This window comes from Haliotis rufescens, unplaced genomic scaffold (genome assembly GCF_023055435.1).
Source record: "Haliotis rufescens isolate VD_foot unplaced genomic scaffold, xgHalRufe1.0.p SCAF_6, whole genome shotgun sequence".
NCBI lineage: Eukaryota > Metazoa > Mollusca > Gastropoda > Lepetellida > Haliotidae > Haliotis > Haliotis rufescens.
The window spans coordinates 19,331,059-19,403,147 of NW_025964334.1; the positions used below are offsets into that span (position 1 = coordinate 19,331,059).

Consider the following 72,089-nt stretch of genomic DNA (forward strand, 5'->3'; position numbering starts at 1 on the left):
AGAGGCGGAATCTGATTGGTCCATAGGAGAGGCAGAAAAGGGACAAAACTCGTAATAACCACTGGTGGCGCACGATCGAGCCTAGAAATTCCAGCCTAGTTCGGCAAGGGTGGAAACAGGACTTTTATAGTTAGTTAACTCCCTTGCCTCGGGAAGATGGTCGCCCATCTTTCAGGTGTGGGATGAAATGAAACGCCGTTTACAGCGACTGCCAATACAACCGGTGACGTTAATCCAGCTGCGACATTCCTTAGTCAAGATCTGGAAAGGCATCCCACAAGCCTTCTTCAACCAACTTGCATCGTCAATGAGGCGCCGTTGGCATGCTTGTGTCACTGCTGGCCCGTTTGAGTAGCCTAGTGGTTAAAGCGTTCGCTTGACACGAAGAAGTCCCGGGTTCGTTTCCCATGTGGGTAAAATGTGTAAAGCCCAATTTTGGTGTCCTCTGTCGTGATATTGCTGAAATATTGCCAAAACGTGAAAACTCCCTAACCCACTCCCTTCCTCATTCAACCACATACCAACCCACACCTCACACCCTCTCACTCCCTCATGGGGTCATCCCCCATACTGACGTGTGAACTGACAATTGACCCTAAGCCACTTTCAGCGTGAGATGACGTTTAAAGATGACCTGTGTTGACGCTGTCATGGTGAAATCATATTTCAGGGACCTAAAAAAATGTTCGGTTGCCAAATGTATTTGTGTTTGTTAATAATTAGCCACGACAGCCAGTGCTGTAGAGGGATTCAGATCACGAATTCACCAACATATACTGTTCGTGGCATGTAGCAGTTGGACCGCGAACTGGATAGCGAACTCTTCCTCACACGGTGCTGTACCATGGCGTGTAGGAAGCTGGACAGTAATTCTCTATCAGACCTGCTACAGGACATTGATTATTTTCTCCTTGATATCGATGGTAAGTATTCAAATATATTTTTTGACTGTTTCTGCACAATGGGATTATGAGCCACGGGGTACTTCTAAACTATTTGGGTATTTGTCCAAACTACACCCATTGGATTCCAAAGCAAAATAGATCAATTTTTTACTCCTCGTTGAGCTTCAATACAGAATAATTCCGAGACACCGAATACGTGTCTCCCAGTGGTATATGCAGTCATAGTAGATACCCAGTACCCCATGTTTGTCTCACCAGGGTGATTCCAGTGTAGAATAGATCACAAGTACCCTATGCTTGTCTCCCCGGGGTGATTCCAGGACAGAATAGATCCCCAGTACCCCATGCTTGTCTCCCAAGGGCGATTCCAGTGTAGAATAGATCCCCAGTACCCCATGCTTGTCTCCCCAGGGCGATTCCAGGACAGAATAGATCCCCAGTACCCCATGCTTGTCTCCCCAGGGCGATTCCAGGACAGAATAGATCCCCAGTACCCTATGCTTGTCTCCCCAGGGCGATTCCAGGACAGAATAGATCCCCAGTACCACATGCTTGTCTCCCCGGGGTGATTCCAGGACAGAATAGATCCCCAGTACCCCATGCTTGTCTCCCCAGGGTGATTCCAGTGTAGAATAGATTCCCATACCCCATGCTTGTCTCCCCAGGGTGATTCCAGTGTAGAATAGATCTCCAGTACCCCATGCTTGTCTCCCCAGGGTGATTCCAGTGTAGAATAGATCCCCAGTACCCCATGCTTGTCTCCCAAGGGTGATTCCAGGACAGAACAGATCCCCAGTACCCCATGCTTGTCTCCCCTATGTGATTCCAGTGTAAAATAGACCCCCAGTACCCCATACTTGTCTCCCCAGGGTGATTCCAGTGTAGAATAGATCCCCAGTACCCCATGCTTGTCTCCCCAGGGTGATTCCAGTGTAGAATAGATCCCCAGTACCCCATGCTTGTCTCCCAAGGGTGATTCCAGGACAGAACAGATCCCCAGTACCCCATGCTTGTCTCCCCTTTGTGATTCCAGTGTAAAATAGACCCCCAGTACCCCATACTTGTCTCCCCAGGGTGATTCCAGTGTAGAATAGATCCCCAGTACCCCATGCTTGCCTTCCCAGGGTGATTCCAGGGCAGAACAGATCCCCAGTACCCCATGCTTGTCTCCCCAGGGTGATTCCAGTGTAGAATAGATTCCCAGTACCCCATGCTTGTCTCCCCAGTGTGATTCCAGTGTAGAATAGATCCCCAGTACCCTATGCTTGTCTACCAAGGCTGATTCCAGTGCAGAAAAGATCCCCAGTACCCCATGCTTGTCTCCCCTGGGTGATTCCAGTGTAGAATAGATCCCCAGTACCCCATGCTTGTCTCCCCAGGGTGATTTCAGGACAGAATAGATCCCCAGTACCCCATGCTTGTCTACCAAGGGTGATTCCAGTGCAGAATAGATCCCCAGTACCCCATGCTTGTCTACCAAGGGTGATTCCAGTGCAGAAAAGATCCCCAGTACCCTATGCTTGTCCCCCCAGGGTGATTCCAGTGTAGATTAGATCACAAGTACCCTATGCTTGTCTCCCCAGGGTGAATCCAGTGTAGAATAGATCCCCAGTATCCCATGCTTGTCTCCCCAGGGTGAATCCAGTTTAGAATAGATCCCCAGTACCCTATGCTTGTTACCCAAGGGTGATTCCAGTGTAGAATAGATCCCCAGTACCCCATGCTTGTCTCACCAGGGTGATTCCAGGACAGAATAGATCTTCAGTACCCCATGCTTGTCTCCCCAGGATGATTCCAGGACAGAATAGATGCCCAGCACCACCTGCTTGTCTCCCCAGGGTGATTCCAGTGTAGAATAGATCCCCAGTATACCATGCTTGTCTCCCCAGGATGATTCCATTGTAGAATATATCCCCAGTATACAAAGTTTCTCTCCCCAGGGTGATTCCAGTGTAGAATAGATCTCCAGTACCCCATGCTTGTCTCCCCAGGGTGATTCCAGTGTAGAATAGATCCCCAGTACCCCATGCTTGTCTCCCAAGGGTGATTCCAGGACAGAATAGATCCCCAGTACCCCATGCTTGTCTACCAAGGCTGATTCCAGTGCAGAAAAGATCTCCAGTACCCCATGCTTGTCTCCCCTGGGTGATTCCAGTGTAGAATAGATCCCCAGTACCCCATGCTTGTCTACCAAGGGTGATTCCAGTGCAGCAAAGATCCCCAGTACCCCATGCTTGTCTCCCCAGGGTGATTCCAGTGTAGAATAGATCCCCTGTACCCCATGCTTGTCTCCCCAGGGTGATTCCGGTGTAGAATAGATCCCCAGTACCCCATGTTTGTCTCCCCGGGCCGATTCCAGTGCAGAATAGATCCCCAGTACCCTATGCTTGTCTCCCCAGGGTGAATCCAGTGTAGAATAGATCCCCAGTATCCCATGCTTGTCTCCCCAGGGTGAATCCAGTGTAGAATAGATCCCCAGTACCCTATGCTTGTTACCCAAGGGTGATTCCAGTGTAGAATAGATCCCGAGTACCCCATGCTTGTCTCCCCAGGGTGATTCCAGGACAGAATAGATCCCCAGTACCACATGCTTGTCTCCCCAGGGTGATTCCAGTGTAGAATAGATCCCCAGTATACCATGCTTGTCTCCCCAGGATGATTCCATTGAATATATCCCCAGTATACAAAGTTTCTCTCCCCAGGGTGATTCCAGGACAGAATAGATCCCCAGTACCCCATGCTTGTCTCCCAAGGGTGATTCCAGTGTAGAATAGATCCCCAGTACCCCATGCTTGTCTCCCCAGGGTGATTCCAGTGTAGAATAGATCCCCAGTACCCTATGCTTGTCTCCCAAGGGTGATTCCAGGACAGAATAGATCTTCAGTACCCCATGCTTGTCTCCCCAGTGTGATTCCAGGACAGAATAGATGCCCAGTACCCCATGCTTGTCTCCCCTGGGTGATTCCAGTGTAGAATAGATCCCCAATATACCATGCTTGTCTCCCCAGGGTGATTCCAGTGTAGAATAGATCCCCAGTACCCCATGCTTGTCTCCCGAAGGTGATTCCAGTGTAGAATAGATCCCCAGTACCCCATGCTTGTCTCCCCAGGGTGATTCCAGGACAGAATAGATCCCCAGTACCCCATGCTTGTCTCCCCAGGGTGATTCCAGTGTAGAATAGATCCCCAGTACCCCATGCTTGTCTCCCCGCGGTGATTCCAGTGTAGAATAGATCCCCAGTACCCCATGCTTGTCTCCCCAGGGTGATTCCAGTGTAGAATAGATCCCCAGTACCCCATACTTGTCTCCCCAGGGTGATTCCAGTGCAGAATAGATCCCCAGTACCCCATGCTTGTCTCCCCAGGGTGATTCCAGTGTAGAATAGATCCCCAGTACCCCATGCTTGTCTCCCCAGGGTGATTCCAGTGCAGAATAGATCCCCAGTACCCCATGCTTGTCTCCCCAGGGTGATTCCAGTGTAGAATAGATCCCCAGTACCCTATGCTTGTCTCCCCAGGGTGATTCCAGTGCAGAATAGATCCCCAGTACCCCATGCTTGTCTCCCCAGGGTGATTCCAGTGTAGAATAGATCCCCAGTACCCTATGCTTGTCTCCCCAGGGTGATTCCATTGTAGAATAGACCCCCAGTACCCCATGCTTGTCTCCCCGGGATGATTCCAGTGTAGAATAGATCCCCAGTACCCCATGCTTGTCTACCAAGGGTGTTTCCAGGACAGAATAGATCCCCAGTACCCCATGATTGTCTCCCCAGGGTGATTCCAGTGTAGAATAGATCCCCAGTACCCCATACTTGTCTCCCCAGGGTGATTCCAGTGCAGAATAGATCCCCAGTACCCCATGCTTGTCTCCCCGGGGTGTTTCCAGTGTAGAATAGATCCCCAGTACCCCATGCTTGTCTCCCCAGGGTGATTCCAGTGCAGAATAGATCCCCAGTACCCCATGCTTGTCTCCCCAGGGTGATTACAGTGTAGAATAGATCCCCAGTACCCCATGCTTGTCTCCCCAAGGTGATTCCAGTGTAGAATAGATCCCCAGTACCCCATGCTTGTCTCCCCAGGGTGATTCCAGGACAGAATAGATCCCCAGTACTCCATGCTTGTCTCCCCAGGGTGATTCCAGTGTAGAATAGAATGAAACTCACTATCATCATGTATTCTGTACATTGTTATTCCTAAGGGCTCGTAACCATCTAGCCTGGAATGTACGTGGGCTGAATGTACACACCAGATCTGTGAATCAAATCCTAACGAGATATTATAGCGGTATTAGCGATTCAGAAACATTGGCTTTACAAAACTACATCGTTTTGATGTATTGTCATCATTTAAGCTAGTTTATTATAAATGTAAAAAATTTAATATGAACTACATAATAGGATCTGGTGGAATTGCTGTTCCAGCCAATACGCACACAAAATGGAAAACACACCAGCTTAATATCAAAAGTCATTTGTTTGTTGGTTTTGTTGTAGAATATTCCTGTTTTGTCACGACTTGTGTATTGTCAAGCCGCCCTTCTTCGACTAATGTAGGGATGGTGGGTAGCCTGGTGGTTAAAGTGTTCGCTCGTTACGCCGAAGACTCGGGTTCGATTCCCCACATGCGTACAATTTGTGAAGTCCATTTTTGGTGTCCCCGCCGTGATATTACTGGAACATTGCTAAAAGCGGGGTAAAACAAAACTCACTCACTCAACTAATGTACTTCACGCTGTTTACGTCGAAGCCCAGTCGTCTAAGACACCGCGATTCGCTGTGCAGAGTTGCGTCCCTTGGGCACGCCAGAAACCTATAATTGTGGGTTCGAATCCTGGTTCGCCCCGATTATGTTTCTAGGTTTGTCAGCACCATACCCGTGCTCGTGGGTTTCACCGACGTGGTAAACGTCTGAGACCTGCATCACTTCGGGCTTTCCTCCCACAATAAGCTGACACTACGTGATATAACTGGAATACTGTTAAAAGCGGCGTTAAACACAACTCACTCACTCTTATCGGCATTCACATGCAACCTGATAGAATTTTTAATCCTATTTTCATTTCATTTTCTATTGTTTTCATTCTAGGTTAATGTTTTAAAAAAATCAACTTAGGTACTAACTGGTTTTTTGTTTGTTTGTTAATGTATACCTAAAACGGATGTCTTAGCTGGAACTGTATTTTACGCTTAACACCGTTTCAGTGTAGCACTTTCCAATATTTGTCGAGTTCTAAGCATTTGTGGCCAACCTTTTCAATGCTGTAAAAAGCAAAGGCATTAAGTGAGACATACGCTAAAACGTGAGTTCCATCTAAAGCTAAAACAAAATAATTTGGTAGTGATGGCAGATGACTGTCCTGGGTTTTCTTTCAAGGACAGACACTTGCTTTGTTTTTTGTATCAAAACGTGAAGGTGTTTTACTTGTCTGGAGTCTAACAATTGTTTTCATAATTCAGTATCCTAATAACAGTGATTCATGCTTGTACTTCTCTTTTAGAGTGACACCTCTAAAACGACAGTTGAACAAATTCGGCAGTGGCTATATCTAAAGGCACGACAGCTTAATCGTATAATGGACTCTGCGTTCAGAAGATATTTCTTATGATTATGGAAATGGTTGCTATGGCTTTTGTTGACGTTCCACTGAGAGAGACAGACAGTTTTGTTACATTCCTCAAGAAAAACAGACAAGTTTGACACGTTGCCCTAAAACGAAGTCCTTCTTTCTTTTAAGGAGCTTTAGCTTACATTTATTCCCATCCTCGATTATCCAGAGACTTTTGTCTCTATTCTGTTTTGATGGGGGATGTAATAAACTGGTTAATGGACGAGCAAGGTTTATTACAGGAGTACTATGGAACACCGATGGGGACATAGAAGGAAGCCCGCAGGCCGTGAAGTTGCTGCAGACACTGGTATGATTGTGTCACACATGGTCCTTTATTTCAACGTGAATCAATATTTCTTGCACGACGAATATAGCTTCATCGTTGTATCAATACTGTGCTACACCTATCCGGTACTTTAATAGCTACGTCAGTAGATTATTAAGAGTAGTTCTTTACAATAGTTATTCGTTACGTCTGTGATTCGTTACATCGGTAGTTTGCATCGAGTAGCTCTTCACATAAGTAATTCATTACGTCTGTGATTCGTTACATCAATAGTTTGTATCGAGTAGCTATGCACATGAGTAACTCGTTAGTCTGTGATTCGTTACATCGGCAGTCAGTTTCGAGTAGCTCTTTTAAAAAAGTTATTTCTTTACATAAGTAATCCTTTACATCAGTGGTTCGTTACATCAGTAGTTTGTATCGAGTAGCTGTTAACATAAGTAACTCTCGTCAGTGGTTCGTTACATCAGTAGTTTGTATCGAGTAGCTGTTAACATAAGTAACTCTCGTTAGTGGTTCGTTATATCAGTAGTTTGTATCGAGGAGCTGTTAACATAAGTAACTCTCGTCAGTGGTTCGTTACATCAGTAGTTTGTGTCGAGTAGCTGTTTACATATGTAACTCTTTACGTCAGTGGTTCGATACATCAGTAGTTTGTATCGAGTAGCTGTTTACATAAGTAACTCTTTACGTCAGTGGTTCGATACATTAGTAGTTTGTGTCGAGTAGCTGTTTACATAAGTAACTCTTAACGTCAGTGGTTCGTTACATCAGTAGTTTGTGTCGAGTAGCTGTTTACATAAGTAACTCTTTACGACAGTGGCTCGTTACATCAGTAGTTTGTATCGAGTAGCTGTTTACATTAGTAACTCCTTACGTCAGTGGTTCGTTACATCAGTAGTTTGTATCGAGTAGCTGTTTACATAAGTAACTCTCGTTAGTGGTTCGTTACATCAGTAGTTTGTATCGAGTAGCTGTTTACATAAGTAACTCTTTACGTCAGTGGTTCGTTACATCAGTAGTTTGTATCGAGTAGCTGTTTACATAAGTAACTCTTTACGTCAGTGGTTCGTTACATCAGTAGTTTGTATCGAGTAGCTGTTTACATAAGTAACTCTCGTAAGTGGTTCGTTATATCAGTAGTTTGTATCGAGTAGCTGTTTACATAAGTAACTCTTTACGTCAGTGGTTCGTTACATCAGTAGTTTGTATCGAGTAGCTGTTTACATAAGTAACTCTTAACGTCAGTGGTTCGTTACATCAGTAGTTTGTATCGAGTAGCTGTTTACATAAGTAACTCTCGTCAGTGGTTCGTTACATCAGTAGTTTGTATCGAGTAGCTGTTTACATAAGTAACTCTCGTCAGTGGTTCGTTACACCAGTTACGTGGAGTTCTATATGTCAGCCATAGGTGACGTCAGTGGTTGGTTACGCATCGTGTCGAATAATGCATTACGTCAACATACTATTTTTCAACGTTTGACACTCTTTAACAACTTGTTGAAACTCCGCAATTCGCTGTGCAAAATTTTGTCACTTAGCCTTGTACGGATCCGCTGTTTTGGGTTCGAATCCCAGATTCGCCCGATTATGATCCTTGATTTGTCTGCACCACGTTCTTTAAGGTGGTGCACATCTTCTATCAGCGTCACTCTCTAGGCCAACGACTAATCTTAAACGAAACCCGCTCCTACTGATACATTTGGGTGGCACAACATCCTTTAAAACTTCGTGATACATCTTGCAAAAGCGGACATGTCCTTTGCGTTGATTGGCTGAAACATCCATGAATAAGTGACGTTAAGAGCAATTTCTTCCAAGACAAACATTTGAATTTTTACATGAACTCATTTTGATAATATTCTCAATTTTGTAACATAATTTTCAATATTTTGGTCCTAGAAAGGTGTGATCTACATGTCCAACTGCAGCTGTTACACCAGAGAGGAATTCGTCAGTCTGTTCGCAGAACGCGGCTACCATGCCAGATCAGTAAGTGTTGTTTTACGATGCTTATAGAAAAAATAGATTAAATACTTTTATGGACCACAGAAATTACATGTTTTACGGTTATCTCACATTTTACTTGAACGTTCCTTGCCATTTTTTAGGTATTATGACCTATTTGGGTAATGACCTCGGGCCCGTGAAGATCCGGGGTAGAATAGGTCTTCAGCAACCCATGCTTGCCGTAAAAGGCGACTATGCTTGTCGTAAAAGGCGACTAACGGGATTGGTTGGTCAAGCTCGCTGACTTGGTTGATGCATGTCATCGTATCCTAATTGTGTGGATCGATGCTTATGATGTCAGACTCGATTATTTACAGACCGCCGTCATATGACTGGAATCTTGCTGAGTGTTGAGTAAAACAACAAACACAATTAAACAGGGACTGAATTGCCGTGTAGGCATCAAACCACAGTAGATCATGATGTGCTCTATGACCTTCTTAATCCGGACCCTGTTAGTTCCAACCACCCAACGGTAACAACTGTGGAACAGCTCATTCTTTACTTAATGTTGATTCGATGTACATGGGTACACTATGCGAAGTCACTGTCCCGATGTTTGAATTAATATAGAAATCGCTCTCTCGGATCCACTGGGTTTATTCCGTGTCCTATATATAACACCATATAAAATTGAGGTGAGCAATGTGTGGATTTAATTTTGAGATTTTCGTAGTAATTCTTTCCGTGACACTTTGTTGTATCTAACAGTAAACATATTTTGAATTCAAAAATTGTTATACCCTCCCTCATTTCGTTTTCACAGTTGCCAAAGTGGATCTACCTATTATGGTTTGGTTGGTTGTTTTGTTGTTTAACGCCGCATTCAGCAATATTCCAGCTATATGACGGCGGTCCGTAAGTAATCGAGTCTGTACCAGACAATCCAGTGATTGTGATCATTAGCATCGATCTATGCTATTGGGATCGATGACATGCATCGACCAAGTCAGCGAGCCTGACCACCCGATCCCGTTAGTTGCCTGTTACGACAAGCATAGTCGTCTTTTACGGCAAGCATGGGTTGCTGAAGACCTATTCTACCCCGGATCTTCACGGGTCCTCCCTATTATGAGCTGGGCACACGCATCGCTTAAAACTGGAAATGGTCCCAGACCATCATGATGGCTCCAAACCTACCGTAAATGCCATGAGAAAGCTATAATTATTAATAACGACAAATAATAATATGCAAGTTTGTCACACGTGTATTTCCGATAGAGGTATTCATGTTGCCGTGATAACCACCGCCGATGTTGTTACCATTGCTTCCGTAGTTGCTACCATAACAGTATGTATTAACATGCACAAACATTTACTTTCTTTCAGGAAGAAATCTACTGCACAGCATATACAGTAGCAAGCTATTTGAAGGAAAAACGATTCCAAGACAAAGTATATGTTATGGGAACACCATCCATTGGAAAAGAACTTGACAAGTTTGGCATTAAACATATTGGTATCGGAGTAGGTGTATTTTCTAAAACATGTATTGAAGATGATTATGTTAAATATTGAGAGTTGCGTCCCTTAGCCCTGTCAGGATCTTCTTGTCGTGGATCCCGTTAAGGTATTCACCTCGGGGAGTATGCTTGGCTTGCCAGTTACGAGGTACACACTATCTAGACGTAAAGGGTGGACCAAAACCATAATCGGGCTTACCTGGGATTCGAACCCACGACCAACTGATCCTGACATAGATTCCATTTGCAAGTTAGAATGTCTACGTGTCTTCCAGTGTGAACCGAGAGCCAGTCTCCAGCTATGTAACATTATTAAAAGGTACGTATGCTAATGCTTATCCAAAGTTGACGCTCGTTTCGCCGAGATATTAAAGCGGACGTAAAATCCCTGTGTTTGTGCTAAAGCATCGCGTTCCTCAATGATTGTTTCTACACGATTTGAGGTGCGGAACAGTTGAGGAAGTGAATCTTTCTAATCTTTTTTTAAAGTATTCATTGCTCAGATCATACCTAAAGAAATAAAAAACTAAATATATATACCAAGGATACACGTGAACTGGTTGTTAGCTCACCAGGACCGATGGTCCAAATGAACTAATAGTATTAAATGCGCGTCAATCCGCCTATCCTCACTTGAGTGAGTGAGTATGTGGTTTAACGCCGCTTAAAGCAATATTTCAGCAATATCACGGCGGCGGACACCAGAAATTGGCTTCACATATTGTATCCAATGTGGGGAATCGAACCCGGGCCTTCGACGTGACGAACATTTTAACCCTCTAGGCTACCTCACCGCCCCGTTCTCACTTGGAATAAATATGGTGAGCATCAGTACTTTTGGTACATACTTATCAGCTTAAAAGCGCAGACAGTATTACGTTTGAATTATCAGTTAAATTGACAACAAGCGCCATACCTTCCAGCAACATTCTCAGTGGTGCTAACCTCTGATGTGGTAGTAGTTGTGGACTGCTGTTTCAGGTTCAGGACGACGTTGTCGGTGCTACATGTAGTCAAAGTGGCGTGCCTCATGTCCCGATGGACCCCGAGGTGAGAGTCATTGGTGTAGTGGTAAAGAACACCGGGTGGTAGTGATGTGGTAAACGTGTGGGTGGTGCATGGTAGTGATGTGGTACACGTGTGGGTGATGCATGGTAGTGATGTGGTACACTTGTGGATGGTGCATGGTAGTGATGTGGTACACGTGTGGGTGATGCATGGTAGTGATGTGGTACACTTGTGCATGGTAGTGATGTGGTAAACGTGTGGGTGATGCATGGTAGTGATGTGGTACACTTGTGCATGGTAGTGATGTGGTACACTTGTGGGTGGTGCATGGTAGTGATGTGGTACACGTGTGGATGGTGCATGGTAGTGATGTGGTACACGTGTGGATGATGCATGGTAGTGATGTGGTACACGTGTGGATGATGCATGGTAGTGATGTGGAACACGTGTGGATGATGCATGGTGGTGATGTGGTACACGTGTAGATGGTGTATGGTAGTGATGTTGTACACGTGGGTTGTGCATGGTAGTCATGTGGTACACGTGTAGATGGTGTATGGTAGTCATGTGGTACACGTGTAGATGGTGTATGGTAGTGATGTTGTACACGTGGGTTGTGCATGGTAGTCATGTGGTACACGTGTAGATGGTGTATGGTAGTGATGTGGTACACGTTGATTGTGCATGGTAGTCATGTGGTACAAGCTAATCTGGCGGCCACGACTAGGTTCATGAGAGCTACCGTTATCGTGAAGGCTGTAGTCTTCGTAATCCTGTTGATTTATATGTTGTGTGGTATATATGCTATGCAGCAACACCGGTACTTGTACACTGTTCTTGTCATAAGAAGTATTACGGTTATACATTTAGCAGCAGGTTCGGGGTCAGTGTCACGGTTTAATCAGTATCCTCTGCAGGTCAACTGCGTCATCGTGGGCTACGACAACTACTTCAATATCTCCAAGCTACAGCTGGCAGTGAACTACATAGCTCGAGGGGCCATAGCAATTGCAACTAACGAAGACGTACATTATCCAACCCGAAATGATTTAATTACAGTAGGTGAGCCTCTTGAAAATACTCATCCGCCTTGTCCATCTGTTTTAACAACGTCTACCGTGAACACAAAACACATCATTTTGTGGCCCTGGACCGCGTTCCGCAGAGCGATCGAAGCTATATATATATATATATATATATATATATATATATATATATATATATATATATATATATATATATATTCCCGGCAGGTGATCTTTCCACAAGGGAAGTGAATGTTTTCCTTTGTCAGAGGAAAATTTGCAGATATCGTTTCAGTGTAGCATTTTCCTATATTTCTCGAGTTCTTTGAATGTATTCCCCCAAAAATGTCAATACTATTAAACAAAAGGTATTAGAGAGACACACGCAAAACACATGACTTCCTTCTTGAGCTTAAATGTAAATTATTTGGAGGTGATGACAGCCGACCTTTTTGACAGATGACGCTAGGGTAAGTTTGTTTGTGTGTTTATTGTTTAACGCCACACTCAGCAATATTCCAGCTATATGACGGCGTTGTGTAAATAATCGAGTCTGGATCTGACAATCCAGTGATTGACATCATGAGCAATTGGGATACGAAGACATGCATCAACCAAGTCAGCGAGCCTGACCACCCGATCCCGTTATTCGCCTCTTACGACAAGCATAGTCGCCTTTGACGGCAAGCATGGGTTGCTGAAGACCTATTCTACCCCGGATCATCGGGTTGGTTTGGTAAGTGTAGACAGAGCATAGTAAACATGCTAAGATCGCTTTGTGGAACTATCAATGGCGCCTTGGGCCCTGTTGTACACATTTGTCTTCCCGATTGGGACAAACACTAGCTGTCAAAGAGCAGGGGCTTATGGTCACAAATAACTTGTACTTGCACTATTAAAACCAGATTGACGGAATGGTATGACTCAGTTCAAACCTGATTTAACATAAATGTGTTTCAATTTCAAATTATGCATTGTTAAAATGTTTACATACTCTGAACATCGGGACGAGATTTGCGGAGTGGAAGATTTGTGAAAGCGGGCTTTGATTCCAGGACGGCGAGACCCCGGTCTATGCAGAATTCGTCTGGACTTCGGCCTGATAAGCAATAATTCTAACAACGAAGGGGGCTAATTTAAATGTTTACAGTTGTAGATTGCGACACCTGAACAGTTCAAGAACGAAGGGGGCTAATTCTAACGATTTAAGTTGCAAATAGTCCAACAACGGAGGCCTGTCAGTTGCGACAATTGAACATTCTGACAATGAAATAAACATTCTAATGAGACAGTTGTTCAGTTGCGACAAGTGAACATTCTGACAATGAAATAGACTATTTTAATGATTTAATTTGTATCTTAGTCAATATAAAACTAAATCAAAGAACCGCCCTGCTTGGAGTTATTCATTATTTTGACACCTTCTGATACGTTCCTCCTTTTGACTTGTTTTTCAGTACATTTTTTTAAATGATCGAAAAATACTTTTTGTTTGTAAATTTGTGTTCCAAAATTGTAAATGTTTGTAATTGAGTATGGGAAATACAATTTTTATTTGAATCATTCATTAAAAAAGAGTAACATTAATATTTCAGATGCTGGTGTTTTGGTGGCAGCCTTGAAGGAAGCAGCTGGGAAGACTCCAATAAACGTTGGCAAACCCAACAAAGTCATTTTGGAACAAATTAGGAAAGACATAAACCAACTTGATCCAAGCAGATGCTGCGTTGTCGGAGACAGGTACGAGATAAACCTAGCGAGTAGGGGAGAAGACAACCCATGTTAAAGGCGGGCTCTGCTTCATGTTGTGCTTTAACGAAGATAGGTGCATATGTTCTACCGCCCAATAAATGAAAACGAAGCCATTCCGGCGATAAGGGATATTACTTACAGAAATGACAAAAAAGATTGCTTTTCAAGAAATATCCATTTTGCTGGATATAAACATCATCGTCGGCATTAGTCTATTTTTCGCAGCGTGTGCAGCGTACGTTTATTCCCAGCCTGAGCTGCAAGAAAAAAAAACCTGATAGAATTTAATACGGAAGCCTTTTAGGGCCATGTGTGTTTTTTAATTTTTCTTTGAAATTTAAGATACTATGTTGAAATTTCAAGATAATGATCTTGAAATTTCAAGATAATAAGTTGAAATTTTAAGTGAGTGAGTGAGTGAGTGAGTGAGTTGGGTTTAACGCCGCTTTTAACAGTATTCCAGTTATATCATGGCGTGTCAGTTTAATGTGGGAGGATATAAAGCCCGAAGTGATGCAAGTCTCAGACGTTTACCACTTCGGTGAAACCCACGAGCACGGGTATGGTGCTGACAAACCTAGAAACATAATCGGGGCGAACCGGGATTCGAACCCACAATCATAGGTTTCTGGCTTGCCCGAGGGACGCAACTCTTCACAGCGAATCGCGACGCCTTAGACGACTAGTCCACCCGTGCCCCCTGAAATTTTAAGATAATAAATTGAAAATTCAAGTTACATGTAATAATTTGAAATTTCAATTTCAAAATACTAAATTGAAAATAAGATGATAAGCTGAAATTTCAAATTATTACATGTATCTTGAAATTTTTAATTCATTATCTTAAAATTTTAAATTATTATCTTAAAAGTACAACTTAGAATCTTGAAAATTCAAGAAAAGAACCCAAAACAAACTAACGGCCCGAAAAGGCTTCCGTAATTTAAAGCGCTACTGACCAAGTCCGAGATGCACATACTACATACAGGATGGCCAGAATGGAGATATAATACACTGGATAATCGAGGATGGGTCAAGAGTTGATATCAATTAAATAATGATTCTGTTAAACGTTAAATAAAGATTCTGTTAAACGTTAAATAAGGATTCTGTTGAACGTTAAAAAAGGATTCTATTGAACGTGAAATAAAGATTCTGTTGAACGTTAAAAAGGGATTCTGTTGAACGTTAAATAATGATTATGTTGAACGTAAAATAAAGAATCTATTGATCGTGAAATAAGGATTCTGTTGAACATTTCAGCCTTTCAACAGACATAGCCCTCGCCACGACATGCGGCATGAGATCCATCCTTGTCCTCACTGGACATGCCACTCAGAAGGACGTTGACGGCATCAACTGCGGCGAAGGCGACGGTGTTGTGCCCGACTACTACACTGACAAACTCGGTGACATCGTTACCTTTCTGCATCAATAGGAGGAGTCGTCATGGTGACGCCTTTAGCACCTAGCTATAATGTACAACCATCTAAATTATATTACGTATAATAAAAGACGTCAGATTATCCATCTTGTGTGGAAACAATGAGTGGCCTGGTGGTGTAGCGTTCACTTTTCACGCCGAGTTTAAATCCTACCTTTGGTTAAGGGACTGACCATTTCAAATTCTTGGATTTTATCGAAAAATATGGATTGTCCCAGAAAATGCTTGAAAAAATATATACGCTTCAGACTGAATTTTTGTTGTTGTTGTTGTTGTTGTTGCAATATGTTTTGAAAACAATGATTTAGGCTAATAGTTTTAATTAAAAATATATGAATGGATCTCTGATCTTTAAAAAGATCTATCATAGTAACTTGAAAATTCACGTGCAATCTTGATAATTCGACTCATTGTAGTATCTTGAAAATTCAACCTATTACCGTTTAAAATATAATAGCTACGCGATAAATCTTAAAGAACAATAAAGTACGAAGCGTGGGTTATTTCACGATAATGTTCTACCATTACGTCACTTCTGGAGATTCAAACATGCGCACGCAACTTGATGACGTCGTAAATTGGAAGACGTTATTTTTTAGAGGAAGGTGTCCAGTGGGTTGTTCCCCATTGATGTAGCTGAGAAACGTAGATAAACGCAATGGCGAATAATCGCATTTCAAAGGGGGAGAGATATATTAATCGGTATTGGTAGAAAAGGTACAGATAATCGAAGTGAACATTGTGAGAATCATTATTTATATACTGGTAAATATTTTTACATCCCATATATTTTAATAACACCCTAAAAGAGGTACACAATTTTAATGTCTCATATAAGAAATACGGACGGCATACAACACACTGATAGGAGAAAAAAACCCACAAAATTGTTACGACTAACACCCGAACAACGCGAGCGGGTCCTGGGTATGATACAGATGGGAGCCACTCATACCGATATTGCTGGAACCTTTGGCTGCTCCCGTGTTGCTGTAACTGACCTGATACAACGTTGCAGACATACCGGGCATACATAAGACAAGCCAAGAACAGACAGACCATGGGTAACTACGCCCAATGAAGACCGGTACTTGCGTACTTTGCATCTCCCTAATCGATTCCTGCGCAACATCATCACCAGAGACTGAGATGTGCCCGGACTGTACGTCGTTGACAGCAACGTGACTGGCAGGGTGTCGTCTTAACTGATGAAAGCCGGTTCTGTCTGTTCATAGCTGATAGAAGACAGCGTGTTTACCGCAGAAGGTCAGAACGAACGGCGGCATGTTGCGTTAAGGACGTCGTGCCGTATGGTGGAGGGGGTGTTATGGTGAGGGGGTGAATTTGTAGGCAGGAGAGAACACCGCTAGTCATCGTTAACGGAAACTTGACAGCTCAGCGTTACCTGGATGACATTCTTCGTCTGTTGTCCTTCCATTTCTACAACAGCTGCCTATGGGTGGCCTTAACCAGCATGACAACGCCAGACCCCAAACAGCACGAATCGTACGGCAATGCGCCTTTTAGAAAAAAAACTATTTGGCTCACAGTTTTAATAAAAACAATATATCTGATTTTGCAGCTGTAGCTGAAAAGAATATCTGATGTCAACACGAAAACATAGCTCTGCCACACAAATACAACCCCCCCAATTTTTTTATTGTTATTGTTATTGTTTTAGAAATGACAGCTCGGCATTTTTCTTGATGTATTCATGACCCATGTATATTCAATAATAAACGGTCTAGTACCAAAGTTTGCGATCATGACAACCAACATTGCTAGGAACCGGTCGGTTTTTCAAGAAAAATGGGAAAATTTTAGTTTTCATGTGGTGTGTGACTGTATTTGTGAAGGCAAGAATGGCGCTCTTGTGCTAACTGCAATATTGCGTTATACTTCCGTGGAGCACCAGGTAACTTGTTATGGAGGGTTCTTTCCCTAAGCTCCATTACAGCGCGTGTTACCATTTGCGTCATCACTATCGATGCGAGGAGCAGGGTTCAGCCAATCAAAATGCCCGTCTTCAGTGACGCGCCCTAGCGACGGCTATTATCCCGGAGGAGTCTGAAAGGAAAGGATTAGGAGTCGCAAAGCGCGCAAAAATCAAACATGGACAAGGCCGATCGAGATATGGAACTGCCTAAATCCTGCCAAGCGTCGACAGAAGCATCGCTTCAAAGATTTACACGTGGACAAAGGTAAATATTTACATGGAAGTAATTTTAAATGAAATGAACTAAACCTTGACCTCTGATCTTGACTTGCTGCTCTCTGAATCGGAAGTGTCGCTTTTGAGTTGAGATATGGCAGCTCTATTACTCTGCAAGTAGGATGTGTACTTTTATAGAGGTGTATAGATACTATAGTATCTAGTAGCAGAGCCTACATAGAATATGTTTGCCTCCATTTCAATTCAAGGATCCAAGTGCTTTTTAGGATTAGATTTGGAAGGATAACTCTGATACTTGGGTCGGGTGGGTACTGAGTACGACCCTGGTACCCACAGGGCTACCCGGACCCGTGGTTAGTCGCGTGATATATTGTTTAATGACAAAAATATCTGGAACTGCATGGTTACACTACAAGCTACTAATGTTGGCATTCCTTCTGACTGTCATATGTTTGAATAAAGATGAGGCTTCAGTCAACTTCAGTATGCATGACCAGATGGTTCTATATACATGTATCTAAATACAGTTTGCAAGGGCTATAGTCATACTAGTCCCAATCTGACATTTTGTAGGCCTAACCATCTCTTAAGATTTACAACGGGTACCTGGGCAGGGTAGGGTAATAGGGGGTTGTGCGCGAGGGTAGTATTTGGCCTGGCCTCAGCCCTGTTTAGGATAAAGTTGGTGGAACCTATCATATCATTATTTTAGGCTGACAAGACTATCTACAACCTCTACAAGCTGAGGGCCAGAGATGACCCTAAAGGGGTAGATGAGGCATCTGCGAATTTTGAGATACTGAAAACCTTTTCTTGAAATATATCCAGTTGGAGTTCATAGCAGTAGGCTATGATATCTCAACTGACTTAAAACCTCCCTGATTCTGTGCTATGGTTGATGATATCCGACACCCTGGTAAATAATCTAAATGTACACCTGTGCTTCGTGTAGACACAGGGGGCAAGGGGGGCCTATTCGCTTTGCTGAGTTGTGCAACATGGGCCTGCAGGAAACCATGATCATGAGTTAATTTCCCATATTCGACCGATTAAATAAAATTGCTCCTTAGTTTCACCCGAGTGGTAAACGTCTCAGATCTGGGCAAGAATGGGAGCACCTTTAGAATACAGTACCACAACTAGTCAACTACTCGTGTGGATGATCTCTGCCGTAGGTCATGTGTCTCAAAGACAAGCAACCAGTTTTTGTGAGAATCCGTCAGACGTGAACTCGAGACCTTCGGATTTTCAACCAAAGAGCTAACCAACTGAGCTATGTCCACACTGTAAAAACTAAGTGCATATTTACCTAGTCATGCCTACGACGTTACGGATCTAAACGAAAAGGGTTGAATAGGTGACGGACACTTACAAAGGTTACGGGTAGGCATGGTGTCTTGTGACTTAAGTCTATGGACACTTACGAGTGATTCCGATGCCATTTGGCACACTCGTGACGTCCCATTCCGTGCTTTCGTAAACTAGGACTTTCAATAAAATGCATCGCCAAAGGCTATATTTAGTAAACAAATATTCAAAACTCTCAACATCACTGGGCGTATTCAATGACATTGCGTGTAGAGATGATTGATCCCTGGGAGGAGCTCATGCACACTCGATGACTCCTGACGTCACAGGGCATTGTTTGTGCTGGTGTGACTGGCAACAAAATACTACAAATTATGTCAAAGGGTATTGTCACCTGTTTGAAAAGTTTGTTGTCTGTATTCTAAAGGTGGGTCAAGAATGCATTAAACCGGACACCTTCCGCAATTTTGATAAGTGAAGCTGACAAGCTCATTCCTTAGTAACAGTTTCTAAGTTTTTCAGACGCCATATTTGTCGCCTCGCTAAAATATTGGCGTTTGGGGGCTTGTCCCCCACTCAACAACTTGAATAAAATGCTTTCCTTAGTAAATGTAGTGTTTAATTACTAAAGTAGATATAAAATATAACATGTTCACTGAAATGTGTCTCCGACGGATGTCAATGTATGTATTTATTACCATGATTACACAAGGAACATAAGCTTAATTGAGAAATCAGTCTGATAAATTTTTAAGTCATTTGTGGTAAGCACCATCTAATTTTAAGTCAATGTCATGAGTTAGTGCGTTGAATGAAGTAAAGAGACAGTGTTCCTATTAAGGCTGCAATGAATACACTGTGAGGCGAATACGATTCATATCACGAATATAGGGTAATGAATGTGAATATTAATTCACAAATACAATAAAAAGTCAGCAGTTGATTCATTATTATTATAGTCAGTGAAACAATAACAACATAAATCATTTGACATGGTTTGTTAATTATTAATATATTATACTTTTATATACTGCACTTATCCAGGTACTCGTATCTGCTCAAATGCGACAATGACTAGCGAATTCAATTCATGAATGGTTACGGTTCGATTCACCGATTACGTGAGTGAATCGTAACAGCCCTAGTTCCTATTGTGTTGACTTCAAGTTACATGAGCAACCCCTGTACTGGAAATCTGGAAATTAATGTGTCTCCAAATAGATATGACTGCTGACCCCTAGCCAAAAATGTGACTTAAAGTCAATGTCATTTTGGAGACATAAATGAGAAGTTAATAAATGCGAGCAAAAAACACTCGCATTTTTCGCATTTAGTTCACGCTCTCATTAATTTCAAGATTTACAGTATATGTATAAAGCGAAAATATGGAAAGACTGGGTCTAACTGTTTCTCACAGAAACTCTTAAAGGTCTCACGCTGTCGTAGTACTCCTCTGTGACCTGTCCACCTTGGACATGTTATGATACTGGCAGCTTTCTCTGGAGTCGATGCCTTCGCTGGATCAGGCCGACCAGGCACAGAAGGGAGCCTCCTGGTGACCATGATGTACTTCAACATGACTGAATACTAGTACTATTTAGTCACGTTATTTATACCCAAAAATTGGAGACAAAAGATTTAACTTGAGTTGGTTCAATTATTGTATTTCCTGTGAACTTTCTTAATACCAGTTAACAAGAATAAACACAAAAACTATATGTTGTTCTTAGGAAAACACTATGTATTGTAGCAGAAGTACTCTACTCAGCGCTAATAAGCAGTGCTATTTGGTGTGTGATTGGATTAAGGTCAGGTTGGATTAAGGTGAGGATTCTCCTGTATACCTGACAGAAGACATTTTCTTTACCGGTACATATAGATCCACTGATGAGAGGGGAGGTGTTGCATTCATATTGAGTCGCATTTTTGGCTAGGGGTCAGTGGTCGCATTCTTTTGGAGACGCATTAATTTCATGATTTACAGTAAAGGGCCAAATTCTGAGATTCATTAAAAATAAAACTACCATCTCAATACATAGGTTTTTTTTCTGTTCTGGTCAAATTAGCGTCCAAGGTTTGGTAGGTGGGGACTTGTCAAGTCGAGGACTAGTCAAGTGAACGATCACAGGAACACAAATAGCCATGAGCATGATGAGGGACCTTACGATTAGTAGTGTCCATGAACATAGTTTTCTGTTCCCCCTGACAAGTTTTCTGTTCCCCCTGACAAACTGAGACACAAGACAAGCTCCGATTGGCTGACTCACCTTACTTACAGATTGTGCATCTGTTTTTCGGAATTAGAACTATTCTTCTCTATAGTATTAACTTCTAAATGTTACCTTCAAATCAGTTGTTTTTCCTATATTTTCAGTTCAATGGTTAATCTCCTTAACCTTCTTAAGGACCATGCAAAAATGGAGAAGAAAGTTGGCCAAATCTACGATGAGTTCGTAGTAAAGTGGAAGGATAGAGCCCTAACCAAGATTGGTAAGTGTTTGCTTTGTGTAGACCTTACTTATCACTCATATCGAGATATATACTGACGATGTGACCTCAGTTATAGTCTGGAAGGTAATTTAAGGTACCGACGTTTACTACAATATCTGAAAAACTATTGGACCTACTCCAGTCAAAGTTGGTATGAGATTGTTAAACAGTCATACATAACTGGATATTACATTTAAGACAATCGGTGCATGAATAAAAAATCTGTCTATTTAGCTATCACTATATTTTATCAACAACCAGACCTGTTCGTCACGGGTGGAACGAACATTCATTGAAACAGGCATCTGCATAATGCTACCCCTGCATCACAGGGCCATATGACACAGTTGAACAAATCAACTCAACTCGAAAGGTTGCACGGGAATCATGCACGTTGAGACGCCCAACGCTAACACCGTAATAGTGCGTGCGTGATTCCCGTGCAACCTTTCGATTTGAGTTGATTGGTTCAACTGTGTCATACTTATAATAAGAGTTTTGCTGAATCTGGTTGTGTACATGCAGGTAGCAACTTGGCTTATGACGAAGTCAATGCTCTCATGAAAATCTGGATGGCCACTTACAAGGAAAAGCATGATCTGCATAACAAATTATTAAACTCCATGTATGGCCAAGATGGTCCCCTCAGGAGCCTTCAGAAGTAAGTATCATTTTAAATATATACATCTTCCCGAGACAAGGGACTTAACTGACTATAAAAGTCCAGTTCCACCCTTGCTACTAGGCTGCAATTATGGAGTTACGTTTTGACTGGACTAACGAGTCTATGCATAGTTCAATCAAAATCACGCTACGAACTAGACATCTAGTTCATAAACAACATGGATTTCAACGTGCAGATTTCGGTCGACTGCAGGATCTACAAAGCATGTGTACCACCAACTTGATGTTGACAGATATTGTGCATATTCTTTCATGCTTTTAATCAAGTAGCTCACATAATTTGATACACTTCGCAGGGTAAGACTAAGAGCCGTTTCATTACAATATAGATGTTGATTATCGAGCAGATTGTCTTGATCGGGCGCCGCCATTTTGTTTGAAGCAAATGCAAGTGCTAAGAGAGATGGAATCTGATTGGTCAGTAGGAGGAACATAGAAGGGACATAACTCGTAATAGCCACTGGTGGCGCTACGATCAAGCCTGGAAATTCCAGTCTAGTTCAGCAAGGGTGGAAACAGGACTTTTATAGTCAGTTAACTCCTTTGCCTCGGGAAGATGAAATACATAGAGCAAAAACTAAAATAACATGATACTGGAATATATTATTCCTGGTAAAAAAATAGTTTCAGATACAATTTCCTTTGATCATTGGATCAAAATTCTTTCAAGTTATATTTTTGGGTATTTTTTAACTGAGTCACTGGTAGATCTGGGAGAAAATGTGTTTCTGGCTTTTACGAGACAATATGGATGGTAATCTTTATCTCTGCATGTTAAACAATGCCAAGCAGAAGGAAATGGTTATTCATTTCTACTGATGTTTTATTGCAAATTTCATATTTTCATGTCATGACTGCACCTGAAGTGAGACAAAATGTATTTACTGAGCATAATGCTTGAAGAATCTGTATTTTTCTCCAAAATACTGCATCCCTTAGATACGGTTGCACATTATGCTGCGGTGTGCACTATAGTAAAGAAATACTGTCTCATTATAAATAAGCTGTAGGATAGATGTTGAGCTTTTGGGTTGAGACTGTTTGTGTTGTGTTTGGTCCATACCTCATCGTTGTCAAGACAACTATGCTATAATCAGGGAAAACATTTGATCTTTTTCTCTCAGCAAATATAGGGGAAACTGTTCAAAAATGAAATTTAAACTAGGCTGAAGTACTAATCCTTTTACACTCTGGAGTGAGGGTTGTCTTCCCGTGTAATTTTAATGTGATATTTCTGACTGACGTGAAAATCTGTTCATATATTAAATTGGGAAAAGAAAGCCCCATGTTAAAACATGTATTTGACAAATTAACAAGTTTGGAAGAAATTCAGATGGTGAAGTGTTCATCATCCATTCATGGTCTTCATCTTTATCTTCATCACAGCTACATCGACTCAGAACATGCTACAAGGAAGGCCACTCAGCATCTCTATGAAAAGACAAGGAAGAGACAGGTTAAGCTGGAGAAGGAGATTGACCAGCTGAAAGAGGTGATTTTTTACTGGACTTTTGCAGCTAGGTGGAAACATGGATTATTGCTCCCAAGTGATTTAATCTCACAAGTCTTGATTCCTGGCGATGGACTTACTATCCCTTCCATTCACTCAGCATACTCTGAGGGGAGAGAATCACAGTGTTGAGACTGGCTTGTTACCTATATTACAAAATACCTGAACAAAGTCTAGCAATGGTAGTATAGGCCAGTTCAAGGTATTCCCTTGATCTCTGCTCAAACTTGGGTTATGAACAACAGTATTTTTCTATGTATATTATCTGCCTATTACCTATTATTTGTAGCTTATGAGTAATATTTTGAAATGACACATCAGTGCACCGGTGTATCGTGAGTTTTCATGCGACGATACGATACACTACACATGTTTTCTGTATATGTACAAGACAATACACTTGCTAAAATAAATTACACTTGTTTAATAAGCCCCCAGCATTTTTGTCAGTCAAATATTGCAAAATGTGTTGTAATTAGTGTCTCAAATTCACTAAAAATAGCCTCTATAAACATGTGTCTACAGCTAGCTTTTCCTTTTGAACCTACTCTGAAATATTTATAGTCAAGAATTTTCCGCATGTTTTTTCGTAGATCTCCATATCGCGATACATATCGTATCAAGTATCGTATCTTGACCTATGTATTGGGACCTTTCTGTATTGTTTCAGCCCTAATTTAATATGTATTTGCCACCTGGTTTGTTAACAAATCAAATTTATGGGATGTTAAAAAGTGAAAGTTCACAAAGGCATCCAATGTCTAATGTTGATGATAATGATGATGATGACGGTGAGTATATATATCAAAGTGCTAACATAACATTATTGTTATCCCAGTCTTTGGATTAGTTTGCAAGTTATCATTCTCATCCCTCTGGGAAGTGTACAAACCAACTGTCCTGTCAGGTGCTAGAAGGTTTTAACATGTTTAACACTGACATTACCATCTCATCCTACCGGGTACCCATTCTCTGCTGGGTACCATATTTCGACCAAAGTCACTTGCTGAAGAAAACACCACATGTGCTACATGTGCTTCATGTGCTTCATGTGCTTCAGTGTGGGGCAGGACCAATGTCCTGGAAACTCAGGAGTCAGGCTGCTGAACATGATCATGAAAGCATCCACATATTCTCCATGACATTGCTTCACTTTGATACGTGACCTGTGTGAGGTGATCACATGGTGATCAGTACTTCTGAGGATCAGGTGGTTGCAATGTGTGACCTAGCTCAATGTGGGTCAGCATCTATTGATGGAGTGGATCATTGTTCATGCTATTAACCCTTGGCCTCCCTGACTGACAGGTTCAGTTATTCACTGGTGGTCATGATATGACTGGAATAGGGCGTTAGCAACATTTATCCTCTACTCACTTGTAGAGTTGTTGCTGATCTGATGGTGTCTGTGAAAAGTGAAGATTCATATTTACATAGGTCTTCAGCAACCTATACTTGCCTTGAACGGCAACTTTGCTTGTTGTAAGAGGCAACTAACAGGATCGGGTTGTCAGACTCACTGACTTGGTTGATGCATGTCATGGTATCCCAATGGTGTGGATCGATGCTGATGACAATCACTGGATGACTCGATTATTAACAGACCGCCGTCATATAGCTTATATATTGCTGAGTGCAGTATTCAACAATAAACAAACAAACAAATGATGGTGTCTGTTATGAAATGTTCATTACTCAGTGTTTCCTGTGTTCACAGGACTTTTTCCTGACCAAGGACAAGATGGTTCACTTCAAGCCTCAGATGGATGCAGCCCAAATTAGCCAGGACCCTCACACCAACTTCAGGGAACTCTTGGCTCACTGGAGGAAACTGGAGGCTAACGTTGATGGGGCCAAGACGTCCTACAGACAAAAACTGCAAGAGGAAAACTCGACACGAACGACTTTCATAGAAGTAGGCACTTGTCCTGGTATTATTACAGTGCCTATATGATATTTCTACATGATCTATGTAGTTATACCAGGTAGATGGTTACATTTGCATAACATTGCCCTCATCTCAACAATGCAGGTTGAAATGGTGGAGGAATACAATCAGATTTTAGGTTGTGTTTCATTGTTATATTAACTGCTAGCAAAATGATGTTATTCCCTATTTCAGGAAATGAAAAGATTCCAGAATGATTCTGATGCTTATGAGAGGGAACGCCTTCAAAACCTGCAGAATGTGATGACTTCGATGATGCAAAGCAGTAAATCAGCAGAAACCCAGAGGTAGATATTGGCACATGGCACATTCACATTCCATTTACATTCACATTCACATTCATGTGCACGTTCATGTATACATTCACTTTCACATTTATATTCACATTCACATTTACATTCACTTTCATATTTACATTACATTCACATTTACATTCACTTTCATATTTACATTCACATTCACTTTCACATTTACATTCACTTTCATATTTACATAACATTCACATTTACATTCACTTTCACATTTACATTCACTTTCACATTCACATTTACATTCACTTTCATATTTACATTACATTCACATTTACATTCACTTTCTTATTTACATTCACATTTACATTCACATTCACATTTACATTTACATTCACTTTCATATATTTACATTCACTTTCACATTCACATTTACATTCACTTTCACATTCACATTTACATTCACTTTCACATTCACATTTACATTCACTTTCATATTTACATAACATCCACATTTACATTCACTTTCATATTTACATTACATTCGCTTTCATATTTAGATTGCATTCACATTACATTCACTTTCACAGACACATTCACATTTACGTTCATATTTACATTCACATTCATGTTCACATTCATATTTACATAAGATTCATGTTCACGTTAACATTAACGTTCATATTTACATTTACGTTCCTGTTCACATTCACATTCACCAGTTTGTTGTACTTACTAAGTTAGGGGTCACTATTGAAGGCATTTTGCAATTGCATTCTAATGTTTTGATTTCTTTCTCACAATGCAAATTTCTCGCTTACTATTGCCTAGGTTCAGATGATCGCAGTTGTAGGAACTGTAACTCTCATTGTAGTATGCTATTAAAATTTTCATGTACCGGATGGATGCTCACCCGCACTTCTTAGTAGTTTTGTTTTGATTAAAATCGAAGCGTTAAAGCATTTACTGGAAGTGTTTTTTATTTTGTTGTGCCTGTAGAAAACATAGGTAATATTATATGATATTTTGACTTGAATAAATGAAGTGTCAGTGGGCCTTGTACAACACATAACAGTTTGATCAGTTGTGTTTGACACTTATAGTACCTCTAGTTTTGATGTCAAATGTTGGGGTTACCCTGTTGAGATTCTGTTAAGATTTATGTCCTAACATACCCTGTCTATTATGAGGGTAAACTAGAATTGGATTCATTATGTCATGATATTTGAGTACATGGATGGGTCACGTCGAATCTCGTTAAAATCAGATCTAAGTTCTCGCTGCCTCTGAGCAAAGATCTGAGGACATCCCATTACGGTTCACGTTAGAACGACCTTTTGTGAACTTTGACTGACCACTGTAATGACTAAGTCGACATCAGCCAATTAGAAAGCAGCTTTCTCGAGCTTTACGGCACGCGTTTCAACCTGGCAGCTTCCATTTCAGACTACGCTTGAAAAATTGGTTGACACAGTTCACGATTAAAATTTTGAAAACTGAACAAACGAACATTCTGGAATGTCTAATATATGGTTGAGATTGTTTGGCAGTGCTTCCCACGTACTGTGCAACGACTCCTCCGTTCAAATGTTTATCCCACGGAAGCGAGGGATATACGATAATTTTGACAGAATCAGTCATACGGGCCGTAACTCTTGTTCTGAATAACCTGTGTTAACGTTTTCAAGGTTGTATGATTAGAAAACACATTCCGACTGTCACTTTCATGATCTGGTTAGTGACGCTTTGACTGGTTGGATGAAAGGTCGTTCTGACGTGACCCGTAATGGGATGTCCTCAGATCTTTGTTTAGCGATAGCTAGAACTAAGATCTGATTTTAATGAGATTGGGTTACATCCAGCATTAGCTGATCATGAGGAACATCATATTCACATGACATGGGTCACTGTTCCCACTGTCATCCACAATATTATGAAAGCATTTCTAACTCCAGGAACGAGGTACTGGTGCCATTGTTTGATGAAGGAATATCCCGTCTTGAGCAGTACAACTTACAGAAAGAAATCAACCTTTACAATGTGTTCTATCTGTATCAACATAAGTTCCCTATAGAAGAGGTGAGTAGAGCTACATGGCCGCTGTATTGTGTGGGGAAACAGTGGAAGTGTGGGGTGGGTGTTGTGTATCTGGGGAAACATGTTGAAGGATGGGGTGGGTGTTGTGTGTCTAGGGAAACATGTTGAAGGATAGGGTGGGTGTTGTGTATCTTGGGAAACATGTTGAAGGATGGGGGTGGGTGTTGTGTATCTGGGGAAACATGTTGAAGGATGGGGTGGGTGTTGTGTGTCTGGGGAAACATGTTGAAGTATGGGGGTGGGTGTTGTGTGTCTGGGGAAACATGTTGAAGGATGGGGTGGGTGTTGTGTGTCTGGGGAAACATGTTGAAGATGGGGTGGGTGTTGTGTGTCTGGGGAAACATGTTGAAGGATGGGGGTGGGTGTTGTGTGTCTGGAGAAACATGTTGAAGGATGGGGGTGGGTGTTGTGTGTCTGGGGAAACATGTTGAAGGATGGGGTGGGTGTTGTGTGTCTGGAGAAACATGTTGAAGGATGGGGGTGGGTGTTGTGTGTCTGGAGAAACATGTTGCAGGATGGGGTGGGTGTTGTGTGTCTGGAGAAACATGTTGAAGGATGGGGTGGGTGTTGTGTGTCTGGGGAAACATGTTGAAGGATGGGGTGGGTGGTTTGGGGTGAGGGATACATGCTGAAAATATGGGTGGGTGTTGTTGATTTAACCTGTGTAACCTGTCTATTTTGTATTGATACAGCTTCACCCATCTGAAGTGTCAGCCGAGAAGAAGGCAGAAGATAAGGATTCTTCTCAAAAGAAAGCTCAAGTAGATTCATCTGCTGAAACTGACATTGGGTAAGTTCCTTCTCTCACTATACTGATCATGATAATAATGATAACAAACACTAATGATCAGCAGCTAGTCATTACAAGTATTTGGCTCATCTTTGCCATGAAAGTATTGGATTGCTTCAAAAAGGATTTCTTACTATGGTAGTTATCTCAAGACTGTGTGTGTCTGATTTATATGAGCTCTCTAGACAGTGATGTGTGTGTTACGTCTGTCTATGAGTTAGGTGAGCTCTCTAGACAGTGATGTGTGTTTTACATGTGTCTGTGAGTTGTTTGAGCTCTATAGACAGTGATGTTTGTGTTACATGTGTATCGGTTATGTGAGCTCTCTAGACAGTGATGTGTGTGTTATATGTGTCTATGAGTTAGGTGAGCTCTCTAGACAATGATGTGTGTTAGCTCTCTAGACAGTGATGTGTGTGACCGCTCTAGACAGTGAAGTTTGTGTTACATGTGTCAATGAGTAAGGTGACCTCTGTAGACAGCGATGTGTGTGAGCTTTCTAGACAGGATGTGTGTGAGCTCTCCAGACAGTGATCTGTGTTACATGTGTAGATGAGTTAGGTGACCTCTGTAGACAGTGATGTGTTTGAGCTCTCTAGACAGTGATGTGTGTGAGCTTTCAAGACAGTAGGGCTGTTACGATTCGGTGAATTGAACCGTATCCATTCATGAATTGAATTTGTTATTTGTGGCCACTAGAACTGAATATTTATGAATATGCAAGCATGTACCTAAAGGGCATAAGAACATTATATGCAAAGATTTCCTCAGAGATAACACTCTTGTAATATTTAATTTGACAGTATTGTGTTCACTGGTCATTGTCGCATGTGAGCAGATTCTAGTTCCTGGATAAGTGCAGTATATTAATGTATAATATTTTAACATGATTAATAATTAACAAACCATGTCAAATAATTTATGTTGTAAATGTTTCACTGAATATAACAAATAATACTTCAGCTGCTGACTTGTTATTGTATTCGTGAATTAATATTCGTATTCATTACCCTATATTCATGATACGAATCGTATTCGCCTCATAGTGTATTTGTTGCAGCCCTACTAGACAGTGATGTGTGTGAGCTCTCTAGACAGTGATGTTTGTGTTACATGTGTCGATGAGTTAGGTGAGCTCTCTAGACAGTGATGTGTGTGAACTCTTTAGACAGTGATGTGTGTGAGCTCTCTAGACAGTGATGCGTGTGAGCTCTCTAGACAGTGATGTGTGTGAGCTCTCTAGACAGTGATGCGTGTGAGCTCTCTAGACAGTGATGTGTGTGAGCTCTCTAGACAGTGATGCGTGTGAGCTCTCTAGACAGTGATGTGTGTGAGCTCTCTAGACAGTGATGTGTGTGGGCTCTCTTGACAGTGATGTGTGTGAACTCTCTAGACAGTGGTGTGTGTGAACTCTCTAGACAGTGATGTGTGTGAGCTCTCTAGACAGTGATGTGTGTGAACTCTCTAGACAGTGATGTGTGTGAGCTCTCTTGACAGTGATGTGTGTGACCTCTCTAGACAGTGATGTGTGTGACCTCTCTAGACAGTGATGTGTGTGACCTCTCTAGACAGTGATGTGTGTGTGTTACAGGCAAGTCCTGCCAGCCAAAGACAGCACAGCCGTGTTTGTACAGACCACAGTAGATGGTGACACTGAGAAGCCAAGTGAGTTCTGCAACCTTTAGGACACAGTGAAACCTATTGACTCCAACTCCATTGACACAAAACAGTGTTTTAGATGATGTATGTTTATGTTCCTGGTATATTGGTCTTATATGCTGGCACCTGCTTGTCTCCAACTGGTTATGTTTTGTGTGGATATGCTTTTCAGGGTTTGAACTAAACTCAAAAACTTTACTAGTCCTGGGTAAATAAACAATGGGGAAATTTGTACAAGCCCGCCTGAATTCATACTAGATAATGTATCATTAACCCTTTTGGTCCTTTGGTCTAATATTCCGCATGTCTCTAACTACAGATGACTGGAAATATTTTGATGGTCCTATTAAAGGGCTTCCTGTTACCAATAATTTTATCTTACTGTGTGTCATGTCCTGGTTGTATTGTGTGTCCTGGTACCCTGATGGGAGAATACCTTGGTAGACTGACTCACAGCCATGTCCTGGTTGTATTGTGTGTCGTGGTACCCTGATGCGAGAACACCTTGGTAGACTGACTCACAGCCATGTCCTGGTTGTATTGTGTGTCGTGGTACCCTGATGGGAGAACACCTTGGTAGACTGACTCACAGCCATGTCCTGGTTGTATTGTGTGTCCTGGCACCCTGATGGGAGAACACCTTGGTAGATTGACTCACAGCCATGTCCTGGTTGTATTGTGTGTCATGGCACCCTGATGGGAGAACACCTTTTTAGACTGACTCACAGCCATGTCCTGGTTGTATTGTGTGTCCTCAGGCACCCTGATGGGAGAACACTTTTGTGTACTGACTCGGAGCCATGTCCTGGTTGTACATTCAAGCTTATGGTTGTGAATTGTTCAGAGTATTAATGGTACATATAAATACACTGCATATTCCAGGATGTTCTAAACATAAACTTAATTCCTTCAGGGAGTCATGCGTGGCTGGAATAATTCTCTGCGTAGTTGTCTCCCTTAGTCATGCTCTGATCTGCTGGTTGTTGGGTTGAATCTCAGAATTGACCCAGATTATGATCCTTGGTTTGTTGTCAGCATATCCCTGCTTAGAAAACATCTTCACCTTGCATCAGTTTGAACTTGCCTCACATTAATGTGAGACGCCGTGGTATGACTGAAATAATGTTTGTTAACCAAATTCTTCTTACAGAGGCAACAAGATATTCCCGTCATGTGGCATTGGCTTCCCCAAATCCAAAAGATGTCCGCTACCTGCCTGAAGTGGAGATTCCCAATGTTGTGACAGAGAGGAGACAGACGACAGCTCCCATCATGAAGGAGACAACCTTTGAAAATGATAAAGGCCTCTGTAAGTATTGTCGTTCTATCATGAGTGAGTATGGTTTTATGCCAGGTTTGGTAATATTCCAGAAATATCACAGCGGGGAACACCAGCAGTGGGCTTCACATGTGGGGACTGGAATCCAGGCCTATGGTGTGACGAGTAAAAGCTTGAACCACTAGGCTTCCCCACCGCCCCTGTTGAATCTTGAGTAGAATTTACACTTAAGACTAGATAGAAAATTAAGGGTCTCTGCAAGTATTGAGTTGGTAATGAAAGAGTGCTACAAACATCCTCAAAGATGTTTTACAAACACTAAAACAGCTAAACAGTCCTCAAAGTGTTTGTTTCTAGGTTGCCACCTCAATGATCTCATCCAGGTAGTTTTGTAAGAACCAACACAGTATTTCACAAGATGACAGACTCATCATGAAGTAAAATATCAGGTTTCAGATTCATATTTCCCTAATTACTAGTATTAGAATTATACAATACAACTTCATTACCTTGTAAGGAAATCAAAGTGTGATATTTTATGAGACATTAGTTTTGATGATCAAAATATGCGATAATCAAGGTGTTGAAACCAGGCAACCACAAGCCAACCACAAGGCAACTTCATGACAATTATGTTTGCCAGGCACTGGTAGGTCTGAGGTACTTTTTGATAGGTATGAGTCAGCACACCGATGACCCGTGAAGATCCGGGGGAGAATAGGTCTTCAGCAACCAATGCTGAAAGGATGACTATGCTTGTCATAAAGGGCAACTGACAGGATCGGGTGGTCAGACTCGCTGACTTGGTTGATGCATGTCATTGATTCCAATTGCATGAATCAATGCTTTTGATGTCAATCATTGGTTTGTCTGGTCCAGACTCGATTATTTACAGAAACCCGTCATATAGCTGGAATATTGCTGAGAGTGGCGTTAAACAACAAACAAACAGTACACAGACAGTCATGAGATCTCCAAGGCATTAGGAATACATATTCCCTTGACTTTGCATTTATTAGACGGCCAGTTACATGGATTAAATTGTAATGTCTCATTTCAAATAACCTTCTAGTGCTGGAAGGGACAAAATAACATTTTGTCACAAAAATTCATGTGACATTGTCTCTGTACATTTGAACAACTAAACTGAACAAAACATATGAAAACTAATGACCATATAGATATACATAATGCAGGGTATGATAAAAAAATAAGCATGGGTATTCAGAAAATGTCTTTTATAAACCTCAACCAAGACATCTGTGGCACACTTTATAAACAATACATTCTTGTCCCTAGCCTGGAATTGTAAGAAATCCTCTACAAAAGCTAACTGAAGATGTATTTTCTTGTACCGTATATGACCGCGTATAAGCCGAATTTTGAGGACCAGAAAAAAGATTCTGTAGAAAGGGGTCGGCTTATCCACGGGATACACTTTCATGATAGTATTTTTCAGATCGTGATCTGTCAGAAACATCGCCTGAATGACGGTCCGATAGATTACAACTTCCCGAAAGTTTGGAAGTTGCCACGACTAGAGCCATTATTGTTATAAATTATCAATAAAGTTGTTATTATACACCAATGTTGTCATTATTAAAAAAATGTTATGCATGTTACTACTTCCGATAATAAGTTTTCAATTGAATGTTCAAAGTTTATCGTTCTTCGTAAACTCCACAATCTTTACATGTAACAATATATGTAATTCACAGCTATAATATATAATCCCCAGATAAAATCGCCAATAGCTATTACGTACGTTTTGCAAGTTCATAAATTGATAGTGAACAAGTGTCTACCTTTATTGAAAGAGGCAAATAAACAACTGTATCGGCGAGTTATTCCGTTCGCCATTTGCAAAAACATGTGATCAGCTGTTTCCTGTGACGTCACAAACGGTGACCACTGTGATTGCTTCCTGTTGTTTAAAGCAACACGGTACACAAGGAAATGAGCATTGATAATAACGGGCCGATTGGTATTGTCAGGTTGTTTACACAAACATTTTCAAGTTGTGGGTGCTTAGCGATCGTGTTGGGAGTAGGGGCTTAATAATCTTGTTTTCGAGAGATTAGTTTAATAAACTGGAAAAGCCTGTGAGTAAGTGATGGTCATTCAATGTGTTCATAGTATGATAGTTTATTTAATTCAATTGGATTAACATACAATAGTGGTGTAAAGGGGGTTATAAAAGTTGGTATATTTTTGCTGACTGACATTTTCATCATGAGTTTTAAACGTAAACGCCATGCTTACGATGCTGAATTCAAACTGCGAGTCTTCGCTCCAGCTGATATATTTTCTCACTGGTTCATAATTCTATATACACCGACTCACAAAATGGCGCTTGGTTGTTGATGGCAACATATAACGATCATTATGAGATTAAAAAAAAACACGAGAAACAGCTTCCCACATTATGAAAGTGGATGACTGGTTTGTTAAATCTTTATTAGAAATTATAATGACTTTTTCAATATAATTACAACGTTTTTCATCTTATATTTTTGAATATCTGCGAGTACCGGCACATGTCTTTCAGTCCGACTTCGCAGTGTTTTTTGTCTTTCAATTCCTGATTCGGCTTATCTGCAGGTCATATCATTTTCTTTCGTATTTCAATGGTCAAATTAACACCTCGGCTTATCTACGGGGTCGGCTTATCCGCGGTCATATACGGTAGGTGAAATAAGTGTATTTAGGAAAGACAAGACAAGTGGGAGTTGTTAACCGTACAATAAAACACTGCAGGGGGTATAAACCATGAGGGGCCAGGGTCATTTATTTCTTATATGAGATATCAACATTACACACAGCCTCTTACTAAAAACTGTACAAACTGTTAAAACCATTTACCCGTAATGAATAATGATGACTCCCTGAATAGAACCCGACCTTGGCAATGTCGGACAAATTCATTTTATGAGGTTACATTTATGGGGTTAAGTTTGGTATTCCCAGATTATCTGACAATTTTCACGTGGATTATGTGTACCCTTTCTCCCAGTACCGATTGTCATATCTGTCCCACTTTTGAATGCAATCGTTGCATTGATCTGTGTTGCCCAGCTATATCTATGGAGAACAACTCACAACACACTCCCCTCACAACAATAACATCGTCCAATTTACGACATCATCAAGTTGCAAGCTCTTGTTTGAATCTACAGAAATGTCATGATAGAGCAGTGTTTTATTGTGCAAGAAACCACACTTTGTTCTTCTTTGTAATTTATCGCGTAGCTATCTTATATAGGCCCATATACCTACAGTTAAAACACTGGCTTGTGGTTTCACGCTTTCCGAACATTTGTGGCGAATATCTTGTATTGGAGCTGTTTTTTGATTGCAGAAATAACAGTATCTGTTTCATCCAGTGTAAGCAAAGAAACCTAATAAATAAGTGTCTGTAATTTGCATATAACAATGCAGTGTTTGATATTATGGGATTCCTGGTGTCATTGAGCTCATCTCAATCACCCTCAACATTTCACAGGCCCTAAAACATTTACTAGTCTCAGGCTAGTAGAACAGTGTTTTATTCTGTATATGACGTCAATAAACCTGAAATGAATTAATTCCTGTTTCAGCGGGTTCTGACTCTGACTCTGACTCTGATGAGGACCAGGTACAAGGGCAGCCCAAAGCCACTGATATTAGAAACATCACACAAGGCCAGAAGGTGAAGGTGTACGCTGTCAAGGCCTTCACGGCCCGCTCTGACGATGAGATCTCATTCAAAGCAGGTACAGTGATGGAATCCACTCTGCCTGTCACAGCTTATATTCAGTTTATGTTGCTCATAATACCAACCACTGGATCATGTGGCCCGGACTCATTTCTCTACAGACTGTTGTCCTTTAGCCAGAATATTGCTGGGTGTGGGGTAAACAATGAACAATCCAAAACCAAATCCTCAGCTATGATGTTTTGCCTGTTTCAGGACGTAAGATTTACGTGACGGAAGCTGCTGTTGCTGGCCGGGTCTATGGATACATCAAGAAGGGGAAGCTGATCAAGAGGAGGACATACGGCTACTTCCCCGAACAACTCGTCAGCACGGACAAGAAGTTCAAGGTCAAGCAGTCCTTCCTGAAGAAGAAGCTCTCCAAGAAGCATCCCAATGACAGTTCCAAGAACTACATCAGCTTCATGGGAAACAGCGGGTAGACAGCATGCAGATAGCTATAAGGATTTCCCCTAACGGACATGGCTATGAACTCGATATTGACTTAGAACTGTGATATACTTTTTAATATTTGTTGATTTGGTTTTTACATGGATATATTTTTTACGGTTCTTATATGAACACTGTTGTTTGATCTGTGATATTCTTTGATAGCATTTGTGATGTATATTATTGTATCATCCCGCTGGATGATAAGAGGTGATTTATTGAGAATTTTGTTACCATGTTACAAGAATATATTCAACTTTCATGATGAGCCACATGTGTGAAAGAATGTTATATACGAAGATATATGTGTCTTAATTTATTTCTCCATGGATTGTTTTAGACAGAAAGACACCTGGGTGACAGTAGTACACAAAATTGATCAACTCCATATTTAGGCTGTCTAGAGCTCTATGTGTTAGCCTATACATCATAACATCAGTAATCACTTTCAGGAACTTGGCAGTTGACTGAAGATGGGTTATATTTGATGTAAAGGGGAGCTTTACTCCATTGTGAGACACATTGGTCAGGACAATGAAAGGCCAAGTCCAGTGTCCACCAAGCCAAAGTCAGTGGTGTGGAGTTCCACATATACCAGGATGGGTTGTATTTGATGTAAAGGGGAGCTTTACTCCATTGTGACACGTTGGTCAGGACAATGAAAGGCCAAGTCCGGTGTCCACCAAGCCAAAGTCAGTGGTGTGGAGTTCCACATATACCAGGATGGGTTGTATTTGATGTAAAGGGGAGCTTTACTCCATTGTGACACATTGGTCAGGACAATGAAAGGCCAAGTCCGGTGTCCACCAAGCCAAAGTCAGTGTCTTGGAGTTCCACATATACAAGGATGGGTTGTATTTGATGTAAAGGGGAGCTTTACTCCATTGTGACACGTTGGTCAGGACAATGAAAGGCCAAGTCCGGTGTCCACCAAGCCAAAGTCAGTGTCTTGGAGTTCCACATATACAAGGATGGGTTGTATTTGATGTAAAGGGGAGCTTTACTCCATTGTGAGACACTTTGTTCAGGACAATGAAAGGCCAAGTCCGGTGTCCACCAAGCCAAAGTCAGTGTCTTGGAGTTCCACATATACAAGGATGGGTTGTATTTGATGTAAAGGGGAGCTTTACTCCATTGTGACACGTTGGTCAGGACAATGAAAGGCCAAGTCCGGTGTCCACCAAGCCAAAGTCAGTGGTGTGGAGTTCCACATATACCAGGATGGGTTGTATTTGATGTTAAGGGGAGCTTTACTCCATTGTGACATGTTGGTCAGGACAATGAAAGGCCAAGTCCGGTGTCCACCAAGCCAAAGTCACTGGTGTGGAGGAGTTCCACATATACAAGGATGGGTTGTATTTGATGTAAAGGGGAGCTTGACTCTATTATGAGACACACTGGTCGGGACAATGAAAGGCTCGGTAGTCTGGTGTCCACCAAGCCAGTGGTATGGGTGCAGTGGAACCCCACAGACAGGCAACCAGGCCATTGAGTCAGTCCCGCCAAGTAGGGAATTGCAGATTGAGACAAGCCCCTTCTTCCCCAAGTAGGGAATGGCAGATTCTTTCCATCCCAAGATGGTTCAATGAATTCTTACAGCAGTAGGATCTTCCAGCCTGTGAGATCAGAGGGAGACATCAAGTTCCTCCGTTGATTTGGCAGGGGTTGGTGTAGATTGTAGTTTGGTGTAGGAAGGGGTACGACGGACAGTATTTGTGACAGACGTTTTTTATTCTCCCTTCGACGTTATCCCCTCCCCCCCTCTTCTGAACCTGCTACGATTTACTTGAGCGATGATGATTGTTCATCGGCAGGAGCATGATGTTGACCGGAGGTCTTGCATGTTTAGAGGATCCTATTGATGTAAGAATTCCGATTGACCTGTCTTGGTGATGTGAAGTTTCTAATGTTCCCAGGAATTTTTATTCATTTCTTGCCAGATTGGGGTTTCAAATTGATAAATTGATCAATGTTTAATATTCACTTCATTGTTAACCAGAATTCTCGTATATTATGGAGACATGTGGGCTTTTTAACTGTAACTGTAGTCTTTTCCATGAAAAAGACACTTTTTGAAAACCTACACCCAGGCATTAAAAAAATCAATATACTATATAACCCTAAATATTTCGTTCTGGCCGATATGTAATATTGTATCTTACATATCCTTATTTTGCTTGTATTTATCATGCGTTTTCAAAAGATGAAAAAAAATATATAGATTGAAATTTATCTAAATATGTTTTGTTATTGATATGGTGCTTATATGTATGTATGCATATGTCAAATCGATGTGTTAATATGTGTAATATTTACTGTCTTCAGAATAGTGCAAAGCTTGGATCATATTTGGTCTCTTGGCGTGATGAGCTTTTCTCTTCGACTTGTGCTGTTTTTAATCTCTTGTTAAATGGTTGATGCATTCAGTGATGATGATGATGATGATGATGATAATGATGATGATATCATTGATATGCTTGTCAATCTGATTAAAATCATATCTTTTACTCTGGTACGATATCTCTCTGCATAAAGATTTGACAACCCCTGCATAGAATGTCGTGTCAGGTGAACTTTCCAATAAGCCTATCAGTGTCGAGGCTGCTGTAGGCTTGGTGTGAGTGAGTGAAACATTCAGACCACAAGTTTGTAAACGTCTGAGACCTGAATCACTTCGCGTTTTCCTCCCACATCAAGCTGACATGCCGGGATATGACTGGAATACTGTTCAAAGCGGCATTGATGATGATGATGATGATGAGTTAGAGGGGTTGAATAGTATGCTTGTATACAGGAAATGCTATCAATTCAGATGTTAGTTTTCATGATGATGATGAGTTAGAGGGGTTGAATAGTATGCTTGTATACAGAAAATGCCATCAATTCAGATTTTAATTTTCATCATGAGATGATGATGATGATGATGATGATGTGACTGATAGTAAGAATGATGAATATTGATAAGCATGTTTACAGGGAAACTCCCATCAATCCAGACAGCAGCTATCCCAATCATCCACAATAAGGAACTTGGAATAAATGATTCTGGTGTTATGATCCTTTGTATATTATGGACATATCCAAAAGTAATCTTCAAGAAGGCAGAGTTTCCAGATTAACTGAATTTGGTGTAAGAGATTCCCATATATATGCTATTGAGCCTCTTTGACACAAATGTTGGATATATTCCTATATTTAAGAAGGTTATACAATTCTTCTATTGAAGATCTATGTTAATATAACATAGTTTTACATCTTATGTAATTTCTTGTGATGCAGATACTCAGTATTATTGCATTTCACATCAACAATAAAACTTGGAAAATCATTTTGTTTTGATTCATTAGTAGATTCTGTCCATCTTAGTCTCACAAGAAACTATGTGATGCCATGTCTATACAATAGCTTGCCCTTTTCTTATTTGCATTATCTTACACACGTGCGGGTCATGGGTGGTCCAGTCATCTAAGGCACCACGACTCGCTGTGCAGAGTTGCGTCCCTTGAGCACGCCAGAAACCTATGATTGAGGGTTCGAATCCCGGTTCGCCCCGATTATGTTTCTAGGTTTGTCAGCACCATACCCGTGCTCGTGGGTTTCACTGAAGAGGTGAAACCTGAATCACTTTGGGCTTTCCTCCCACCTTAAGCTTACACACCTTGATATACCGTATTCGACATAATAAGCACACGGCTGTAATAAGCACCCACGGCGATATTTTCTGATATATTGTCTAGTGAACAATCCCAATTAGCACCCTTCCCATTGATCAATGTACACAAGACTTATTTATTCGTGTATAATACGCAATCATGTGTTATATGCACCCTTAATTACGGGCAATTTAATTCTGGAAAAATAAATCTCGTGTATAAGGGGGGCACGGGTGGCCCAGTCGTCTAAGGCGCCGCGATTCGCTGTGCAGAGTTGCGTCCCTTGGGCACGCCAGAAACCTATGATTGTTGGTTCGAATCCCGGTTCGCCCCGATTATGTTTCTATGTTTGTCAGCACCATACCCGTTCTGGTGGGTTTCACCGAAGTAGTAAACGTCTGAGACCTGCATCACTTTGGGCTTTCCTCCCACATTAAGCTGACACGCCGTGATATAACTGGAATACTGTTAAAAGCGGCGTTAAACCCAACTCACTCACTCACTCACTGTCGTGTATAATACGCACAGCCCTGGGCGCTTATTACGTGGAATATGGTAACTTGAATACGGTTAAAAGCAGTGTTAAACCCAACTTACTCACTCACTCACACGTGCAAACTTCTGCAAAACATTCTTGTATTCTGTTTTTGGAAGTACTACTGATGAGCAGTGGTCAACATACTGGCGTGACCTGACTGATCGTGTGTCATAGTGACCCCACTGCGTGGATTGGGGCTCATTGTATCAACCACTCGTTGGACGATTAGTTAGAGACCACAAACTGGAAACAATCTCCCATTTGGATTTCAAAGTCACTCATTTTCGTATATAATCAACTTTTACTTAGTATGTAATTTTTCGTTGTTTCAGTAAGAGTGAGTGAATATGGTTTTATGCCGCTTTATTCCAGCAATATCACTGTGGGGACACCAAAATTGGGACACCACATCTTTTCCCATTTAGGGACTCGAACTTGGGCCATCTGAACTTTAACCCAAAGCTGTCTCACTGCCCCTTTTGGATACATTCATACAATTTTTAAAATACCTGGATTTAACGTGGTGCCATTTTCTAATCTCAGCATCTAGGTATGGAGATCTATTGATACGAGTTTAAATAAATTAATTTATTAAACTTCAAAGCATAGTTAGGTACTCTGGTGTTTCCGTGCTTGTAACAGCTTGCTTTTGAAACAAACATCACATCAAGGGACACAGATGCTGATTCAAAAGTGTGAAACTGATTCTGTTGACATGCACTCGCGTTTAGACTTAATAGTTTTTAATACTACAAACACATTCCCACAATTTAGAATTGAACGTGGGCGACGTTTTAATATTCCTCGTCAATTTAGAAAATGTAAAGTTTGTAACTTAAAACATATCGAAAATGGATATAACTTCTTCTTTTTTTTAAAGTTTAATACACACACTTCTGTCATTAATTTCAAAACAGCAAAGTACTTCACATTGTTTCATGCCAATCCTGTTAGAACACAAATACTCCCACTTTTATAACATGCCATGATGTTCAAACTGATATTGTTAAAAAGCAAAACAAATATGCTGTATTCTATTCTGTTTGCACCTAATTTGTATTTCCTTTGTACAAAAAGACCCCTGTACCTTAATAAATAACCCCGTGAAGATTCCGGGGTAGAAAAGGTCTTCAGCAACCCATGCTTGCCGTAAAAGATCACTATGCTTGTCGTAAAAGGCGACTAACGGGATCGGGTGGTCAGACTCGCTGACTTGGTTGATGCATGTCATCGATCCCAATTGCGTGGGTCGATGCTCATGATATTAATCACTGGATTGTCTCGTCCAGACTCGATTATTTACAGACCGCCGTCATATAGCTGGAATATTGCTGAGTGCGGCGTTAAACAACAAATCAACCAACCTTAATGAATAAAGTGTGTGAAGCAGGCCAAAAAATATGTTTCATTACGTTCAAAAGGACCAACAACAACACCTTTACTTTTGTGAATATCGGACTAATCTACAACGAAATTTAATCTTGAGACTTCCATTTTGTTTGCATCGTGTTTTGCATATATATCTTGTTTGTTTGCTTTGTTTTGTTTGTTTGTTCTTTTTACGCCATACTCAGCAGTATTACAGCTATATTACAACGGTCTGTAAATGATCGAGTCTGGACCAGACAATCCAGGGATTGACATCATGAGCATCGATCCACGCAATTGGGATCGATGACATGCATCAACCAAGTCAGCGAGCTTGACCACCCGATCCCGTTAGTCGCCTTTTACGACAAGCATAGGCGCTTTTAACGGCAAGAATGGGTTGCTGAAGACCTATTCTATCCCGGATTTTCACGGGTCGGGTGAGTCTAGAAACATAATCGGGGCGGACCGGGATTCCAATCCACAATCACGGGTTTCGGGCGTGCCCAAGAGACGCAACTCTGCACAGTGAATCGCAGCGCCTTAGACGACTGGGCCAATCGTGCCCCAAGTTTCACGTAATATGTGACAATACATTTAGTAAGATTATTAACATTACCAAGATTAACCCCCTAGTTAGGCTCAGAACTTTTCAGCTAACCTTCGATTTTCAATGTACGGTTGAATTGAAAACGCGATTATGAGATGTGTGTCTAAAGTTGTACATGCACGGCTACATGTCCGCCCTACAACCGTGGTAGGAGGCAATGACGAACTGCTAAAGCGACTATATAAGTCTTTGAGGATTAATAGAAAAATATATATCAGTTTTGCGGTTTGGACGGGTAACTCGGGTACCCGGGTCGGGTGGGTACTGAGTAGGACCCGGGTACCCGAAGGACTACCCGGACCCGCGTGGTTGGTCATGTGATATATCGTTTAATGACAAAAAATATCTAGAACTCTATGGTTACACTACAAGTCACAAATGTTCGCATTTCTTTCTGACTATGTACCAATTTCTTCTGACTTTTCACATCTTTGAATAAACATATAACTTGAGTAAACTTCAGTGTATGCATGACAAGATTGTTTAATACATGTATCTAAATACGTTTTGCCAGTGCTATGGTAAAAAAATGCCAAATCAGACATTTTGTACCTATCTCTTGAGACCTACAGTGGGTACCCGGGTAGGGTCGGGTAACAGGGGGGTGGGTACCCGGGTCGTAGATTCGGACTCGTCCCAGCCCTTGCAATAACACACCTGTAGGTATTTTAAAAGTGTCACCACGAAAACGCGGTCTTAGCATTTTCCTACAAAATACCTAAAGGTTAACACGTGTTTTCAGTACTTTAATTTATTTCTCAAATCTGTGATATGTTGCGTTATTTGGCTGTTCTTAGGCCTGAAGACATTTATCCAACAAAAATGTATTTATTTTTTACTAGTTTCAATATGTTTTGAAATACTGCCGATATGACATAAAAATATTACTCACTCACTCACATTAAACCAACATAAGAATAAAACATTGACCTACGTATCTTCGAGGCCCTGAAGGGCTGGCTGTTCGTCTTAAGCGCCACGCATTGCCGTCCGGAGTTACGTACCTTATCAGCGTCAGGATCTCTGAATCACATTTTCTTTCTGATTGCGCTCTTTGGCGTTTTAACATCATAACCTAAAGCTGTAAAGGTATAGCCCCAGTCTTTGTACCAATTCTGCCCCGGGTTCCCAACGGGGTTAGGTCATGATGCGATGTCGTGCTGCATGGTCGCCGACAACAACATCGCCGTTTTCTATAAAGATGTGATATGTAACATTCTGACGTTCCCATTAAAACCGATACTATAGACACTGGAGATGAAGATGGACTAGGTTAGAATATGTCTTCAGCATGTCATCGAATCCCAATTTCGTGGATCGATGCTCGTGATGGCAATCACTGGATTGTCTGGTCCAGACTCGATTATTTACAGACCGCCATTATATAGCTGGGATATTGCAGTGTGCGGTGTGCAGCAAACAAATAAACAATGAACACTGACCATCCGAGCCCGTTGTCTCTGGACTCGTGACTTTGCATGGATTTTGAGCGGCAACTAATCGTTGAGGAGCAATTGAACAGTCAGGATTTGCCACGTGGAAACGAAACACTATTTTAAATTTCACTGGATGATGTTAAAAAGAATACCATGCATCTGGCGCGGTAATCTGATGGTCTCGTCACCAGACTACACGTGTTCTGAAGCAACCAATCAAAGTTACACTCGAAACATAATAAATAAGCGATTTCTCCAATGTTACATCAGTTGGTTGCCTTTAAACTTCAACCTCAAGGTAAATATGACTTATATATGCTTTGTTTCAAGACGGTATGGACTGTGTCATAAGTAATGAATTATTGACTCCGTGTAGTAATTACACAATGTTCTGTACCTAAACGTGGGTTACCTAATATGTATCTAAAACAGATTAAAATGGCCATCGGTTATCCGTCTCTATGCTTTGGCTGATGACGTGTCATCCTACCCGATGGCGTGGAACTTTTATTCTTTAATTGGTTTGCTTGAACACCTGGTGTCATTGATTTAAAGTGATCCATTCATATATGGAATCTGTTTCGTTGGACAGTCGAGACTGGTTGTTCTTTGGCCTTGGTGCTTTATATTCAGTCCGCCGCGAAATAGATAAAATATTGCTGACTGGATCGTTAAACAGTATATAAGCAATGTCATACTTAAATTTATGTGCAAAAAATTAAATACGAATATCGATCATACAAACAACTCAAGTATACTATTTGACTGATACCAGTGATGTACGAACTTCCATCTTCCCGAGGCAAGGGAGTTAAAGTCCAGTCAATTAACTCCCCTGTCGATGGGGCAGGATACGCTTACGTTTTGGCGAACACCTGGTACCATCACTGATTAACAGACCGCCTCCGTGGTCTTGTGGTAGAGCGGAAGGTCCGGGGTTCGATCCCCGGCCGCGTCACTCCAAAAGACGTTAAAAGATGGTACTTGTTGTTACCCTGTCTGGCGCTCGGCATTAAGGGGCTAAAACAAGGACTGGTCGGCTCGGAGTCAGTATACTGTGTCTGAGTGGGGTATTCATGTTAAACTGCGGCATCAGTCCGGACTAGTACAAGCAGCCACACACACACGTGCATGCACGTCGCTGTAAAAGTGCAATAATCTTGGACGCGACGTTGAACCCAATTTCACCTCACCACCTCACTGATTGAGATTTATCGACACATGCTCAGGATATAGAACGGATGTTTTACAGATAGTTTATATGATTATGAAAATGGTATTTCTACATCGAATAAGATATATTTTCAGATGATGTTCATCACTGCGTTGGTAAGTCTTCTGCTGACGGCGGTAATAACAGAGGGCCAAGTGTGTTCCCGTGTGGTAGACGACTCTGTCTATGGATTGGAGTCGGATTCGGCGTCTGTTCGGCTGGGCTATGCTGCCGTGAGGTAAGTGGTAGTACCAAACTTGTCCTAACTGTATTCATATACTCAAATGAATATTGCTGGTTGCGGCGTTATGAAACATTCACTCACTCATTGTGTGACCGATCAGGGATGTTGTCGATATGATAGTTTTCAGGAGTTACCAAGATTTCATTATGACGAGCATCCGTTGTGATTAATTAATTATCTCTATGGTATTACATATATCACGGTGTTTCTATAGCAGTTACACTGTTTTGCATGATATAGTCATTCAAACAAATATGACAGCTTGCCCAAAGCTTTTTGAAATAATCTATTGCAATTCCTGATTGATGTATACTTTGTTAACTTGAATAAGTTGTAATTCTATTTTAAGGACGGGATGTCTAGAAATATTTGCAGAAACATGTACATGTTTAAATTCTCTCAGCGATAGCTTTTTCTCTCTCTTATAATGCTTTTACACTGGCAAGAGACTTATACAATGCATTTGATCAATGCCCCATGGGGTAGAATGTCCCCCCTGCACCCCGTGCAAGTCGCAAGATTCGATGTTTTGTATGGAGACGAGACATTTTTTTCAGGTACGACTCCAAAACAAGATATTTTTTAATTTATAACTATGAGCCTAAATAAAATTAAAAAATTAAAGTTTCTAGCAACAGTGTAGTTTCTGTGGCAGACAATCTATTTTTGTTAACTGTCTGAGTGAGTGAGTGAGTGAGTATGGTTTTACGCCGCTTTTAGCAATATTCCAGCAATATCACGGCGGGGGACACCAGAAATGGGCTTTACACATTGTACCCATGTTGGGAACCGAACCCGGGTCTTCGGCGTGACGAGCGAACGCTTTAACCACTAGGCTACCCGACCGCCGCCTTTTAACTATCTGAAAAATAACTATTTTTTCAAGCACTTTTTTGAGATAAAATCCCAGGTGAAACCCGCGTGTACCAAGGTTTGACCAAAATTTGGTTGACCAATGTTGCATATGTAAACTGATTTACGTCATACTTCGTTTGACAAAAGTTGCATATACCCACGACGTCATCGTTAAATCTTATTAGTTTCATTTATTGATTCAATAAAAAACATTTATCGATTATTGGGTATTGATAGTATATATGCATTCTGATATGCGCCAGGGATATTAACTTTCGATATTCGATATGTAGGGTTCGCGCTACGAATATGGACTTAAATCAATTAAAGTTGGGATATTACAAAATGCATAGTTCTAAGATCGTATTGTGAACACTCGACGAGTAGATCTACCGCCTGCTTTGTAACCCGATAGTTTGGATCGCACCACATGCTATTGACTATTGGTGTGCCTGGTCCAGACTGAATGATTTAAATGATATGTAGGACATATATGCGGTGTAAAACAACATTCATCCACTCGCGCCTTGTACCCGTGAATATCCTGGTTAGAATAGGTCTTCAGAAACCCATACTTGCCGTGAAAGGTGGCTATGCTTGTTGTAAGAGGCGACTAACGGGATCGGGTGGTCAGGCTCCCTGACTTGCGTGGAACGATGCTCATGATGTCAATCACTTGCTTGTCTAGTCTAGACTCGATTATTTACAGACCGCCCTCATATAGCTGTAATATTGCTAAGTGCGGCGTTAAACAACAAACAAACAAAACGTACGCCTTGTGAATGGGTCCTACGTGTCTGATCGTATGGATCTTTGCTCAAGCGATCAACCACGGGTTTGTCGGGTCCTGTCACTGTCACACACAGGCCGTCATTACTATAACCTGCTCAGCAAAATCTGGCGCATCCAGACGACCGGACCATTCGTGTTCCCTATTAAATAGTGTCAGGTAATGAAATTATTTGATGTAAGCATGGTAACACATCACTTATTTCAGTTCAAGGGTCCAAACCGCCATGAAAAGTCAAGGTGGTATCGCTGCCAAGTCTCAGAGCCAAAGATGTGCCGTCAGCAAAACAGCTAGGTAAACAGGTTCATATTATTATTATATTTTACGGATTAATATTCTTAAAACAGCAAGGAGCGTTCGGGTGATCTTGGCACAGCAAGGATGGGGTGTTCTGGCCCCTGGCCGGACTTGGTCAGGTTTGTTAGCTCGGATACATCTGAGGCTGTGTATGGGCCTCTCCAAAGAACAGTTGTCCTTTTCCTTGACGCTCTCTACATATTTTGGTGGTACAGTAGATTGACCTCTGAGTCAAAACTCAAAAACTCGAAGACGGTAATAAAAGGATGTTGCTTAAGATACTGTGTTTTTGCCAAAGATGGGCATTTCTGACAATGTGTTGGTCAGTCCCTTTAAATTCATTGCATACTCTTCATTTATTATTATTATTATTATTATAATAAAATGCATGGTTGCTGGCTACTCATCGTTCCCAATAGTGGTTATTGTTTTCAGTCATTGGTTCGTCCAGTCATTGGTTGGTCTTGTCAAGACTTGTTTACATGCAGAGCGCCACAATTTGAAACATTAATGGAAAAACATGTTCTTGTCTGGGGTGGCTTGTGAGAAGTGGTCTGCGATTTGAATTGGTTGAAGTTATTACATTACGTCACTTCATCACTTTGAAAGGTATCGTATGTCCAGTAGTGTATTGTGTCTCAAAGTGAATGGTTTTATTTATTATAAACTTGAGTGTGAAAGACTGAGTTTTCTGAAGTTAAGAAAAGTGACATGACACTTGATATTTCACTGCAGTGAACACAACACTTTGACGTAACTATTGTCATACAAGAGTTAACTTCCCTTAAATTGTCTCCCTTTGTCGTAAGAGCACGCCCGAACAAACTGTTGACGCCCTGTTTACGTTAGTTCCACATTGACAAGGCAAAATAATGACAGATGGTCATTTATGAAGTTAATATCACTTCTTGTCGTTTGTTATTCTCTCGGAAATCTTTCGTTATAAACTGTAAATTTCTCATTTAACTCGTCAATCGAGAATGTTCGTTTCACAAAGCGCCATTTTTGTTACTTGACAAGCGTGTATTCTTTCGCTTCGGTCTCCTTGTTTTCAAGAATATTTTTTTGTTAAAGTTGATTTTTTATATGATCATATCGAAATGTATGACAAAGAATGTTCGTGACCCGAAATATTTTTTTATATATTTTTGTTTACATTTATTTAGATTTTGCAAACACGAAACTACTTTTTTAAGTCGCAAATACAAGGGGTGGTGAACCGTCCCTGTGTGTTAGGTACGGAGAATTTACGTTTCATGTTTTCACATTTGTAATGAAATAAATCAATTTTCCGGAAGAATACTACACAAAACGTATATAATATACAGGATATTTCATGTGGCTCGTGAAATATCCTGTTTCCCTCATCTCGTGACGGGGGGAAAGGAGACATTTTCGTGAAAATATCTCCTTTTCCCCCGTCACTCGATGAGAGAAACAAGATATTTCACTCGACATATGAAATATCCTCTATGTAGTGTCAGCAGTTCCCTCCGCCATCCATGGGGAAGAACCTGTGAAGCCTGTCCCCCGAGAGTGTACTACCTTCGCCGCTTTCTTAGATACTGTTACGTCGCCCAATGGCCCTTCAAGCAGCAGATCAGATACGTCCGATGCCCGTGAGTATATCTTCATGTCAATACTACAGTCGAACCTCGTTGTGTCGAACTTGGATGTGTCAAATCACCGGTTGTCTCGGACATTTGGGGAGTCCCAAGTATCCAAATAAAGCTTAAAATTTTCGAACTTTTTATCAGGTCCCCTCGAGTTCGACACAACAAGGTGGGAATAGGAATAGGAGGATGTAGGCATATGTAAACATCCTCCTATTCCTATTCCCACCTCGTTGTGTCGAACTCGTGAGCACCTGGGGAAAAGTTCGGGTTATCCGGGGTTCGAGACCGCAGGTACAATGTATATATATTTATATTGACAATGTACTTACTTGAAATATGTGGAGATCATACCCTGTATACGTGGTATTCAATCTGAGAAATATGGTAGAAAGTATATACACCTTCATGAGCAAACATATCTTCTATTAAACACGATAAATATCTTCATACCATTAGGGATTTATTGACATATCATCATGTGTAAAATGGGTAGTTAATAAGTAAATTATTTTAACATGAGTTTAACATAGTTTGTGTTCAATGCAAGAAACACATTTTGTATTCACAACTAGCAAGTGACACACGCGTGTTGCACAACGTTTTATGTTAATCGGCTTTTGACAGATAATTCAAATTCGGTAATTCACCGATTTTTTAACTTATGACAAAAAGTCCTTAAGTTTATATATATACCACATCACAATAAGACCCTTGAGTATTTTCCCTAAAAGAAACAATATAATAACTTCATATGTACCAATGTCGGAGACCGTAAGCGGCATTTCTCGTTTGAAACCATATTCTATTGTCAACATGTACAGTTTTCTGACATAAAACATTAATACAGAAAATATTAGGTCTGGATAAATATTGATTTAATCTGAATATTCAGCAAAACATTAATTTGCTGCGAACATTCGGCCAACTTTGAATATAGAAAGGCTGGCTCGTTATTCCTTCTCAAGAAAGTGTTTTCGTTTCAGGTACCGGTGCAATCAGCCATGTTGGTGCTCTAATAGCAGGTGCGTGGCCACACGCCACTCTCTGGTCTGGGTGTGGGCCTATTGTACCAGGAGCACCAGCCTTGGCTTCGTACGGGGCATCAACTACCGCTGGCTGTGGCTCCCACAAGACTGTCAGTGCAGGGAGAGTTAAGAGTATATCCCGGGATAGCCGTCGTGACAGACCTACACATGTCAATGTCAACAGCATAATAAAATCCTTGAAGGAATACCTGTTAGTGTTGATATTTTAACAATTAAGATTTGTCTTGATGATGATTCGTGGTTTGCCAGCACGGTATTTGTGCTTGGGTTTTTCACTGGGGCGTCTTAGACAATGGCCCTCCAACATTTTGTTGACACTCCTTCACGGCTGAAATACTGTTGGAAATCCGTTTTCTATTGAAGTAATAAGACTCTTTTCGAAAGATCAACTGTTTAATCATATCCTATTATAGTCGAGGTTGATAGAGTGTGTACGTAATTTTCGGATTACCATACTCTTTCAGGTGTACGAGGTAAAAAGGGACGTTCGCAGCCTCACATATAAAATCGTTCAGAAACAAAACGGTTCGCATGTTATGTTTCAAAATAATCACTTCAAAATACTTGGTCCAGCGATGCTCCAACTTTGTTATCCTTGACCTGTCGAAGACTTCATCTTGTTCTCGACGACGACAATCTCCTCGACCTTACTTGTAAAACCTTTATCTGGCAGGTGTGATTTGAGCTTATGGAAGAGGTAAAGGTCAGAGGTGGTAGGTCAGGGGTGAAAGGTCAAGGGGAATTAATTCAAAACCCAAATCTACAGCTAGCGCCAGTTGTGACGCATTGTCCTGAAGCAGTAGCACACACTGAACGGAACTTTCATCGACGATTTCCAATTTCAGCGTCTCTCAACAGCACAGTATTGACCTGGTTGCAGGAAGACAATCAAGATATCCACTTATAGTCTGATGACCTCTGCCTGTGATGTAAGCTAAGTCCCACACAATTTGCACCCGTCTGATGATTTCTGCCTCTTAGTGAAACTACTTTCCTCAGAACTGGCTATAGTCTGATGACTTCTGCCTGTGAAATATATTTGATTGCTGCGTTAAACATTCACTCATTTACTCAATGTCTGTAGCTTTGAAAGTGCTTTTTACTTTCAAATAGTGCTTATACTACAAATAGGTGTAAAACTACCCATGCAACCTTAGACAATATTCATCCACTCAGTATGATGTTCACACCCATCTGTCCATCAGGTAAGTTTAAAGCAATGACTCTCTCTCTCTCTGCGATCTGCTGTTGAGATACAGTAACGGCTCTTGTCTAAGAAGAGGCCTCTTCCTCACTGCTGGTGCTGTGTTGCCTATTGAAGACGGTCCCGGCGATGACGTGTTGTCAGAATGGGTCCTCGGTGTGGCCAGTGACAGTGGAGGTGTCTGCTTGTCAATCGTTGATGCAAGATGTCCGCACTAATGTGTCGCTGGTGTGTCACCATGGTCTGTTGAGCAGTTTCAGCAGCAGTATCAAAGCCATCTTGAAGATGCTGTTACACAATCTGACGATCCTGACGTCGGGTGGTTACCCTTAGTCTTCCACTACTTGGTCGGTCATCTGTAGTGTTGGTGGTCTGGTGACGTTGCTGGAACCTGTATATGGTCCTTACATGGACTTGAAATGCATTGGCTACTTGCCGGTCGGTTTGTCCAGCTTGCAATCGTCCAGGGCTTGGTGTAGCTGATTTCTTGTCAATCTTGTCATGTGGTAGCAATTCAATAAAAAATAAATGTTATTGGATTTTAGGGGGAACGCATGTGCATTTCACACACACATACACACACGCGCGTGCATGCACCTCTCTATATAAGTGCAATAATCTTGGACCTTTGTAATGAAATGGTTGAATTCCTACTCAATGAAAGATAAAAAGAGATTATAGTTTTAAAATTTTCTTTCATCAATTTAATTGTACAGGTATAGAGTTTCTTGCATCACAAGATATAACAACAGCCTTGGCACAGTATAGAATAATACTACATAAACACACACAATATAAACACATGACTTATGTAGAAATGATTGTGGCCATAATAAATATTTGCATCGGAAATTGGAGCACTCTTCAGAGACACAATAGCTGGGATCATACATACACATGTTCATCTCTTTAGGCCTTGCTGAACAATTAGAAAAAAAGCGTGTATGTAAAAGTTGTAGTTTGATAGAAAGAAAAGCATTATATGTCATTCTGTATACCACATACTTGCTGCATATCAAATTTCATGATACATGCACAAATGCTGTCGATTAGACAAAAATCACATTTTCAATATATATATTAAATAGGATTGGACGAGATAAAGTTCAAAATGATGATGGACAATGGGCCATGACATAATCTCCTTTGACTTTTGAGTCAGGTGAGTTACAAAATGTAACATTGTATAATCTTCCGCAACGCTATCCTCATCACGTTCATCATCATTACATACTTCATCAACACTCGTTAATAATCACCAGAAGCACCATCATCATTCTGTACAACATCATCATCCTGTACATCATCATCATATGCACAGTCTGAAACTTCAACCAGCAGTCTAAATAGATCAGCTTATACTAATCACCATATAATGAGGCTAAAATCTCCTGAAAGTAATGCAGAAATCTGTTTTGGGGCTTCAGCCTTTAAAGTTAATGGAACAGTCTGTATATCATACCAACAACATTACCATCATCAACATGAATATCAGCAACATCAGCATCAACATGAATATCATCACCAGTGATGCCATCATGATGCACAACAGCATCGTTGTACATGTTACCTTGAATCTTTAAAGTTATTCCATGTAACCTTGAATCTTTAAAGTTATTCCAGTTTACCTTGACTCTTTAAAGTTATTCCATGTTACCTTGACACTTTAAAGTTATTCCATGTTACCTTGAATCTTTAAAGTTATTCTATGTTACCTTGAATCTTTAAAGTTATTCCATGTTACCTTGACACTTTAAAGTTATTCCATGTTACCTTGAATCTTTAAAGTTATTCAATTTTACCTTGACTCTTTAAAGTTATTCCATTTTACCTTGACTCTTTAAAGTTATTCCATGTTACCTTGACTCTTTAAAGTTATTCCATTTTACCTTGAATCTTTAAAGTTATTCCATGTTACCTTGAATCTTTAAAGTTATTCCATGTTACCTTGAATCTTTCAAAGTTATTCCAGTTTACCTTGACTCTTTAAAGTTATTCCATTTTACCTTGAATCTTTAAAGTTATTCCAGTTTACCTTGACTCTTTAAAGTTATTCCATTTTACCTTGAATCTTTAAAGTTATTCCATGTTACCTTGACACTTTAAAGTTATTCCATGTTACCTTGAATCTTTAAAGTTATTCCATGTTACCTTGACACTTTAAAGTTATTCCATGTTACCTTGAATCTTTAAAGTTATTCCATGTTACCTTGAATCTTTAAAGTTATTCCATGTTACCTTGAATCTTTCAAAGTTATTCCAGTTTACCTTGACTCTTTAAAGTTATTCCATTTTACCTTGAATCTTTAAAGTTATTCAATGTTACCTTGACTCTTTAAAGTTATTCCATGTTACCTTAAATCTTTAAAGTTATTCCATGTTACCTTGAATCTTTAAAGTTATTCCATGTTACCTTGAATCTTTAAAGTTATTCCATTTTACCTTGAGTCTTTAAAGTTATTCCAGTTTACCTTGACTCTTTAAAGTTATTCCAGTTTACCTTGACTCTTTAAAGTTATTCCATGTTACCTTGAATCTTTAAAGTTATTCCATGTTACCTTGACTCTTTAAAGTTATTCCAGTTTACCTTGAATCTTTAAAGTTATTCCATGTTACCTTGAATCTTTAAAGTTATTCCATGTTACCTTGACTCTTTAAAGTTATTCCAGTTTACCTTGACTCTTTAAAGTTATTCCACTTTACCTTGAATCTTTAAAGTTATTCCATGTTACCTTGAATCTTAAAGTTATTCCATGTTACCTTGAATCTTTAAAGTTATTCCATGTTACCTTGAATCTTTAAAGTTATTCCATGTTACCTTGACACTTTAAAGTTATTCCATGTTACCTTGAATCTTTAAAGTTATTCCATGTTACCTTGAATCTTTAAAGTAATTCTATGTTACCTTGAATCTTTAAAGTTATTCAATGTTACCTTGACTCTTTAAAGTTATTCCATTTTACCTTGACTCTTTAAAGTTATTCCATGTTACCTTGACTCTTTAAAGTTATTCCATTTTACCTTGAATCATTAAAGTTATTCCAGTTTACCTTGACTCTTTAAAGTTATTCCATTTTACCTTGAATCTTTAAAGTTATTCAATGTTACCTTGACTCTTTAAAGTTATTCCATGTTACCTTGAATCTTTAAAGTTATTCCATGTTACCTTGAATCTTTCAAAGTTATTCCAGTTTACCTTGACTCTTTAAAGTTATTCCATGTTACCTTGAATCTTTAAAGTTATTCAATGTTACCTTGACTCTTTAAAGTTATTCCATTTTACCTTGAATCTTTAAAGTTATTCCAGTTTACCTTGACTCTTTAAAGTTATTCCATGTTACCTTGACACTTTAAAGTTATTCCATGTTACCTTGAATCTTTAAAGTTATTCCATGTTACCTTGAATCTTTAAAGTTATTCCAGTTTACCTTGACTCTGTAAAGTTATTCCATTTTACCTTGACTCTTTAAAGTTATTCCATGTTACCTTGACTCTTTAAAGTTATTCCATTTTACCTTGAATCTTTAAAGTTATTCCATGTTACCTTGAATCTTTAAAGTTATTCCATGTTACCTTAAATCTTTCAAAGTTATTCCATGAATGTTCACACATTACACAAATAAGCGGCACATAACACTATAGGAATGTCAAGAATGTTGGGATCTCTACATTGTTTGAATGTGAACTCCACATATTATACAATACAATTGCAACAGTTAAGATGCTCTCGTTAACCATCTCTTATTGGGAACATATTGCTAGTATACTGGTATATAACTGGACCCTCAGGCTTGGAGGCATGAACAATATTAGTCAACCCAAAATATTACTGTCTACTGAAAAATAAGCAGGCAGCTTATACACATGAGTGAGTAAGTGAGTTTGGTTTTACGCCGCTTTTAGCAATATTCCAGCAATATTACGGCGAGGGACACCAGAAATGAGCTTGACACATTGTACCCATGTCGGGAATCGAACCCGGGTCTTCGGCGTGACGAGCGAGCGCTTTAACCACTAGGCTACCCAACCGCCCCTTATACACATGAGAAAAGTTCTTCTTCCATTCACCATTCAACTCAAGCGAATGTTGTTCCATGCCAGAAAGATTATATTGTCTTCTCGTGACATCATCTTGCTAAGAGCAAACTTCCCACATTAGCAACAGATGGATTTAGCCAATATACATACATATATAATCACCATCAAAATTTTTGGAAGATTTTGTTAAATAATTTTTTTCCACAAAATTTGAATATTTTTATAACATATACTCAAAAGCTCAAAGGTACTTTTCATGTTATTAATTAATTGATAACTGAAGTTCAGAGTCACCTTCAAATTTGTTTCCCATTCAAACAGATATACAACAATAGAGGGGATTGAAAATTGACATTTCAAAATGACTTGCTCAAAGAATATTCAAACTGCAAGGCAAATTTTGAAAATTTTGAAGTTGGTTTAATATACAATATAAAAATTTGTAAACCTTCAAAACAAAACCAATAGTGTCTCTTATGATCCCAATTAAAAAGTTTTTACAAAAAATCTTCAAAGGCAAAATAGAGGATTTGAGTAATATGCTTTCAGAAACAAACAATATAATACATAATCACAAGATCACTTCTGTGTATACAAGTCTCAACACATGAATAACTGTACAATAGGACATAAGAAAGGAACAAGTTTTGGGTTTTATGGTATATCATTTTTTAAACATATTTTAAATACCTGGGTGATAATTTCAAAAGTGTGTCTTCTCTTGTTTCAATAAAAATTTCATTAAATTATGTTAATAAAGTAAAATATAGTGAATAAATTTCAAGAAAATAGTAGAGTACATGAAAATGTGATTTTCATCAATTTCTGTAATTTAAAAATCACCAATTATCAAATCAAAGGGGGCTTGTCTCAATCTGCCATTCCCTATTAGGGAGGCTTGTCTCAATCTGCCATCCCAAGATGGTTCAATGAATTCTTACAGCAGTAGGATCTTCCAGCCTGTGAGATCAGAGGGAGACATCAAGTTCCTCCGTTGATTTGGCAGGGGTTGGTGTAGATTGTAGTTTGGTGTAGGAAGGGGTACGACAGACAGTATTTGTGATAGACGTTTTTTATTCTCCCTTCTGCCATTCCCTATTAGGGAGGCTTGTCTCAATCTGCCATTCCCTATTAGGGAGGCTTGTCTCAATCTGCCATTCCCTATTAGGGAGGCTTGTCTCAATCTGCCATTCCCTGTTTAGGGAAAAAGGGGCTTGTCTCAATCTGCCATTCCCTATTAGGGGGGCTTGTCTCAATCTGCCATTCCCTATTTAGGGAAAAGGGGGCTTGTCTCAATCTGCCATTCCCTATTAGGGAGGCTTGTCTCAATCTGCCATCCCAAGATGGTTCAATGAATTCTTACAGCAGTAGGATCTTCCAGCCTGTGAGATCAGAGGGAGACATCAAGTTCCTCCGAAAGAATATTCAAACTGCAAGGCAAATTTTGAAAATTTTGAAGTTGGTTTGATATACAATATAAAAATTTGTAAACCTTCAAAACAAAACCAATAGTGTTTCTTATGATCCCAATTAAAAAGTTTTTACAAAAAATCTTCAAAGGCAAAATAGAGGATTTGAGTAATATGCTTTCAGAAACAAACAATATAATACATAATCACAAGATCACTTCTGTGTATACAAGTCTCAACACATGAATACACCAACCCCTGCCAAATCAACGGAGGAACTTGATGTCTCCCTCTGATCTCACAGGCTGGAAGATCCTACTGCTGTAAGAATTCATTGAACCATCTTGGGATGGCAGATTGAGACAAGCCTCCATCTTGGGATGGAAAGAATCTGCCATTCCCTATTAGGGAGGCTTGTCTCAATCTGCCATTCCCTATTTAGGGAAAAAGGGGCTTGTCTCAATCTGCCATTCCCTATTAGGGGGGCTTGTCTCAATCTGCCATTCCCTATTTAGGGAAAAAGGGGCTTGTCTCAATCTGCCATTCCCTATTTAGGGAAAAAGGGGCTTGTCTCAATCTGCCATTCCCTATTAGGGAGGCCTGTCTCAATCTGCCATTCCGTATTTAGGGAAAAAGGGGCTTGTCTCAATCTGCCATTCCCTATTAGGGGGGCTTGTCTCAATCTGCCATTCCCTATAAGGGGGGCTTGTCTCAATCTGCCATTCCCTACTTGGCAGGACTGACACAATGGCCTGGTGGCCTCCGTCTGTGGGGTTCACCTGCACCCATATATACCACTGGCTTGGCGAACACCAGACTACCGAGCCTTTCATTGTCCCGACCAATGTGTCTCACAATGGAGTCAATTCCCCCTTTACATCAAATACAACCCATCCTTGTATATGTGGAACTCCACACCACTAAATTTGGCTTGGTGGACAACGGACTTGGCCCTTCATGGTCCCGACCAATGTGTCTTATAATGGAGTCAAGTCCCCCTTTACATCAAATACAACCCATCCTTGTATATGCGGAACTCCACACGACTGACTTTGGCTTGGTGGACACCAGACTTGGCCTTTCATAGTCCCAATCAATGTGTCTCACAATGGAATCGAGGTCCCCTTTACATCAAATACAACCCATCCTTGTATATGTGGAACTCCACACCACAAACTTTGACTTGGTGGACACCGGACTTGACCTTTTTAATAGTCCCGACCAATGTGTCTCACAATGGAGTCATTTAGCTTCCCTTTACATCAAATATAACCCATCCTTATATATGGGGAACTCCACACCACTAACTTTGGCTTGGTGGAGACTGGACCTGGCCTTTCTTAGTCCCGACCAATCTGTCTCACAATGGATTCGAGTCCCCCTTTACATCAAATACAACCCATCTTCAGTCAACTGCCAAGTTCCTGAAAGTGATTACTGAAGGAATGATTTATAGGCTAACACATAAAGCTCTAGACAACCTAAATATGGAGTTGATCAATTATGTGTACTAATGCCACCCAGGTGTCTATCTGTCTAAAACAATCCATGGAGAAATAAATTAAGGCACATATATCTTCATATATAACATTCTTTCACACATATGGTTATCATGAAAGTTGAATATATTCTTGTAACATGGTAACAAAATTCTCAATACACTACTGCCTAGAAGTTCATTCCCCTTACACGCATGGGCAACGCGTTACGCAACCCGTGTGCACCCCGTTGGTCACTCGTGTGGAACCAGTCCGCCACGCGTGTGATACCCGTGTGCAACGCATGACATGTACACACTCATTAGAGGGGGAATAAACTTTTGACCAAAGGAGGACCCATGGGCATGTCTAGCTGAACCTGGAGGTGGTAACAAGGAGATAACTTTTTGATTTCCTGACGAAAAATGTTTATACACATTTTATTATATGTACTTGCTAATGTTTCATTTTTAGATGTGAGTACATGGTGTCTTGCGATGGTGTTAAGAGAATACATGATCCTGTTACATGTTATTGCTATTCAAATGTTTTTTTGTGATTTGAAATGGCTATTGCCGGTATAGCCACATTTTCAGCTGAGTGCATTTCACCTATTCTAGCGGGTAATTAATTAATCCGATTACCGATACCTTTAAATGAGTGTCCCACATTTAAATTACTAAGCGTGGTGTTCTTTAGAGATCAAAGGCGGTCTTAATTGACATTGAGTTCATCCTGTTATCCTTGTTGAATAAAAAATGAGAAAACAAGACTTGTTTTGTTATATACGGTAACCTGTTAGAATCACAAAGCATGTTTTGACAGCATAGCCGCGAGAGCCACATTATACAATCACGCAACCATAACCACTGCCGCGAGAGCCACATCAATTTGGGCTATCTATTTTCGAAATGTGGCTTTGCCGGCCTGTAACCATACTAATTACCGTACCACAGGGAGAGACCGTAGACGTGAGACGTGTTTTTTATTGTGTCTTGGAAAGGGGGGGGGGGGGGGGGGGTAGTTGGTTGGCGGTGCTGCTGGTCTTGGCAAAGTGGATAGCTATATTATTGGCTTTATCTTTATTGGATGGGCAGTTTTTGAAGTTATTTTCGACAATTTTTAGAGTATTGCAGAAGAGCTGCCAGTGTTTTTTCCTGGCCGTTTTAATAAGCTGTTTGGTATGGTTTCTGAGATGAATGAAATCAGGGATTTTTGTTTTATCCCGTTTACTTCTATTTAGGGCTCTTTTTCTTAATTTTCTAGAGTTTTGGATGTCGTCGTTCCACCAGGGGACTGGGTTGTGGGAAGGGGCAGGTTTAGTTGTGGGTATGCATTGGCTTGCAACATCGAATAGTGTGTTGGTAAGGTTGGTGTTGAATGTGTCTATGTTGCTGTTTTGTATTTTTGGGGGGTCGGTTTGGTTGCATAGTTTTGTAAAGAGTTGCCAATTGGCTTTTTGAATATTGAATTTTATTTGCTGGGTGGTTTCTAAAGGGGGTTCGTTAGTGAGTGAAGGGGGATTTAGAGAGAATTTGGTTTGTCAAATGTCATCATGATGGACTCTAGTTATATACTATAGTGTTAATCCACAATAAATTGAGTAAACCCAATTTAAGGTTCAAACTACTCTCTGCCCGACAACTTGTAAGTTGCTTTTCCTGCATGCACATGAAACCTTTTGATCTTAAACAGTGTATAATTGTGATTTCCTAAACCAGTTAATTTCATTAAAAGTGACGGGTCTTTTTATTATAATCTTCTTTATCTACAAATAAGTTGTTTCCATTGGGTACATCTGTAACTATTTAATCTTCCCAAAGTACCCTTCCTTGCCTTTCTAAAACAACATCGAAAAGAAGCTAATGTGTCTTCTTAATTACAGGAGGACTATACCATTATAACAATAGGTAAACTCAATCAGCCATGACAACTCTCTGTAGATGTTTTGGCATGTAGACGTTTTGGCATGTAGAAGTTTTGACAGTGAACCGTGACAATAGCTCAATTTGACTCAACTTGTATGTCGCTCTCGCGTTAGATTTGCTAACGAACCAATTTAGGTCGGATTTAGTGCACAATGCGTTTAAGCTCCCAAGTCTAATCCTTATGAAAACACATTAAGGTTTTAAAACAACACAGTAATCTATATCATGTTTCACATCACCACGAAATATGACACATAAATAAGATATATTTATTCTTTTAATAACACAATAAGATAATAAAAAGTTTTGTCACTCTCGTTTTATTCACAAAACACACCATCAACAATGTCACAACAATGTATCATTTTACATTACTCCAAGTGAAGCGATGGTCGGCATACTCCATTCTTGATACGGCACCATCCATCAGTCGTGCTCAAGTTGTTAGTTCTTGGACCGTCGTTGCCGAAGTGGTTCGAAAGATGTCGCAAGTTGTCTCCAGTGGAGTAACCAAGGACCTTCAGTCGAAACACGTGCAGGACATGTCTTTTCAAGATACAGCCACGACTGCCACGTGTCTCTCTTCTTATTGCAACGGAACATAAATCCATGAAAACAAAGAATCCTACCTCAACGATGGGATGGTATGAATTTGATGTCAACTTGAGCGTTTGCCATTTTGCAGGTCACTTCTCGCTTTTTAATAATGCTCTTTTAATTAATTAAGATTGACACTGATTGAACATGCTACTATGATTGGCATGATTACCAAATCATAATTAATTACTGAGATGTGGTCATGGAGAACATACTAATCCTATGTTAAAACATACTATTCCTTTACGTTAACAGATTAAAACTTCAAAGCGTTACCGCATGTCGCTGACAAATAAGTCAGGTGTGACAGTTATCACAATATAAAGATTTGATACGTGCGGACTGACACTCTTGGTGGGTCAGTGTAAGACAACAGATCAATACACACGCTTCCTATTCAGTATGTTCGTATGATTACATGGCTGCGTGTATGCATGGTATGTATGGCTGTATGTATGATTAAATGTATGTAAATTATGTATGTGTATTTATGTGTGTGCGTGCGTGTGTGTAAATGCATGTAAGCCTAAACGCTTCGGTCGTTTGAAGCCAGAAGGCAGAGGTATTCCCGGGAAAGAAGCCTACTCTCGCAGAGCTTACTAGAGCTGAAACTTCTCTCGCAGAATTTTTTTGAAGAAGGCAAATGGAGCAGAGTAAGCTTAGGGATTATCGGCTGTTGCGTGAAAACAATGCTTTTCCTGAAGCCTTAGAGTGCCCTGAACATGGAATCATATGTATATAAACTATACTTATGATATGTAAAACATGCACTGTAATACCTAATTTGATATCTGCTTATGTGGCCAAGAGTCTTTTTGAAATTTCATTTGTTTGACCCAAATGTAGTTCCAGATATTCTATATTGCCAAACAAAAGCTATTCTAAGTGAAAAGTAATCTATAATGTAAATGGTAATTCTATGGATTGTACCATGGATAGTTTGAATTCTCATGTGTCCAATTATCATGTTTATTCAAATGATTTTTTTTCAAGATAAAGTTATATATCACTAGATTATTGCCTGTATTTGTTTTTGTGATTACCTTGTATTTATTTTTCCATATAATAGAAAATTATGGAAAGTTTGAGCGATCTGCGTGGAGTGAATTTCCATATGTGTGTTCTACTAAGTAAAAGTTTAATAGCCACTATACTTGTCATTATATTTATATGAAAATAACATAATCGTAACCGTAATAACTTCAGCTTTATTTTGATAGATTACACATGGAAATTGGACAATTTTAGAGACATTTATTGACCTTTTTGATGCAGTACAAAAAGACGCTGACGTGGAATGCAAAATCGCGATTTTTAGGGTACATCCACAAATATGATGAAAACAGGAAGTGCATGCCTATATTTTCAATGTTAACTCATGATTCCATGTTCAGGGCACTCTAAGGCTTCAGGAAAAGTATGTTTTGTTGGGAAAGGGGGGGGGGGGGGGGGGGGGCAGGACTGTGGTGTTGATGTAAAACATAAAACTTGATGATGATGATAATATATGACTGTTAATGCAACAAGCGACGCGTGTGAAGATATATTGAATACGTTTGACACATTAACATATTTCTACACCTTTTTAACGGTAAAATTAGATACACTTAAACGTAAGTAGCATATAACCGTTGAAATTAAAAGGTCTACAAAAAGATGTATTTCTTATAATAGAAGGTCCATAAGGGTATTTAGTATTTCGTTATGAAAAAAATAGTTCTCTTGATATTCAATACTGGACATTTCCCCACACCCCACTTTTTGTTTGTTTATGGTAAAAGTTAATAAGAGGAGGTTTGGTGGGGGACTAGAAGTATCTTTTCAGAGGGTGTTATTCTGGCATTACCCACTATTTACTGGAGGATATTGGAAATGAATATACTGTAGACTGTCATGTTGTCTGACTACAGATAGGAATTGGTATCTTAACAATCACTGGGGGTTTCACATTCGAGGTGATTTGTACAATTGCCCAAATGATCCTGCTGAGTATTGGTGCTTAGTGATGTCAAATGGAATATTTTATTATCAGAGGAAATTGGTAGTGAAAACTTAATACCATCTATACAGTATATCTTCAGGATTTTTAGCCCTTTCTTTCTCTGTGTGTAATTCTGATGGAAAGAAGTCACTCGACCAGTTCATGCATTCCATGGTAAAAAAAATCAGACTTGGTTAGAATCCGTGTTTATCTCCGACTACTGGTGACATTGTAGTGAACTTGAGAAGTGGAGATGATTTTTTATATTCATATTATTATAATCTGTCAAGCTATACATAAATGTGCGTGTGTTAAATCATACATTCAAAGGGACTGTTCCCTACACTCATCAATATCATAATGAATGAACATTAGTGTATTGTGTGGATTATATAAAGCTCTCACTAAGTATATGTTTTACATGCATGACAGATGGGATTAAGGGTGAAAGGAAATATTTTCCTGAACGTTTCGAATAACTAGTGGAGGAAGTGGGAAATGGCTGAACCTGTAGATAGCGTCAAATCCGTGATGGATTTGACAGATCTCACGGGGTAACATTCAACAGGCTCTTTACCTTGTGATCATGTTAACATTTTTTCTTAACAGTTTAGAAAAAGAGACGATATTTGAAGTGAACTACATTGAAAAATGAGAGAAAAGATTAATCGTCAATGTTTTTTATCATAAAAACTCTCTGGTCAGTAAACAACAGTTGTTATTTTAGGACTTTGAAGAGGAATCCCAAACCTTCTCTTACTCTGTTATGATATATAATGTCAAAGTGAAAGCAAAAAAACCATTAACGTGCAAGCACAGCATTTTCCATGGACTTGTTTATTTGCTATTTTGATATACATCTGTTCAGATTGATTGAAAAATATACAATATCAACTATAAATTTCTTCCGTGTGTAAATGCGTGTAATACTTGCATATTGGCTCCCCAGTTCTCATAATGCTTTATATGAAAGTAAAATTGTGTGTTTGATTAACATCATCTCTTATGTCAGTGACTGATTTAAACCACAGCCAGTGTCCCAACGCTCGTAAATGTTTCGCCCTCGCGATCTAACGTTATAACATTTCAGGTCATAGACATCCTCTGATACACAGCAGATGCGTTCTGGTCATATTACTTTTCGGCTCCATAGTCTGTACTGTCTTAAAACTGACTTTATTAGTCTTCGGATGTTACGTCTAGTACACACAAACAAGACCGTTTAGCCTATATAAGGAATGTAGCAGGCAGTGGATCTTCCAGTTGGCTAACTTACTGTTGGTAATATCCGTTTTCTTTTAGCAAATAAGAGGATAGTTAGTAACAAAATATACGATATACAACGCATATTTGAACAACTATCACCAAACCATGCGACACTGACACCGCATCAAACCCCGCGGTAGACTGGACACAGTTATGTGCTCGCCGATTAGATAAACACCTACCGACAGGGTGGGGATTGTGGTTCAAAGCGAAACAGACAACCCTGTCTGTTGGCTAATAAATGCTGGGCGGCGCCTTTGATCTTGCCTCTAACCATGTATGAAGTAGGAGTAAACGATGACCAGGATGGCCTTGAAATAAGCAAGATTCTTTCTTGTTGAATATCAAGGTACCAATTCATCGGTCACGTGGTTTTCTTATGTATCCAGTGTATCCACAATTAACTAGAATGTTTCATATCCACCAAAATGTATATGCGTCAGTGTGCTTTATCAACACATGTATAATGTTTATTCACGCTTGGTGTGCCAGACTGAAATTGAACATTATGATAGCGTCAGCAGGGATAATAGAGGTCATAAGACGTGGCATAAGAAGATCATACATAAATATGTTTAAGTTACATAGGCAGCAGGCTAGATTATTTACAGCAAAACAGTTCAAATATTGTGTTCAATTAAAGAAAACGTTGATTTTTAACACACTTATTTTTGTACCATTAAACAAACTGTGGACTTTGGAGACATTTTCGCTTATTGCAATGAGATCAAGGTAAAAAATCATATCTTTCTCTGAAATCCACGGGCATATTTTCTGTCAAACATAAGAACGTAATCAGGGCGGCCAGCTATGACTTGTCGTGTGCCTTAAAGTGAGTTTAAACATGTCAAAAGCGATTGACCCTACAATATAGGGTCATTTACTCCAACGTTCTAACTTAACAGGACCATATCGTTTGTTATATATCGACTGCCTGTCTCTATGTATTAAGTTGTTAATCGGTAACTGCGGTCCAGATTTATTTAATTTATTCATCTATTGTTGCAAACTTGACTGATTTGTTTACACAATAAAAAATCTAATTGATCATGCATTACTGAGGCAGTCAAGCACCTGTCTTAAAGCAGCCATGTTACATGTAGTCCCAAAAGCTGGCAATTATTTCGCCACAATATAACTGAAAAAATGCTGATGTGACGTGACATATAAACTTACCCACAGACAATACATTTTTTCAAGGGAGTGTAGCACAATTTTATCAAAGTTTTATTGACAATTTGAAAAATTATAATAATATAACAGTGTGAAAATCATTATGTTTTTCTTCAAGTTTTATCAAAATCAAATATATGTGAGAAGCCATTGTTATCAATTCCATGTATTGAAATTCTAGAGCCGACTGATTAGTTTCAAACACAGCCGACCAGCCTAAAAACAATCAACTAAGCAAGTCAGCACATCAAAACTTGCATAATTTGACCACCATGTGGGAAACCATTGTTATCAATTCCAAACTGGACAGATAGGTAGTGATATGCTTTCAAACGTGCATTTCGCCTGAGAACCTCTCTGTCTGTTTTTGAAGGCGTGGAGATCCCGGAGTTAATTCCCCGTAACAATTCTAGGCATAAACGGTCCCTTAAAAAGGACGGTTTCAATAATATGAATATTAAAATTCATCATCACTTTTCAAATTGACAAAAATGTCTCCAGTTGGAAGATGTCACTGATAAACAAGGATTCTAACTGAGTTTGATCGTCACAGGTTTATCTCCAATTTGCCAGCACAATGCAGAGGATTAACAGTTACTGTGAGTGAGCATGGTTTTACGCCGCTTTTAGCAGTTACTGTGTTTATACAATTCCCACAGATATCATGCCCAAAACGCTCACAGTAGTTAGTGAGTAAACTCAACTGAGGTTTTTACAAGTATCTATTACAGCCTTTGAAACTAACATGTGAATAAACTCAGTTCACTGAAACTTAAATAATTAAGGCACTTGCAGTGACCAGTTAACAAGTAATCAGTGAGATATTATATAAATACTGGGAATGCCAAACAACTTCATTGTAAGTAGACAAATGCACCTGTGAATGGTCAAGGTTTTAAATACCGAGTGAAACAAATACGAGGTGCCAGCCTACACTGGAAATGCTGTATGCTGCATGTCCAGCCTGCATCAACACCTCTAGTGATCTATTCGTGATGCCGAGCCTTGCGCATCACCATTGTCATGACCTGGTTGAGTGACTTCCTTCCATCAACGTGAAATGATTACCCACAGCGAAAGAAAGGATTAAAATCCTAAAAATATCCTATCCAATTGGTATAAGTACTCACAATCAATTTCCTCTAATAGTAAACTTTCACCTTTGGTATCCCCAACAACACTCACCATGGTCATTGGGCAAATGTAAAAATCACAAACCCTAACGAGATTCTGTCTATATGGTCACACCCGGTGTTTGTGAAGATCTAAAATTCTATCAACAGTTTGTTTGTTTGCTGTTTAACGCCGCACTCAGCAATATTCCAGCTATATGAAGGCGGTTAGTAAATAATCGAGTCTGGACCAGACAATCCAGTGATTGACATCATGTGCATCGATCCACGCAATTGGGATACGATGACATGCATCAACCAAGTCGGCGAGCCTGACCACCCGATCCCGTTAGTCGCCGACCGCCTCCGTGGTCTAGTGGTAGAGCGTCCGCCCGGAGAGCGGAAGGTCGAGGGTTCGATCCCGGGGCGCGTCATACAAAAAGACGTTAAAAGATTGTACTTGTTGTTACCCTGTCTGGCGCTCGGCATTAAGGGGCTAAAACAAGGACTGGTCGGCTCGGAGTCAGTATACTGTGTCTGAGTGGGGTATTCATGTTAAACTGCGGCATGGTATCTCAGTGAGCTAGCACTATAAATCGGCATCAGTCCGGACTAGTACAAGCAGCCACACACACACATACACGTGCATGCACGTCGCTATATAAGTGCAATAATCTTGGACGCGACGTTAAACCCAATTTCACCTCACCTCACCGTTAGTCGCCTCTTACGACAAGCATGGGTTGCAGAAGACCTATTCTACCCCGGATCTTCACGGGTCGGATCCTATTCAAGCACTATCCACACATTACATCCATTGTGACAATGGAATAGTTTCATCGTACATCATTATCATGTTTTGTGCATGCAGGTCATTGGTTCAATGCATAGAATAACAGATAATCAAGTATTAGCTTGGACGTCGTTTTAAAAGGTGCCCTCTCAACGTTGCATTAACAGTTGTTGCTCAAATTCTGATTTGAGTCCATGGGTGGCCCAGTCGTCTAAGGCTCAGCAATTCACTGTGCAGAGTTAGGTCCATTGAAAACATATGATTGTGAGATCGAATCCCTGTTCGCCCCGATTACCTTTCTAGGTTTGCCAGCACCACACCCGTGCATGTGGGTTTCACCAAGGTGATAAACGTTTGAAACCTGCATTACTATGGGCTTTCAGCCCACGTCTAGCTGGCACGCCGTGATATAACTGGGATACTGTTCAAAACGGCGTTAAACCCAACACACTGACACACACGAATCCTGACTTCAAATGTGAGGTGTCCTATGACAGGATTACATATATGGTTCAATGTTCAGTGTTTCACGATATATGACTGATATCATGAGCATTGACCCACGCAATTGGGATACCATGTTAGCGAGCCTGACCATCCGATCCCGTTAGTTGCCTCTTACGACAAGCATAGTCGCCTTTTACGGCAAGCATGGGCTGCTGAAGATCTATTCTACCCCGGATCTTTACTGGTCACGAACCGACCTGATGACATATTGCTTTGTATATTATTACACATGTATGCTGGCCAGGTTTCCCCACGTACATCAATACATTGATTAGACCATATTGATATCCTATTTGATGCTAATGTACCAGTAAGTTGGTCAAGCCTTGCTTTTAGGAGACTTACATGCTTTCTATTTTAACATAGAATACCAATGTATTTGATTGGATATATATACCCATTGTTGGATGTATCGTTAATGATTTGGGGATTATGTGATATCTTAAAAATGCAGTAATTGGTGCTCTTATACAACAATTCGTAATTCAACGTTTGCCATGTCCACATCAGATGTCGATTCTCCAAATTTAATTGCTCGATATTTTTATGACAGTTCATTAATCACCAATCACTGTTATAATACCACGTCACAAACGGGATCAAAGGCATTGCTCCATTCAACATGTATCTTGTAATATACAGCAAACGCCAACACCATTCCCTGATGAATTAAATTAATATGCGTGAGTGCTACACACAGTGTAACCGCTAAAATTAGAAGTTGGAAATAAAAGTGACATCCGTGTACATTCTACGAGTGCGACCATATCAAGTGTTCATGAATAACTGTGAAAAGTAGTGATGACATCGGATGTTTGCGAAAAGGTGCGATTTTTCTGCCCCACACATTGAAGAAGGCTTTGGGTCCTAGCTAGCCCAAATGTTCTGTGGCTTTAATGTTTGGCGATTTGGACAGCCATGTGAGAGTGGTAATGTAATGTATTCATAGGCAAGAGTGGAACGTGCAGTCCGGCATTATCTCCTCTGAACATTTCTCTCTTATGGTCAATAATAAGAATCATGTGTAATATGTGATCCCTGTGACGAAAAGCTATTATAATTGTCCCGTTTACACAAGATAGGATATCCACAATTATTCTTTTGTACGTGAAGTGATGTGTGGTATATTATGTAGAATTTTGTTTAACGACACAGTCAGCAAAAACTGACAAGCTAGCGACGGAAATTATATTTTATATTATTGTGTAGCAAGCAGAGGCATAGGCAGATCCAGGGTTTCTGGTGTTACCACTCATCAATTACCCGTAGACGCATGTTTCCCGAACTGACCAACAAGCAGCACACTACTTTATTCTGCAATTTTAACATTTTACGTCCGGAAGGAGAGGCGCTACAACTTTGGAATGGTCAGCAGTCCGAACATGACCATAAAGGGATCGAGCCTACAGGAACACACTTAATAACATTGGAAAGTTTATGTTCCTCAAATGAGCTCAAATGCATTTCTGAAGAAAATTCTGACTGATTTGTTTTGTACTGCAGAACTTTCTGGAAGAATCTTTTTTATAATTCCAGAAATTTCAGCCAGACATTTATTATTTACCACTTTGTATTATGTACTTCAAAATATCGCTCAGCAGTCATTTTTGTAGTAAACAACACGTTGGTGTTGAAACATTAGGTTCTGTGGTCAATCAATATATTTTGCAGTAAGAGAAAATCATTTGGCCTGATAGACTAGGGAATCATATCAAGATTTTCAACAAATCATTTCATACTTTCATGGCTTCAAATGCCCGATTAGCTACAATGAAAACCAAATGGTGGATTTTTCATACTTTTATTATACATGGTTTGATACAGAAAAATGGCGTGACACTATACTTCATGAAAGTCAGTCTCACAAATATGATATTGAAACCACATAGTCCCACAGTAGTTGTAAGTGTGGCATCACGTTCGAGTGATTAGAGGACGGTGCACAATCATTCGGGGCACAACTGCGAGTTTTCCAGGTGGTACCCGGTGCAAGTAATGCCCATCACAGTGGCCTTTGTCAGGTACCAACTACTTGTCCTCCACAGCTCGTTCAAGTCTTGGTGGATCAAGTGATTCATACTGAATGAAAAAGAAAGACAACGTTACAAGTAAGCACTTACAAATTGGTGACATACAATGTAGAATGAGTATTGTCGTAACATTGATTTTCAGCCATCAGCGCGTTTTGTTTCTCATAATTAATGCTATCTGTCTCTGCTAATCAATTTGAATGGCACTGACAGCATCGAAGCAATGCATTTCATACTTCATCTCGCCATGGATGTTGATCAAACAACCGCGACCATAATTTTAAAGCTTTAAATTGTTTCAATATTCCCAGGTGTATGGGATCCATTTCTACCTTATGACACTAAGCTTACATATTTACAACAGTAATGCTATTCTACAACTACCTACAGATGCAAGGACAAACATGTAAAACATATATGAATAAATATATTAAACTACAGGCAACACAGAACTAGTCCCTACATAATTTTTCTTGAATAGCGAAAACTTTACCACAACAAACGTGTATCATGACCCATTTTAACGTCCATCTACTCAAGTGATGACCTCATCAATACATGTTTTAGATTCATCACGGATACCTCATGTTGCCAAATGCAGTAGAAATTAGTCCTGTGCCTCAAGCTGTCAATGTAAGCACTCTTCACCTCTGTAATGGGAAAACAGACAAACTGACTTAATTGTAGTAAAGGCCAAACATAACATAAGCTCAATGCATCACAACCTAAAAACAGTTCTGCACCAACATTACTAAGAAAGTTGTTGGCACTTCCAGTTAAATGACATCATTTCCCGTTTGGGAAGAAGACAACTTCAAAACAGAAAGTGTTATTCCACTAGCTACCATAAACAGAAAGTTATAAGCACTTTTGGTGTAATGACCTTGACCTCAATTTAAGAGAATCACATGTTTGATTATTTTTAGTTGAAAACATAGGTGTAAGCTCTTAAGACAGACCAATCCAGTGACCTTAATCTTCATAGAAGGTCACTCAAAACCTCATCACTTCAAAGCGCCGCCCTCAGGACGTCGTCCATCCACAACTGGTGATGAGAACTGGTTGTAAAATCATAATTGCTGAACGAGTGACGTGCCAACCAATCGATCTTAGGAATTAATTGGTTTGTGTCATTTTAATGTTTTTCAGTGCCATGTCCAGAGAATCTAGAATACACTTAACAAAAACAAACAAACAAACATAAATGCTGACTTTCGACGTGAAAACATTTGGGGGATTATTATGGAAAATTGCATTTGATTGCCTAGTCATTTCAATTAATTGTAACTACATTGAACGATTTTTATTATTGAGAACACGTGACCTTGACATTATCAATATCAACTGCAATATTTTCAAGGGTTAACCAGTATATAAAACCAAATATGAAGTCTCATGGTGGAATTCAATGTCACAACGAAAATATGGTTCATGCTTTTCATTGAAAATAGGTCACTGTGACCCAACAAATATCTGCAGAAATAGACACTGAAGTGAAAGGCACTGTTCTGCCTCCAGGGTGTCCTCGTGACAGTGACACCGAATATCTTCTGGCAATCATTTCCTCAAGAGGTCTCGAATAATTTCGTTACAGTGAATTATCACTGAATATCTTCTTAGCAATCAATGCTCCGAGATTAACATTCTTGGAACTTTCATACCTCTTCATGACAGCGAAGTGTCACTGAAAATATTCTTCGTAATCAATGCCTCAAAACGGCCAATTGGAATTCTTCTGTCTCCGCGGTGTCATCGTGAAAGTGAAGTTACGCAAAATATATTCTTGGCAATGAATGCCACGATTTGTCCTCATGGAAATCTTCTGCCACCTGGGTGTCTTCATAACAGTGAAGTGTCATTTAAATGTTTTTAGTAATCAATGCCTGGAAATGGCCTCTTAGAACTCTTCTGCATCCAAGATGTCTTCGTGACAGGAAGTGCCATTTTAAAAATATTAGTAATCAATGCATCGAGATGTCCTCATGGAACTCTTCTGGCTCCAGGGTGTCTTCGTGACGAAGAAGTATCATAGAATATATCCTCAGCAATCAATGCCTCGAAATGTCCTCTTATGAATCTCTTCTGAATGTGGGGTGTCTTTGTGACAGTAAAGTGCCACTCAATATATTCTTGGCAATCCATGCCTCGAGATGGAATTCTTCTGCTTCCAGGGTGTCTTCGTGACATTGTATTGACACTGAATATATCCTTGGCTGTCGTTGCCTCCTCATGATAAATGCCACTCTTCTGCCTCCAAGTTGTCGTCGTGACGGAATTGTCAATGAATATAATCTTGGCAATCATTGCCCCTCGTGGAGTTATTGGCACTCTTCTGCCTCTACGGTGTCTTCGTGACAGGGAAATGTCAATACATATATTATTAACAATCATTGCTTCGAGATGTCCCGATGGAACTCTTCTGCATCCTTAGTGTCTTCGTGACAGGGAAATGTCACTGAATATATTCTTAGCAATCAATAACTCGAGATGTCCTCATGGAATCCCTCTGCCTTCCTGACTGTGAAGAGTCACATTCATTGCCTCAAGATGCTTCATGTCACTGTTTTCCCTCCAGGGTGTCTTCGTGCCAGAGAAGTGCCACATAATAATTCTTGGCAATCAATGCCTCGAAATGTGCACTTTGACCTCTTGTGCCTCCAGAGTGTCTTCGTGACAGTCAATTTCCACTGATTATCTTATTAGCAGCATCACTGCATTCATATGTCTTCTTGACCTTCTTTTGCCTCCAGTGTGTGACCGTCGTTATCCAGTGGTCGGGCATGCTTCAGGCGGATACAAAGAGGCTGACACTGCCTCTGGCAACCAAACAATCCCCGATTTTGAACCTAAATCTAAAGAATTTGGAAGTGTCTTTCTATAGTAATGCGCCTACGTTCAGGTTGTTAGTGCGGGTTAGTGCAGGTTAGTACAGTGTTAAGTCTCTGAACCTAACGTGCCTCAGAAGCATACCCGACCCTTAGATCGAGGTCTCCAGATGTCTTATTTGGGTACTAGTGACCATGGAAGGTGGGAAACC

The 72,089-nt window shown here is 40.2% G+C and overlaps 3 protein-coding genes across 4 annotated transcripts; all 3 read left to right on the forward strand.

Annotated features, from left to right (window-relative positions):
- The first annotated feature begins 807 nt into the window (after positions 1–807).
- Positions 808–15,720, forward strand: LOC124122963 (glycerol-3-phosphate phosphatase-like). Of its 2 annotated transcripts, XM_046486176.2 has the most exons (8): positions 808–923; positions 6,753–6,820; positions 8,702–8,791; positions 10,139–10,276; positions 11,254–11,322; positions 12,198–12,342; positions 13,901–14,045; positions 15,321–15,720. In XM_046486176.2, exons 1-8 carry the CDS (start codon positions 845–847, stop codon positions 15,493–15,495), a joined length of 909 nt encoding a protein of 302 aa, XP_046342132.2. In that variant the 5' UTR covers positions 808–844; the 3' UTR covers positions 15,496–15,720. The 2 variants fall into 2 exon arrangements, with proteins under 2 accessions (XP_046342132.2, XP_048242552.1); XM_048386595.1 differs by lacking the exons at positions 808–923; positions 6,753–6,820 and adding an exon at positions 8,168–8,222.
- Positions 15,721–17,563: 1,843 nt separating this feature from the next.
- On the forward strand, positions 17,564–36,240 carry LOC124122959. The gene is made up of 12 exons (XM_046486171.2): positions 17,564–17,702; positions 21,357–21,472; positions 21,998–22,133; positions 23,543–23,648; positions 25,384–25,581; positions 25,789–25,901; positions 27,818–27,941; positions 28,652–28,749; positions 30,341–30,414; positions 31,559–31,717; positions 35,284–35,439; positions 35,637–36,240. Exons 1-12 carry the CDS (start codon positions 17,614–17,616, stop codon positions 35,861–35,863), a joined length of 1,596 nt encoding a protein of 531 aa, XP_046342127.2. The 5' UTR covers positions 17,564–17,613; the 3' UTR covers positions 35,864–36,240.
- A 7,514-nt stretch (positions 36,241–43,754) lies between these two features.
- Positions 43,755–49,721, forward strand: LOC124122958. Its single transcript, XM_046486170.2, has 5 exons — positions 43,755–43,773; positions 44,784–44,926; positions 46,785–46,871; positions 48,353–48,493; positions 49,474–49,721. Exons 2-5 carry the CDS (start codon positions 44,784–44,786, stop codon positions 49,643–49,645), a joined length of 543 nt encoding a protein of 180 aa, XP_046342126.2. The 5' UTR covers positions 43,755–43,773; the 3' UTR covers positions 49,646–49,721.
- Positions 49,722–72,089: the final 22,368 nt, after the last annotated feature.

What these genes read in the sequence shown, in the direction of transcription:
- LOC124122958 (XM_046486170.2), top strand. Translation starts at nt 44,784, where the DNA reads ATGATGTTCATCACTGCGTTGGTAAGTCTTCTGCTGACGGCGGTAATA. An exon ending in CTGGGCTATGCTGCCGTGAG is followed by an intron (nt 44,927 to 46,784) that starts GTAAGTGGTAGT and finishes CACTTATTTCAG; the next exon opens with TTCAAGGGTCCAAACCGCCA. An exon ending in ATCAGATACGTCCGATGCCC is followed by an intron (nt 48,494 to 49,473) that starts GTGAGTATATCT and finishes TTTTCGTTTCAG; the next exon opens with GTACCGGTGCAATCAGCCAT.
- LOC124122963 (XM_046486176.2), top strand. Translation starts at nt 845, where the DNA reads ATGGCGTGTAGGAAGCTGGACAGTAATTCTCTATCAGACCTGCTACAG. An exon ending in GCGGCTACCATGCCAGATCA is followed by an intron (nt 8,792 to 10,138) that starts GTAAGTGTTGTT and finishes ACTTTCTTTCAG; the next exon opens with GAAGAAATCTACTGCACAGC. An exon ending in TGCTGCGTTGTCGGAGACAG is followed by an intron (nt 14,046 to 15,320) that starts GTACGAGATAAA and finishes TGAACATTTCAG; the next exon opens with CCTTTCAACAGACATAGCCC.
- LOC124122959 (XM_046486171.2), top strand. Translation starts at nt 17,614, where the DNA reads ATGGACAAGGCCGATCGAGATATGGAACTGCCTAAATCCTGCCAAGCG. An exon ending in TGGTGACACTGAGAAGCCAA is followed by an intron (nt 30,415 to 31,558) that starts GTGAGTTCTGCA and finishes TTCTTCTTACAG; the next exon opens with AGGCAACAAGATATTCCCGT. An exon ending in TGAGATCTCATTCAAAGCAG is followed by an intron (nt 35,440 to 35,636) that starts GTACAGTGATGG and finishes TGCCTGTTTCAG; the next exon opens with GACGTAAGATTTACGTGACG.